Genomic DNA, 70778 nt, shown 5'->3' with positions numbered 1-70778 from the left:
ACCGAGGGTCTGATTTAGTATAAGGCAGCTTCATGTGTGTTCATGTGTTGCCTGGTAGTGCTAGTGTATAACATGGCAACAACTCAAGAGGCCAACAAAGGCCTAACTCTTGAGCAACAACACAACATGGCCTTGCAAGTGTGCTTCATAGCTCTAAGGGCCAGAACTTAGGGGAGGGGCCATCCCAGGTTCAATCCCCGGCATCTCCAGTTAAAAGGACTAGGCAGACCTTAGCTTGAGACCCTGGAGATCTGCTGCCGGTCAGAGTAGACATTATTGACTTTGATGGACCAAGGGTCTGATTCAGTATAAGGCAGCTTCATACGTTCATATGGATATTGCCACTTTAGGGAATTCTCTACCTGTTCCTCCCTGTGCATGAACAAAATCACCGCAAGGTTATCTAACTGGTCTCTCTCCACACACCCACACAGAAGCCCCACTTCCTCGGCTAGAGGCTTAATCAAATAACGCTGCAGACGTTATGCGATGGGCTCCCTGGGAGCATCCAGTTGGTCCCTGTTAGAAACAGGATGGTAGATTTAAATGGGCCTTTCTGGCAAAGGTTCTGGTTCTGTTTATATTCTTTTAGGGGCTTCTGGGAGGAGAGAAGCCGCTGAAGAGGCCTTCTCAGTTTGCCTTTCCTGCTCATATTTGGTGCGTGAAGAGGACAATCCAAAGAGTAAATAGGGCAGAGGGAAAGAAGCATCTAAGCAAGAAGAAGCTGAAGGTTCAGTAAGCAGATGGCAAATGTGAATGACATGCCCTGGACCTCAGGGAGCATGGAGGGAACGTCGCCTGCGAGGCTTTCAACAAACTGCAGGAGCCAACGGGGTCCCGTGGACCTCAGAGACCAGGTTTGAAATGATCTCTCGTTTCAGGTTTGGGCCTGTTCCTTTACTCACAGCAGTGGGCCGAAAATATGGGTTGGAGGGATACGTGCAGTTCGTTACACGCTGGAGTGATTTGGGGATTGCTCCACCGCACTCCCAGCTTCTAGCCGAGCCCGCGTTGGATTGCATCATCGTCAACCCCCACTGCATGCTCCTGGGAACGCTCCAGCCTCCTGTTCCAAACTGCATGCCAGATCAGTCCCGATCTGGCTTGCAGCATGGAAAGGGAGGCTGGAGCCTTCCTCCTAGCCTGCTGTGCGCATGCTCCAGAGAGGAAGTGGAATCAGGTGTGCGCCACGCGGTGTGGGCGACGGAGCTCTCCCCGAGTGCCTCCCAGCTGCGCCAAGGCCTGTACCCCGCCAGAAAGATCTGGTCAGGAGAACCGGCCCACCTTCAGTGGAGCATCTGCTGTCTCCTGTCTCCCAGGGGTGTCATGGGGAGGAATGAGACTCTTGCGGGGCGTTTAGGAAGGGCTATGCAAACTGTGCTTATTTGGCGATGGCTATAATCAGTTTTGAAGCCAGTCCCTATAGCAACGTCCAATATCTAAATATTACACAAGGGATTTCTTGAACAGTATTGCACGACGCCAGTCCAGCACAGGGCAAGCAGGGGCATGCTGGTCCCTGCCAAAAAAAGAAAGGGGAAAAAAGGTGAAGCCTCTCTTAAGGCTGCAGGTCCCGTTCCTGCTTTTCTCGTCTCCCTCCTGCCGTTCTTTGGAAGACGGTCCTTCCCCTCTTTCTCATCCCTGACAAGTGAGCGGCAGCTCTCTCCCCGAAAGCCTCTCCTCATCAATTATGAATTCAGTTGCCATCGAGACTGAGGGATTAAGGCAGTCGGAGGCTCCGCTGTTGCAGCTCACCGCTCGAGACACCTGTACAGAGCTGGCGCTCCGCTGCCTGTGGCTCTGCCGCGACGGGCGATTGCGGGGCTCAGGCCGGGCTGCTGTTTCCGAAGTATGTCCCGGTGTGTGGAGCCGCTGATCTATTTGGTGTGTCCATGCCCAAGAGCACTTATTTTAAAAACTTCGGATTATCATGAGAGCCGGCGTGGTGTAGTGGTTAAGAGCGGTGGTTTGGAGCGGTGGTTTCTGATCTGGAGAACCGGGTTTGATTCCTCACTCCTTCACATGAGCGGCGAGGCTAATCTGGTGAACCAGGCTGGTTTCCCCACTCCTATACATGAAGCCAGCTGGGTGACCTTGGGCTAGTCACAGCTCTCTCAGCCTCACCTACCTCACAAGGTGTCTGTTGTGGGGAAGGGAAGTTGATTGTAAAGCCGGCTTGAATCTCCCTTAAGTGGTAGAAAAAGTTGGCATATAAAAACTAACTCTTCCTCCTCCTCCTTGCAAGTGCTCTGCCATCAGTGCTTCCAGCCGTACGCACTGCCTAGCATCATCAGGGAATGGGCATGTGGGGGGTGCATGCATCTGTGAGTGGAGGTGGTGAGAGGGCTTGTGAGTGGGGGGGTAGTGGTAGGAAAAGGAGAGGAGGGGGGCCTCTGGGCACTCACTGCCCAGCCCCCCCCCCAAAAAAAAATCTGAAACCAGCCCGGCCATTAGGTAACAAGAGCCAGAGGAGGTAGTGGTGTTACTCTGTTGCGACAAGAGCCCTGTGGCACCTGAATGACTAACAGGTTTATTATGTTTCAGGTAGGGTAGCCACATTGGTCTGCAATAGCAGAGCAGGCTTTTGAGTCCGCTAGCACTTTAGAGTCCAACAAGATTTCCAGGGTATGAGCTTTAGAGCAGAGGTGTCAAACATACGGCCCAATGGCCGGATCTGGCCTTTTGGGAGCTCTTATCCAGTCCATGAGCCAGCCGTGGCAGGCCACCCCTCAACAGTCCCGATCTGGGCTGGTGAGAAGAAGAGTTGGTTTTTATATGTGGACTTTCTCTACCACTTAAGGAAGAAACAAACCGGCCTACAATCACCTTCCCTTCCCCTCCCCACAACAGACACCCTGTGAGCTAGATGGGGCTGAGAGAGCTCGGAGAGAGCTGTGACTAGCCCAAGGTCACCCAGCTGGCTTCATGTGTAGGAGTGGGGAAAACAAATCCAGTTCGCCAGATGACCACCGCTCCAAACCACTATACCATGCTGGCATGGCCTGGCCCGGCCAAGTGACATTTATGTCATATCCAGCCCTTGTAACAAATGAGTTTGACACCCCTGCTTTAGAGGGTCAAAGCTCCATTTGTCAGACGTCCCTTCATACCTGAGGAAGGGAGCTTTGACCCTCGAAAGCCGATGCCCTGAAGATTTATTATGGCAACATGGATTGGAGTCTAAGTATCATCTCTCAGATGCGTGAACAAGCCAGGGTACCAAAAGTAGTTCTCTCCCCCCCCCTTTTTGAATGTTACCTTGGTGACGGGATTCTGAATGCTGTTGGTGATTGAGAATAAAGAAATTAACATGGTAATTAATCAGCAGTGGAATGGGATAATGTATATGTAATATAACGCCATTTCGATTCCACTTCAAACATAAGTAGGCACTGAGGCCAAATCCATTATTTTGTTCCTCTTCTGATTATGACCGCAAAAATGCCTGGTCCGAAGGTTTATCCGTAGAGCGTTGTAACACTTGCTGCCTAGCAAGGCCTGTCACAGCACGGTTGTGACCCGATATTCTTTTCAATGGCCAATCTGTTCAAGGAGGCACTTGAATTATGTGAGTTAGTTAATTTGGACACTGTTGAAGTTGTACAACGGCACTGATAGGTCTTTTTGCAGATTGCAGATTTGTTCTTTGTGGTGTCTGCTACCCTTAGGTTTCAGGGAGGGGAAAAAACCCTCTGTTACAAAAATCTAGAAATGTATCATTTGGGGACTTGTATCCTATCCTTTGCCCTTTCTCTTCTACCCAAGAAGCCCTGACTTTCCTCCTTTCTTGTCTCAACCCGGAAGCTCATCTCTCACTTTCCTCCACTCTATAAACTTTGTGGCCAGATCATTCTTCTCCCAAGAGTCTGCCATGTTCCTGCTGTAAAGAGTGTGGGTGTGAAGGCCTAAATAGAAGAAGAGTTGGTTTTTATACGTCGACTTTCTCTACCACTTAAGGAAGAATCAGACCGGCTTACCATCTCCTTCCCTTCTTCTCCTTACAACAGATACCTTGTGAGGTAGGTGGGGCTGAGAGAGTTCAGAGAGAACTGTGACTGGCCCAAGGTCACCCAAGGCTTCATGTGGAGGAGTGGGGAATCCAACCCAGTTCTCCAGAGGAGAGCCCTCCACTCTTAACCACTATGCCATGCTGGCACGTTAGGTCTTTTCACTTCCTCCCCATGTCCTGGAGATCAGACATGCGCTGTGAGGTCTTTGGTCAGGACTGTATCCCCAGCATGGGACCATGAAGCGCAGGGAGAGGGAGCTTAAGTTTTTCCTCTTCCACTGTCCTCCCATCCTGAAACGCCCCCAGGGAGTGCTGTTTGTCCCACTGGGGATATTTGCGTACAGCTCATCAGTACATAAGGGTTCCTTGACAGGGTATATAATGATTCTCCAGGGGCATTTCAGGTCAGGAAAACAGCATGGGGGGGAGGCTTAACCCCTCCTTGCATGCAGTGGTCCCGACAGCCAGTGTGGTGTGGTGGTTAAGAGCAGTGGACTCTAATCTGGAGAACCGGGTTTGATTCCTCGCTCCTCTACACAAGCAGTGGACTCTAATCTGGAGAACCAGGTCTGATCCCCCACTCCTACACATGAAGCCTGCTGGGTGACCTTGGTCTAGTCACGGTTCTCTCTGAACTCTCTCAGCCCTACCTACTTCTCAAGGTGCTTGTTGTGGGGCAGGGAAGGTGATTGTAAGCCGCTTTGAGACTCCTTAAAGGCAGAGAAAACTGAAGTATAAAAACCAACTCTTCTTCTTGGCCATCTTCTGGGCATGTAGTGGGGATCACTGGGGGTGTGGGGGGAGGGTAGTTGTAAATTTACCGCATTGTGCAGGGGGTTGGACTAGATGACCTTGGTGGTCTTTTCCAATTCTATGATTCTTCTGATCCAAATTGGCCTGTCTGCCTGGGAATTGAGTTCTGAGCACAGAACTCACCGTGCATGCAAGACCCAGGGAGAATGTGAGGAAGACGTAATGTTGTTTGTACTCTGAGCCCAAACATTCTAATTTTGAACCGAGAAAACTTAAACCTTATCTGCAAATTATATCTTTATGGACAAATTAAACCTTGCAAATCAAAACCGTTTCTCTGCTTTACATTATTAAAGGCACGGATAACCCTTTCCCATTTTGATCGCGACTGAAGAGTGAGTCAAACAGAGAGCTATTTTCTTTCTTTCTTTGGAAGATTTCTATCCTGCCTTTTTGTCTGTCAAACTGCACTCAAAGTAGCTCACTATATGCAATTAAGATGCTACATAATTATAGAACAGATTTGTAAAAAGTTTACCAAGTGTTAAAACAGCAGCCAGCAGCAGAATGAAAGCAGTAATAAAAATAGAAATATAATTTTAAAATGCAGCAAAGATCAAAAGTGCTGTGTGTGTGTTAAGTGCCGTCTAGTCGCTTCCGACTCATGGGGACCCTGTGAATTAATTACTTCCAAAATGTCCTATTAGTAACAGCCTTGCTCAGATCTGGCAAACGGAGGGCCTTTATAGAGTCAGCCCATCTCACGTTGGGCCTTCCTCTTTTCCTGCCACCTTCAGCTTTTCCTGGCATTATTGTCTTTTCCAGTGACTCGTCTTCTCATAATGTAACCAAAGTACAATAGCCTCATGCTAGCTACTAGTCATAAAATCAGAAGTCAGCAACAGAATCTGTGGGCTGTGAGTGCATCGGGCACAAAAATTGCCAAGTGTTCTCTGGAATAAAATCATGATCACAGCACTGCAGAGGAAGAGTTGGTTTCTATACGCTGACTTTCGCTACCACTTAAGGAATAATCAAACCGGCTTACAATCACCTTCCCTTCCCCACAACAGACACCCTGTGAGGTAGGTGGGGCTGAGAGAGCTGTGAACTAGCCCAAGGTCACCAGCTGGCTTCGTGTGAAGGAGTGGGGAAAGAAATCTAGTTCACCAGATTAGCCGCCGCTCATGTGAAGGAGTGGGGAATCGAACCCAGTTCTCCAGATCAGAGGCCACCGCTCCTAACCACTACACCATGCTGGCTCTCAGAAGGGAGGCGGCCTGATGGATCTTCTCGAGCAGGGAATTCCAGTCTGGGTCTGTGATCCTGTCCAGCTTCCCCATCATCTTTGTCAATGCTGGCCCACAGAGCCGCAGAGCTCTCATGCACATTCTGACCTTCCATTTTTAGAGTTGCCGACAGTTTTCTCTTTGGTCTTTTCTTGCTCCATAGGCTGAAGTTGCAACCGAAGTGATAGGAAAGGATTCTTGTGCTGTATTTCAGCACTGTAAAAGCACAGGAGCCTTGCTAGAAAAGAAGTTGGTTCCAATGTGTTTGGCTAGCATTTTTGGGGGGTAAAGAGCCTTCACAATGATATCTGAAAGCCGGAAATGCCAGGACTAGTCTCGTTAGTCTGTGCCAGCCAGCCAGCCCTCCCCACACCCCCACCAAGGAATCTAGCGGCATCTCAAAGACACAGATGTTTATTGCTGCACAAGTTTGTGTAAGCTGCAGCTGACATGATCAGATGCCATGAAACTTGCCCCTAGGCTTGTGGAGATGGTGTGTACCAAGAGCAGAGAAGCATTCTCACAACAACCCTGCGAAGTAGTCGGGTTGAGAGCTGTAATGCAAGAGGTGATGGTGGCCACCAGCTTTAGAAAAAGATGTAGGCTCTGACCTGTTGAGGTTCAGGTTTCTTCTTCTCCTGCTTTTTGGTATATGCTTTTCTGTTTCTGTGTGTGTGTATATTTATAAAATAAAAAATTATAAATAAATGTCCAATGAGTACATGAGACAACTTTCGGGACAGACCGTGGCTCAGTGGAAGAGCCTCTGCTTTGCATGCAGAAGGTCCCAGGTTAAAAAGGACCAGGCAGTAGGTGATGTGAAAGACCCCTGCCTGAGACCCTGGAGAGCCCCTGCCAGTGTGAGTAGACAGCACTGACCCTGATGGTGTGTTTGGGCAGCTTCATGTGTATTCAACTCTGAGGGCTTTAAAAAAAAAAAAGGTTGAACACATTAATGGAGGAGCAGAGATCCCTCAGCAGCTATTACGCATGAAAACTCAATGGCACTTCCATGTACAGAAGCAGTCTACTTCTGAATAACTGATACCAGGGCCCAATGAGAAACCTCCCCCCCCCTTTCTTGGCTTGTGAGTTTTCCAGTGACATGTGACTGGCTGCTGCTAGAAATAGATTGTCGGCCTAGAGGGACTTGGGTCTGATCTTAACGTTGATATATACAACGTGATGTACAATTCCAGGCTAATATCACATAATACATGCAATATGTCTAACGTCTCTGGTTTACGGCTCGTCACATTCATGCAAATGATACGCATGCTACATTCATTACCAATCCCTAAGTATACAAATTAGCTGCTGCTTTCCAGCTCATTATGAATTTCTGGTTTGACTCTTAGCTTTGAGCTGCTTCCTCACCTCTGGCGAACAATCAAAATATGACAGATGGACCCAACAGCCAGAAAACAGCCTTCCGGAATGTAATGGGATGTTTAATACATTGCACTGCTCCTATAGGGAGATATGTTGTGTATTATCAGGACATGGGAAAAAAGTTCTGGGCAGCGGCTTCTCAATTCATGCAGCTGCAACCCACTAAACCCCCTTTACGTGACGATGTGTGCATTTCTCCCTAGGAAAAAAATCAGAATGTATATAGTGGACATTTAAGCCAAGAGGAAAGAGGGGCACAGAATAATAGCATCTCTTTGAACCACTGCCATATAGCTTTATTTATTGGATTTATATCCCACGCTATCCCAGGTTACACCATAAAACACAATATACATCATAAAATACCTAATAATAAACTTCTCGCTGGTCTCAGGACAGAGAGGTTTTTATTGCTCCAGTTCTTACTAGTTTGAACCTCCCTTCACATGCCTGGGTGTTGCCATTTTTGCTTGGTGATTTAAACAATGGTTTGGTAACATCGAATGTGGTTCGTTTTTTGGCCAGAGTGGCTGTACTTAAGAAGAAAGAACTTTCAATGCCTACCTTTCAGTTAGTTCGCTCCGCCCCTAGTTTGTTTTAGCTAGGAATTTTATCTATCGGGCTGACGCCTGGTTTTTAGCACTGTTAATTTAATATTGTCTTATGTTTACTATGTTTACTACGTTTTATGTTTCCTATCCTTCCTTTGTGTTCCCCTCCCTCCCTCTTTCCTTGGTCCAAGACTGCGGTCATAGACCTAATAAATTATTATTATTATTCAACACTTAAAAACTCCTGAATCTAAAACAAACTCTAAATCCCGAGGTGGCCATTCCATCCACACAGCGGTCAGCAGCTGGCCTAGAAGAGAGGCAGTCAGACTGCTGGACTTGAAAGGCCCAGTGGATTTTTTGGGCGGAGCCTGAGGAGGGCGGGGTTTGGAGAAGGGAGAGGCTTCAATGCCATAGAGTCCAATTGCCAAAGCGGCCATTTGCTCCAGGGGAACTGACCTCTTTCGGCTGGAGATCAGTTGTAATAGCAGATCTCCAGCTAGTATCTGGAGGTTGGCAACCCTCATTGGCTTATGATTCTGTCACTAAAAAACTCCATCAGTTTTGTTGAGAAATTCACTCATTAAAAAAAAAAAAAGTTGCTTCAGGGGCCCCTCTGGGATTAGAGGCCCTGAAGCTTAAGCTTTGTTAGATTCACAGTAGATCTGCCTCTGATGGGAACTCAGGCATCATGCGCCAGGGCCCAGTTCTGTCCTGCTCCTCTGGGAGCCAAAGCTGGTCTGTGCTCCCAGATGTCCTCCCTCAAGCCTTATGAAGGTCCTACCCAGGCCTGAGGCATGCCCAGTAGCCTCTCTCTCTACCCAGAAGCCCTATGGAGGCACAGCCAGGCCTGTGAGAGACCTATTTATTATTTATTTAGATTTCTAGCCTGCCCTCAATCCCTGGCCAGGCTGGGCTCAGGGCAGGTAACAACAGAATAACAATAAAACCACAATACATCTATGATTAAAACCGCACAATAAATATTAACATGACCAGATGGCGCCTGCCCAACCACGATCGCCGCTGAAAGCCCCAGAGGAGCAGTCAGTGTACCCCGACATAATGAATAAAAGAACAGAAAGGGGGGGGATATAAGGAGGCCAGCAGCACAGATGACAACCTCAGTTGCCCCCAATTGGTGGAATAACTCCGTCTTACAGCCCCTGTGGAACTCTTTGAGGCCCCACAGGGCCCTGATGTCACTAGGGAGTTCCAGGCCGGGGCCAGGGCCAAAAAGGCCCTGGCAGTTGTCGAGGACGGCCGCACACTCCTAGGGCCGGGGGCCACCAACAAGTTATTAGTCAAGCGTAATGCTCTTTGGGGGGGGTATACCAGGCAATAGTGCCTTCTCAACAATTTCTGCCTGGTTACCCCCCCACACACACACACACACATCTGATTGTCAAAAGGCCAGCTGTCAGTAGCTGCCTGACCTGTGAAGGACCAGCTGGCATGATCAGCTGGCAGGGGTGAGGATCTTGACAAGATACCTCGGTAACCCCACTGGGCCTTGGGGATGCTGAGCTTGACCATGCGGGGGGCTGAGGAGGAAGGGGGCCTGGTGCTGCCTCTACCATCCCCTCATAAGAACATTAAAAAAGCCATGCTGGATCAGACCAAGGTCCATCAAGTCCAGCAGTCTGTGCACACAGTGGCCAACCAGGTGCCTCTAGGAAGCCCACAAACAAGACGACTGCAGCAGCACCATCCTGCCTGTGTCCCACAGCACTTAATATATTCGGCATGCTCCTCTGATCCTGGAGAGAATAGGCATGCATCGTGACTACTATTCATTTTGACTAGTAGCCATGGATAGCCCTCTCCACCATGAACATGTCCACTCCCCTCTTAAAGCCTTCCAAGTTGGCAGCCATCATCGCATCCTGGGGCAGGGAGTTCCACAATTTAACTATGTGCTGTGTGAAGAAATACGAGTATGCCAGATATTTAGCTATTGCTTTTCACCATTGCCCAAATCCGCTTCTGAAGCAATATTTATCAGCTGGTGGGTCCAGTGGTGGGCCCTGGGCTACCGACCCTTTTGCCTACAAAATAAAGCATCTCCCTGGGTCTAGGCCGCAGTTCGCACACCTGCTTGACCAAACAGTCACACAGCTACCAGGGGAAGTGGAAGCAGCCGCCACTCAGAGGAAAAACGGAGGGCAATGAGAGACAGCGGTGATGGTGGTTGGTTATTTGCCTGGACCTCATCTTTGCACGGAGCAGAGTGAGGCGATCAAATTCTGAGGTGGCAGAATGGGCCATATCACTTCAGACTGCTTGGGGGCCCCCATGACACACTACATTAAAAAAAAACACCAATCCCCAATGCAAGAACTCCCTGCAAACAGAAAATGAGTGCCTCAGGGCGGAAAAGCTCTTTACACGCTATACTAGCTTTACAGGGAATTATGACTATGGGATTCACTGTGGAAAAAATGTAACCCCTCCCATGCAGCCTGAGGTGACACGGGCCTTTCTGCTACCTCAGCGCTCTTCTACCTCATTTTCATCTCATTCTTCCTTCTCACTCAAACCAGTTGTGAGTGACGCAAGGGCGAGGAGGAGGGGCAGCTGCCATTTGCTTTCTTGCCCTTTCTGTGTGTGTCATGGCCCTGCCTGGGAAGGGTTGGTTGGTTGAGAAAATTTCTGTGCTGCCTCTCCAGAGACCTGCTTGAGGCAGCTCACAAAGTCAAGCATGGTAAAATCATAAAAGCAGCATAAAGATCGATAAAATTAACCCACTATTGAAACCCCAGCCAGAGGATAAGAGCAGCTTACAATTTAGCGGTCTAAAAATGATCTTCCTAAAGAGGCCACAGGCTACAGACTGTTAATTTTTTTAAAAAAATGATCTACCTCTTTGTTTAAAGCATAGGCGAAGAGTTATGTTTCAGCCTGGCACTTAAAAGAGTGTACAAGAGGTGCCAGGCAAGCTTCAAATGGGGGACATTCCAGAGGCAAGATAGGTAAAACTCCTGTACAAACACCAGGTCATTACTGACCCATGGGGTGGCGTCACATCATGATGTTTTCTAGGCAGACTATGTTTATGGGGGGGGGGGGTTTTGCCAGCGCCTTCCCCAGCAGTCTTCCCTTTACCCCCAGCAAGCTGGGTGCTCACTTTACCAACCTCAGAAGGATGGAAGTCTGAGTCAACCTGGAGCCGACTACCTGAAACTGACTTCCATTGGGATTGAACGCAGGTCATGAGCAGAGCTTGGACTGCAGAACTGCAGCTTACCACTCTGTGCCACAGGGCTTCTGTAGAGGCAAGGTACCACCACTTAAAAGGCCCTGTATCTGGCTGCTACCTGCACCAGCTCTGCAGGCCGGAACCACAGAGAGCAGGGCTTGGGAAGAAGATCTTTACTGGTGGGCTGGACAGTATCCTGGCCCTTCACTCTTAAGAGCCTCAAACGTATGAACCAGCCCTTGGAAACGGATGCCCAGCCACTACACACCTTTCAGCATGGGGGTGACATGATTCCCGTATCCAGTCCTTGACAACAGACTGTTTGCCACATCTGGACCGCTGAAAGTTCTGGGCAGTCTTCAAATATAGCTCCAAGTTTCCTTGACAGCATCTTGCGGAGGGAGTACAAATCAGAACTAGACCTCCATGGGAGACAAACAAGAGCTGATTTGTTGAGTACAAACCCCCCCCCCCAAGTGCGGCTGTTTAAGGCAAGCCCCACTGCAATCAGGTGTGGGGAAAGAACTTGAAGATCAGCAGCATTCTTACATGGCCCCATTCTTTCCTTACTGTGTGAGAGCCACAGTAAGGATGTTCCAGATAGCTTTGTTGTTCCAAAGAAAGATCCAGAAACAAAATGCATGCAATCCAACTTACTCTGTCTGTAAAGTCTCAGCCAACCTATGGAGACTCCCCGCCACAAGGTTTTCAAGGCAGGAAACGAACCGAGGTAGAAGAAGAAGAGTTGGTTTTATACGCCTACTTTCTCTACCTTTTCAAGGAGAATCAAACTGGCTTACAATCTCCTTCCCTTCCTTTCCCCACAACAGGCACCTTGTGAGGTAGGTGGGGCTGAGAGAGTTCGAAGAGAACTGTGACCAGCCCAAGGTCGCCCAGCAGGTGTGGGGAATCAAACCCGGTTCTCCAGATTAGAGTCCGCCGCTCTTGACCACTGCACTACGCTGGGCCATGGGGCTAGCCTGGACCATCAAACTTATTAAAAGCAACAAAAATTATAGAGAAGAGTCAGCAAGCTTTCGAGCCGCTTCTAAGCTCGAAAGCTTAGACGTACAGGTTGGGCTTAATCAATGACATTACATAGACTTTGGTTCTAATATACTTACATTAGATCAGCATAGCTCTCCTTCCCCAGAACTGACAGGAGGGAAATCTCTATTCGCCATCAGAAGTTCATCAGCATTGTTTAGAGCAGCCTTCAGTCTTCTGTTATTAAACTTCCATTAATAATAATAATAATAATAATAATAATAATAATAATAATAATAAATGACACATGCAAGCTTTTGAAAGCTTAGACGTTGGGCTTAATCAATGACATTGCATAGATTTTGATTCTAATATACTTACATTAGATCAGGTTCTGATAAGCATGGCTCTCCTTCCCCAGAACAGACGAGAGGGAAATCTCTATTCGCCACCAGAAGTTTATCGCCATTAAGAGCAGCCTTCAGTCTTCTGCTATTAAACTTCCGTTTTCTCTAATCCCCTGCGACTGACATAACGCCTTTTTTACCAAGCGATAGGGACCCCAAGGCTACATTGTCAGGGGCAAGATTTGTTTCAATCCTTATATCCCTCCAACGCTAGATATATGCTGCTCAAGATCAACTGATCAAGGAGCTTCTAAGGGATAAAAGGAAAGTTATCTCTAAAAAAAAATTACGTATGCACAGATGAGCAATTTCGGACGAAAACGCACGGGAGGTTTCGCCGCTCTCTGTGTGTGCGTGTTAGTGCCGTCAAGTCGCAGCCAACTTATGGCGACCCCTTTTTGGGGTTTTCACGGCAAGAGACTAACAGAGGTGGTTTGCCAGTGCCTTCCTCTGCACAGCAACCCTGGTATTTCTTGGTGGTCTCCCATCCAAATACTAACCAGGGCTGACCCTGCTTAGCTTCTGAGATCGGACGAGGTCAGGCTAGCCAGGGCCATCCAGGTGAGGGTCGCCGCTCTCTAGATGCACATTTTTCCCCATCCGAATTCTCCAAACTCTGCATGGGGGGGGGGGGGGGGCGGGCGTTTATTTGTGAGTTTTGAGAAATCGGATGGGGGGAAATGCGCATCTAGAGAGCGGCAAACCCCAGGCGAAACCTCCCGTGAAACCGACACGGTCCCGAAATGCTCAGAAACCCAAAAGGCAAAGAGCGGTCTGCGTTTAGCGCGCGCCTTCTTTCCCGCCGCGCGGCCGGCCCAGGCGTCCCTCGGGGAAGGCGGCCGTCCCGAGCGCGCCGCGCCCGGGGGAGGAAGAGTTAAAGCGGTGGGCTGCGTTTTTCTTCTCTCCCCCGTCCCTCCCTCCCTCCCTCCCTCCCTCCCGCTGCACTGAGAGCCTGGGCGAGAGGGAAGGCGCCGGGTTGGAACAGGCAGGAGACGGGCAGCGGGGACCGGCAGGAAGGGGGCGCCCCACGGCCAGGGCGCCGCCGGAGCGCGCCGTCCGGAGAGGTGAGCGCCGCCCGGGGCCGTGGGGTGGGTGCCGGGGGCTCCTCGGCCCCTCCTGCAAAGTTTGCCTGGCCGGGAAGCGCAAGGGGAGCCGGGCGAGGCGGCGGAGGCGTTGCGCATCGGGGCTGGGCGCTTCCCTCTGCGGTGGAGGACCGAGGGGGCGAGCTGGAGTCCGGGGAGGGGGCTGGGGCGCCGCCGGCTGGGGGAAGAGGCGCCGCCGAGCCGGACACGCGGTTTACTTTAAGGGTTAAAAACGCTGGCAGGTCTGGAGGTTGGGGGGGGTGGCTTTGGGGGGAGGATCCGATTGGGGAGGGGGGAGGCAGCGCCGTCTGAACGTGGCTTGGACCTTCCCCGGCTTGGACCTTCCCCAGCTTGGACCTTCTCCTGCACCCCCCCCCCCCCGAGGCCACTCTCCTTTGCCGTCGGTGTGGGGCGTCCATTCATTCCGGGCATTTCCCCCGAGGCTCGGAGCGAAGACGCATGGGAGGTTCTGGCCACATGTACACGGGAGGTTTTGCTTTGGATTTCCCCCATCTGAATTCTCAAAACTCTGCATGGGGGCTTGTTGTTGAGTTCTGAGCATTTGGCTGGGGGAAATGTGCGCTTAGAGAGCGGCACATCTACGGCAAAACCTCCCGTGCGTTTTTGCCCATAGATGTTGAAAAAAGGCATTGGGGGGGGGGCGCTTAAACGGAGCCCTGCTTCAGCCGTTTAACTCGTTCCCCGCGGCCTGTAACGTGTGAAGGGTACCGGAGTTGCTTTCCTGTTCCCGCCGCTGTCCCACGTGTGCGGCTCAAGTGTGTCTGCGGGTTTACTCGGAAGCAAGTCCCACTAGGTGGATGACCCAAAGTCAGCCGCGGCAAAGGATTAAATCCAAAGGGCCAGAGGAGAAGGTGAATTATCTCAAATCTAGAAGGTGCCACAAAAACGCTTTTGTTATAGCCGATGCTTTGTAGTGGTGGGGGGGGGGGCATGAAAGTTGGTGCTACCATCTGTTAGTTTTTAAGGTGCCATCATGCTTCCCTTTTGTTTACGTTGCAAGAGACTCCTACAGTTGCCCCACTGGAACTTGAACCAGAGTCAGCTTTTTAGTTGGCGATCTGTGGCGAAACAGGCCTGAGGTTTTTGGCTGCCCTTGTCGAATGAAACGCTTGCTTACTCTTAGGCTGTATTGCCTGCTGTACAGCATCACCAACATTACATGGTCCAAGACTTGGTGCATGCTGTTTCTCCTTTTTAAAATCTGCCTTTTTAATTTCCTGTTTCCCACAACTGTGGCTGTCTGTGCCCTAGGCACCTCGAGGGTTGTCCCTTTCCTCTGTGCGCTGCGTGCAAAGCGATCTTCACCGCTTGCTTAGCCTTCCACGCTGATCTTCTGCAACGGCTCTGGCAGCAAGTCGTTTTTGCCTTAAGCCAATGAATCGATTTTTCTCCTTCTAATGGTTTGGGAGACATCCAAGCTGGAGGGATGTAGGAGGCGACTGAATAATGTCAAACTATGTTTTCTTTGGTTTGTCGTGTCTTTGGAAGTTCCTCTCTGCAAAGTCTACGGCTTGCTCGGAGGCTTAGTGAGGGCAGCAGGCTGGGCAGAGTGGCATGGCTGCAACTTTGGGGAACAGTCATGGCTAAGTAGAGTATCTCCTTTGCGTGCAGAAGTTCAATCCCAGTTTGAAGAATGAGGGAATAGATGATGTGAAAGACTTCAACCTGAAATCCTGGAGAGCTGCTGCCTGTCAGAGTAGACAGTACTGACACTGATAGACCAACGGCCTGACTCAATATAAGGCAGCTTCATATGACCTATAGCCTAAGTTCTATGCAGGCATTCAGAAGTCATGGTGGGGGAAAGAGTTGTTCACTGGCATGGGATGCTAGGCAGCAGGAGTCAATCTTCTGAGTTGGAGCAGTCTATCTGGGAGGTCCACAACCACTCTTAATTTTGCCTTGGTGTTGGTTCTTGTGACAAGGCATGCAGGCCTCTAGCTGGAAGCTTTGTTCTTGGGTGCGGTAATGGTATAGTGGGGTGGGGAATAAGGGAGAACAGCCAGAACCTAGATAGTACTTCATTTATTAAAAAACTGATATGCTGCCATTCTGCTGAGACAATTCCCAGTGCAGCGAACAGTAACACAAAAATTACCTGCAATAACACAGTTGGTCATTTATGCATGGGAGGTTTTGCCTTGGATTTGCCGCTCTCTAGATGCACATTTTCCCCATCCGAATTATGAAAACTGCATGGGGGCTTATTTTTGAGTTTTAAAAATTCGGATGGGGAAAATATGCATATAGAGTGTGGCAAATCTAAGACAAAAACTCCCATGCATAAATGGCCAACCAGTAAATCCAGCTGGGAGTTCCAAAAATCCTCCTAAAGAGTTTTGACCTAGCATCTAAGAATGGTTGAGAGCAAAAGTGAAGCAATCTTGAAGTTACTTAAGTGCATTTAATACAACTTTTTTTAAAAAAATGTGCCTGGTGCTTCCTGGTTATGACGGTGTCTTTGTTTTTATCGGAGAGAAGAATAAGGGAAGGTGGGAGTAGGGGAGGTCCTTCTTGGCCAGCAGTTGGGGGCCACGAGGTAAAGAGTTAGAGGCCGCCTTTTAAAAAAGTTGGAGATGCTGGAATGGGGCCTAGCCTATCGCTAGGGGCAGGCCTCTCTGTGACTTTGGTTCTGGGGCAGGAGGGCAACGGAGCTGCCGCCAGGTGTAGAAGAGGCTGGCTGGAGCTCTGCTTGCTCTCCGGCTCCTTTTAGAAATCATTGAGCAGTGAGTCATGCCCATTCGTCTGCTCGAGAGGCAGAGAGGCACAGCATCTATGTGGAGAATTTGGGGAGTGGCGCGGCATCTCTGTGCCTTTGGAGATAGATTTGCTTCCATCCGTCCGTCCTCTGTGTTTTTACTGATGGGCACGCTCGTCGAAAGAGACTTCCTCGTAGGTGGGCGTGATAATGCGGAGACGGTCCTTGGGCGGCAAGCGGATGATCCTTTCTGTTTGGTTCCTGGGCTTACTTAGATCCAGGGATTAGCCTTGAAATGTATTTCTTTTTTTTCCCCCTGCGGGGCTTAGCCCCATAATATGTGTAGTAATGAAAGGACCGAGCGCTTTGATCACGTGTGCAGGATTTCTTCCCGTAACCAAAATACACACACATCTGAGGCAGAGCGTTTAGGCCAAAAGGGCAGAGCTTTTTCTCTCCTCGTCTCCTTTGCTTGTTTCCCCTGGTCCCAGGGAGGCGTTGAGGAATAGTATTTCTCTCAAAAATTGTTGTTTGACCTGATAACTCCATGTTAGCCACCCGGTTGATGTGTATACTTTTTAACTACAGGATGGGTAGGGGGGCAGGAGCGAAGGTTAGTGGATGGAGAATATAGCCTGGGCAGCCGTGGGGCCTTTGAATCCTCTTTGCCGAAAGAGGTTTTTCTGCTCCCATCTTCAGCACATTTCTTTGGTGCAAAACCTTCCCACTGAAAACTGTGGTTGTTAAGAGCATGGTGTAGTGGTTAAGAGCGGTGGACTCTAATCTGGAGAACCAGGTTTGATTCCCCACTCCTCCACATGAAGCCTGCTGGGGGACCTTGGGCTAGACACGGCTCTCTTAGAGCTCTCTCAGCCTCACCTACTTCACAAGGTGTCTGTTGTGGGGAAGGGAAGGAGAGTGTAAGCCAGCTTGATCCTCCTTAAAAAGTAGAGAAAGTCGGCATATAAAAACCAACTCTTCTTCTTTTCAAGTCAGTGTGTGTAGGAGAGGGGGGGCTTATACTTTCCCCACAGTGACTTTTGACTGCAAACTATGGGCAGAGCTGTGTTTAACAGGGGAGTGAAGAAGCACCCCCCCCCCTTTCCTGTTCAGGAAGATGCTGCCCTCCTCTTTAGGCACTTTGCCTAAAACCTCCGTTTTTAACCCTGGAGGCAGAGTGATGTAGATTTTTCCCTGCACCCTTTTGGGTCAGTTGTTCCAAACCGCTCTCCTTTCTCCCTGTCTGCTTGCTTTGCTTCCCTCTGCCAAAGCCCCTGTTATTATTAGTTTGCAAATCATATACCTCCATTCTAAAACTTGTTAGAACTCGGCTTAAAACTTGCTATGAAATGCAGAGGCGTGTAGTCCAGTCTCATCCTCTTCCCTTGGAATGAATTCAATTTGTTATGTCAGTGGGGGCTTTGCAGCTAGGCAGCGGCTGCCTGCGCTCTCCCTCCCCCTGGATTTAAGAAAAAAACACATCCAGCAATGAGCGTAGAACAAGAAGGTATCTCAGCCATGCATGTTTGCTGAGATGCCAGGAATTGGGAGGGAGCTTACTGGGGAAGAAAAGCAGGGAGAGGCAGGGGTACCCAGCTCCCCAAGTCTGCCATGGAGATGTTTAGGGAAGGGGCTATGGATTAGTGGTAGAGCCTCTGCTTGGCATGCTCAATCCCCGGCATCTCCAGTTTAAAGGGACAAGGCAGGTAGGTGATGTGAAAGACCTCTGCCTGAGACCCTGGAAAGCCGCTGCCAGTCTGAGTAGACAATACTGACTTTGATGGACCCAAGGGTCTGATTCAGTGTAAGGCAGCCTTTTTCGCCCTGTCGAGGGGAACTCTGCTTCGTAGGGTGGTCCCTGGCAATGGATGAGGAAGCCTCCAGAGACCTCCCCCTGCCAAATTGAACCATAGAGCAGGTCAGGAGCTGCCTGGGCTCCCCTGACAGGGGCCTTGTGTTTCACTGTCTCCTCCTAGATCTGATTTATTGACTGATTTATTGACTGAACGCTGCCTTGCTGTGCTTGCTCAGCAAAAGCAAAGATTCCAGCATCTCTTTTAATTTAGCCTTTCTGCTCCTTTTGCAACAGGTGTCTAAATGCCTGAAGGTAGGGTAGGGTGCCGTCTCAGCTAGGGTTGCAGTCAGTTCCATGCCTTTGAACTATGAGGCTTGTAACCTCTTGTCTCCTTGCAGGGCGTGGCATTCCAGAATGTTAATGCTTTAAAGTTTCTAGTCCCCGTGGATGTGAACCCTGGGAAACCTACGACAAGCATCTAATGGGCATGGGTAGGCAGGAAGTTGTTTTTTCAGTAATTGAGGACTTTGCAGAGCTCCTCTGCCTCTGGTAGGGTTGTCAACCTCCAGGTACAAGCTGGAGATCTCCTGCTATTACAACTGATCTCCAGCTGATGGAGATCAGTTCACCTGGAGAAAATGGCCACTTTAGCAATTGGACTCTATGGCATTGAAGTCCCTCCCCTCCCCAAATCCCGCCCTCCTCAGGTTCCGCCCCCAAAACTTCACACTGGTGGTGAAGAGGGACCTGGCAACCCTAGTCTCTGCCCCTGCCAGACACCCTTCCTAATTTCCTGTCGTCTCCCGCCCCTTCATTTGCTCTTTGCCTATTGCTTTCACAGTTCTTTCCTTAAACCAACATCCTGGAGTGGCTACAGTGTCAGACTAGGACCGGGGAGATCCACTGTCACATCCCAACTCTGCCATAAAGCGTGCTGGGTGACCTGGCACCAGTCACTCTCAGCTTAACCCGCCTCGCAGGGCTGTTGTGAGCGTAAACTGGAGAAGGGAAGAATGATGTCTTGACATCCTGAGCTTCTTGAAGGAAGACATAAATGTTCCTAATAAATACAATCACCCATTCGTTGATAACCCAGATCTTGGCAGCAGAATGCATTTGGCAGTTTTGACTTAGTTTGCATAACTAAGCCAAGCCCTTGGGGCGCCAGGCGCAGCCCTTACATTTTGTACGCATGCGCCTCGGACTAGGTGCCGCTCTCTGACCTTCCTTTACCTGTTGTAAACTGGAGCCTCCAGATCAAGTCTGGCTTACCGGGCTCAAGTTAATAAAAAAGGAATTTTCTGTCGGCTTAGAACTGAATCCTCCAGTCTCTGTCGAAGGGAGGTGCCAACAGCGGCATTCATTTGGCCGCCCTGCGCGCGTGAGAGCTGCGCTGCGTTTTTATATTCATTTATTTTTTTAAGCAGAGACCAATTGTAAACTCTTGGCTGTTCCCGTCGGACTGCGGGGCAGCTGGCACTAGGGAATGCTGACTAAGCAATTCTAGCAATGCGGTCGAAGCCTCTGCATTAGATCACAGGAAAGGTGATCGGATACTTTGTCCAGACGCATCCGTGCTTCGCTGTTTGGCTCTTCTCTGGCAGCTGTGCGATGAGGGGGTGATCCTGGCCGAGTGAACATCAGTGCAGGCTGAAGGACCTCGAGTCCCGGTTTTGGGGCTGGGAGATCCTGGGCTTCAGTGCAGCAGACGTGGCATTTTGGCTGACAAGTTGCTTAAAGGCTGTTTGACCCACAGCCCTTCTTGGTGAGGTAGGCGACGTCAAATATGAATTTGCTGCGAGTGTGCGAATGTTTTCAAGTTGTGTTCAGTTTTGGGCACCACAATTTAAGAAAGATGTAGACAAGCTGGAACGTGTCCAGAGGAGGGCATCAAAGATGGTGAGGGGTCTGGAGGCCACGTCCTATGAGGAAAGGTTGAAGGAGCTGGGTATGTTTAGCCTGGAGAGGAGAAGACTGAGAGGGGATATGATAACCATCTTCAAGTTCTTGAGGGGCTGTCATATAGAGGATTGTGCCGAGTTGTTTTCTGTCGCCTCAGAAGGTCGGACCAGAACCAGTGGGTTGAAATTAAATCAAAAGAGTTTCCGTCTAGACATTAGGAAGAATTTTCTAACAGAGTGGTTCCTCAGTGGAACAGGCTTCCTCGGGAGGTGGTAAGTGCTCCTTCCCTAGAGGTTTTTAAGCAGAGGCTAGGTGGCCATATGTCAGCAATGCTGATTCTGTGACCTTAGGCAGTTCACGAGAGGGAGGGCATCTTGGCCATCTTCTGGGCATGGAGTAGGGTTCGCTGGGGTGTGTGGGGGAGGTACTTGTGAATTTCCTGCATTGTGCAGTGGGTTGGACTAGATGACCCTGGTGGTCCCTTTCAATTCTATGATTCTATGAAATGTTTCGTTTCAGGACTTGGCAATCATGTCGCATGCTCAGCGTTCAAAACCCTTCACCTGCGTTAAGTTCCAATTCTAACAACAGCCTTCCGAGGTAGGGTAGTATGATCCCCCACAATTCTGATGGCAGAGGCAATGAGCGAGATTGGCCCCAGGCCACTTTGTGACGGATATCTGAACGGGGTCATGGCTCTTAGCCATTAGGCTCTCCTAGCTGAGAGTTAGAATACTGAAGTGCGCCCAGAACAGCTCTCTCTGAGCTCTTTTTCTCTGGGAACGAGTGATAGATGAGTGGGGAGGGACAGGGAGGAATAGCTCAGTGGTAGACTCAACTCATGCAAATTATGGACTCCCACCGAGCTTTTCCTCTGTCAAACTAGATGTGATGGGGAGAGGGGAGCGCGCGGGTGAGGGGAACTAAATCCCCCTGCTGCTGCACTCCATTACTTGAAGCTTTTCCCTCCCTGACTTTTTAAAATAATTTTTTATTGAAAAAGAAAGATAATACACATACAAACGAAACACACAATGCATCGTACTTTTCAAAGGGAAACATACATTCAAAGCCTTAACCACCACCAAACCAAAACATCTAATTATTTAAAAAAAAAGCCTTGAATAGATTTGTTACTTCAGGTCAAAAGACTAACATTATTAACTATGCCTTAACATTACTGCCTATATTTGATTATTATTATTATTATTATTATTCTATCACTATTTTGTCTAAGTTTAAAATTGATCAAATTGCTGCTTGCTGATATCTTCTATAATAGACCAGCTTTATCAAATGCCTTGCTAATTACAGTTTTAATGCACCACCTGTATTATCTACCCTTCATTATTAATACTTTCTCTATGAGCTAATATTAATATTGACATTCAAATTATCTAACACCCAATAACCATAGTTCAATTAAACATTATCATAATATGGTTTCCATTTTTCCTGAAACTCCTCCTCAGATCTTCTTCCCTCCCTGACTTTATACATGCAAATCACAGACTGCAGCACTGAGCCACTCTCTCTCCCCCCCTTCCCACCTCCTTCCTCACCAGAACTGTCTTCCAAAGCAGTAGAAAAGAGCAAGAGTCCAGTAGCACCTTAAAGTCTTAACAAAATTTCTGGCAGGGTAGGAGCTTTCATGAGTCAGTCACAGCTCACTTCTTCAGATATCGGTACTCCATATTGATTATATTTTGCATACTTAAGGTTCAATCGGGTGGTTCAATCTTTACAGTATCCAAAGTATTGCCTAGTGTGGTACTTATACACAGCTCCTCTGAGATAGACCAAGACGGGTAGCTTTGTTAGTCTGTCTGTAGCAGTAGAAAAGAGCAAGAGTCCAGTAGTACTCTAAAGACTAACAAAATTTATCTGTAGAAGTGAGCTGAGGCACACGGAAGCTCATACCCTGCCAGAAAGTTTGTTAGTCTTGACGGTGCTACTGGGCTCTTTCTCTTTCCTGCTGCTAGAAACAGACTAAAACGGCTACCCATCGTGATCTGTCTTCCAAAGGATCAATTTCCACACAATAGTTTCCTTTTTTTGAAAATAATTTATTTTATTGGTTCTTGTAGGTTATCTGGGCTGTGTAACCGTGGTCTTGGTATTTTCTTTCCTGACGTTTTGCCAGCAGCTGTGGCAGGCATCTTCAGAGGAGTAACACTGAAGGACAATGTCTCTTCTCTCTGAGACACTGTCATTCAGTGTTACTCATCTGAAGATGCCTGCCACAGCTGCTGGCGAAAAGTCAGGAAAGAAAATACCAAGACCACTGTTACACAGCCTGGATAACCTACAAGAACCAATGAACTCTGACCGTGAAATCCTTCAACAATAATTTATTTTATTTTTATTTCTTCTTATGATGGGATAACATCCCCTTCACAACATACAGCCGTTTTTCTTGGAGGAATCTGACCTCTTTGACCACACACATCGCTTCCAGCTTGAACACGATCATTATCCAGGTAAGTGCCTCTGGTCTTTTGGTTTGTAGGACATCGTTACATGATACTTTCCGTGTAACACCCACTTCCCATCCTTTAACCATTTATGATCTTATTCTTTATACAGTTGTATGGAATATCAGGGCCAGGCTAGGCAGGATGCACACATGAAACTTCCTTGTACTATGTCAGATCCTTGATCTCTCGAGTTCGGTGTTGCATACTCATACAAGTACTCATACTACTTACTACCCATACTCGTAATACTACTCATACAAGTAGCAGCTTTCCAGGAACTCAGGGAGAGGTCTTTGACATCACCTAGCAACTAAATGTTTTAATTGGAGTTGCCGGGGATTGAACCTGGGATCTTTTGCATGCTAGATGGATGCTTAATCATGGAGTCGCAGCTCTTCCCTTAAATGGGCATCCATCCACATGTGTCTACCCATTTGCATGTAAAAAAGGGGTCTGTTTTTTTTTTAAACTGGAAATGGTGTGTACAGGAAAGGAGAGCTAAACCCAGTTCCTTCTGCCACCTTATCTTGTTTTCTCCATTATTTGTGGAGGTGCCTGTGGCTAAGCGGAAGAGCATCTGCTTTGCATACAGGAGGTCCCAGGTTCAATCCCTAGCATCTCCAGCTAAAAAAGTGATCAGATAGTAGGTGATATGAAAGTCCTCATCCTAAGACTCTGGAAATCGGCTGCCAGTCAGAGTAGATTGACCTCAGTAGACATGTCTCACTATATGACTATAAGGCACTGACCCATGAAACATTTTTCTTCATAGAATCACAGAGTTGATGACCAGGGTCATCTAGTCCAACCCCCTGCAGGAAATTCACAACTACCTCCCCATTCCTCCAGTGACCCCTGCTCCATGCCCAGAAGATGGCCAAAAAAAAAAATCCTCAAAGATCCCTGGCCAATCTGGCCTGGAAGAAAATTGGAGGTTTTTAAGAAGAGGTTAGATTGGACTTTTTAAAGAAGAGGTTAGCTGGCCATCTGTCAGCAATGCTGATTCTATAACCTTAAGTAGATGATGAGAGGGAACACATCTTGGTTGTCATCTGGGCATGTAGTGGGGGTCACTGGGGGTTTAGGTAGTTGTGAATTTCCTGCATTGTGCAGGGGATTGGACTAGATGACCCTGGTGGTCCCTTCCAACTCTGTGATTCTATGAGGGCGTCTGTTGTGGGGAGAAGAAGGGAAGGCGATTGTAAGCCGGTTTGAGGCTCCTTAAAAGGTAGAGAAAATCGTATAAAAACGAACTCTTCATCTTTCCAGTGCCCCGGTTTACCAGATTATGGCACTCTTGCTGTACAGCCTGCTAAGCCCCAATTCCTTGCCAATTACATGCCACAGCTGTGGCACAACTTTAAACCCAAACTGCAGGCAGGCACTGCCGGAAAGCCATCCACTGCGTAAATGCTGGGAGTGTTAACTTGCCTGCAGATGAATTTCCTGCTTTTACTGCAACTCTCTGCCTGCATCTGCCAAGTTCCCCTGGGTGCTGAGCATGGCATAAAAGGTACATTCCCCCACCCCCGTCTCCTCCTAAGAGTGTTGTAAGGCCTCCCCACAGCGCCAAAAGCTATTCCGGATCTGGGGGCCTTGTTATCAATATTTCATGCTTTCATTACTAAATTATGCCGCTCGCGGCTATTAAACTACTAAAGCTTCTAATTTTGTGAGGGGGAAGATGAATGAGCTGTAGAGGCCAAGCCGTTGACAAGATTTAAAGCAGGGATTTGTTATACTCGGAGACCCATCTACAAATTAAAAGCTGCAGGTGGATCGCAGAGCAGAGGAGGAAGGGACTGGGTCTCTGGGCCGGACTATGCGGCCACATGTCTCACAGGCGAACTGGCCGAATGCCTGCCTCGCTTTCTTCCCTGAATCCCAAAGACATCTGCTGCTGCAGCGCTCTGTTCTTTATCTTCATCTTGACTTCATAATCAGTGACTTGAAAGTTGGCTTCGCTGGGGCTTCAGTGATCAAATCGGCATAGGGGATACAGGGAGCCTTTCTCCTGAGCAGCTGGCAAACCGATCTTTGGAGCTGAAGTGAGCCCGGCCTGCTCCTGCCGCTCCAGTCGAAACTTGGACCACAGTAATCAGCTGTTTGCAGGTTAAGTGACCTGCTGGTGTCTGCATATCATGCTGCTGTTAAAGGCATAGCAGCTGGACTGGTAAAGAAAGGAAGAAGAGTTGGTTTTTATATGCCGACTTTCTCTACCACTTAAGGGAGACTCAAACCGGCTTACAATCACCTTCCCTTCCCCTCCCCACAACAGACCCCCTGTGAGCTAGGTGGGGCTGAGAGAGCTCTAAGAGCTGTGACCAGTCCAAGGTCACCCAGCTGGCTTCATGTGTAGGGAGTGGGGAAACAAATCCAGTTCACCAGATTAGCCTCCGCTGCTCATGTGGAGGAGTGGGGAATCAAACCCGCTTCTCCAGATTAGACTCCACTGCTCCAAACAACCGCTCTTAACCACTACACCACATTGGCTCTCCAGCGGTAACCCTACATGCAAATGTTAACTTCTAGGAAGTAAAGAGAAAAGTCCTTACACAACAAAGCCCTGATCTTCCCCTTGGGTCTGTTTCTTTGCCTAGCCAGAGTAGGACTGGGGTCCAAAGATGACAAAGATTACTGACCCCTGTCAATCTGTAAAGGAGTAAATTCCATCAGCCTGCAGTTGTGGTTCCGATCTGGGCTCCACTTGGTGGTGTGTGTGTGTGTGTGGGGGGGGAATTTAACCCTTCAAGACCTGCTCAGCTTCACTGATTGAAACTAGGTTTCTTGTGCTGTGTTAGGAAAAAATAGACAACTTGTTAAAGGACACATCATTTCTCCTAATAAGTGAAGGGAGCCTTTCATAGAATCATAGAGTTGGAAGGGACCACCAGGGTCATCTAGTCCAACCCCCTGCACAATTCAGGAAATTCTCAACTACCTCCCCCCACCACTCCATGCCCAGAAGATAGCCAAGATGCCCTCCCTCTCATGATCTGCCTAAAGTCATAGAATCAGCATTGCTGACAGATGGCCATCTAGCCTTTGATTAATAGAGCTAGAACGGTTAAACCCCACTTTCTTTCCGCATGTCCCTAAATCTTAATCTGGGCTGTGCACATATACAATTCACTTTATAAAAAAAGAATGTTGTCATAAGTGTTTTGGCCCCAAGAGTTGATTCACACGTCCTTACGTATCACTCAGTAGCCTCATAGTTGCCAGGGATGAAATTAGTTGTGAATTGCTTTTAGTTTAGTTGTGAAAACTCAACCAGTGGTTTTTGGAGACTGTTTTAACACCCGCAAGTCACGCTTGGTGCTGGAGTCATCAGGTTTTTATCATGTACACACAAAATCATTCTGAGGGGGAAGAAAGCAAGAGGGAGCAGCAGGACGGCTTAAGGGTGGTCGAAAAGAGCTGGATATCTGTTTGTCATTGTATCCGTTCTGCACAACTGTCCATATTAACATGTCTATCTACATGCAGTACGCATTAAGGCTTCCTTCTGAATCACCGCATGCATCTTATGCATGCATTGGAGTTACACCGAAGGGCATTGGCGGGCACCATGATTTTTTAACTCTCAAGCGGCGGAGCAATTGCTTGAATTAGTTCTGCTGTCAGGGACGCTGTGCCTTAAGGGAATGTAACCATGGGAGGTGCTCCTAACATCTGGGATCTGCAGAAGGCCACCTCCCCTTCAGAATTGGCCTCCGAGCCAGTGTGGTGTAGTGGATATGACTGGTGGTTTGGAGCGGCAGACTGATCTGGAGAACCAGGTTTGATTCCCCACTCCTCCACATGAGCGGCGGAGGCTAATCTGGTGAACTGGATTTGTTTCCCCACTCCTCCACATGAAGCCAGCTGGGTGACCTTGGGCTAGTCTCACACTCTCAGCCCCACCTACCTCACAGGGTGTCCGTTGTGAGGAAGGGAAGGGGAGGTGATTGTAAGCCGGTTTGAGTCTCCCTTAAGTGGTAGAGAAAGTCGGCATATAAAAACCAGCCATTCTTCTTCCGATCAGTTCATTACTGTCTGATTTCTGAGGTAATACCTACAGGTCTTTTAACACTGTCCCATTCATAGGGTTGCCAACCTCCAGGTACTTAATTTTTGTATAATATCTGCACTTGTAAATAATACATCACTTTTGCATACTATTTTGAGCTTGATACCATTATCTTTACCCAACCTCCAGGTACTAGCTGGAGATGTCCTGCTATTACAACTGATCTCCAGCCGATAGAGATCAGTTCACCTGGAGATGGGTCTTGGTCTGATCCAGCATGGCTTCTCTTTATGTTCTTAATTTCACTGTGCTGCTTTTGGATGGCCTGTGCTTGTATTCTCCCCCCCCATGATGCATAATTAACTTAATGGAACTAACTGCCACCGGATGTAGCTGTTTAGAGAGGCAGCATATACATCTTTTAAATGAACAAAATGCTACGGCACGTTCAGATAGCTTTAAAAGGGAATAAAACCCATTCCTCTGGGATAGGTCCATCAACGGCTCTTATCCTGATAGACAAATGGAACCTCCACATTCAGAGGCAGTATACCTCTGAATGCTAGTTGGCAAGGTACAAGTACAGTTTGGGCCTCGGTGTCCCTCTGCTTGTGGACTAGGGCAGGGGTATCAAATTCAATGGTTACGAGGACCAGATATGACATAAATGTCACTTGGTCGGGCCGGGCCATGCCTCGCCAGCCCAGATCGAGGGTGGGGTGGGGTGGGGGGAGATGTAATTGAAGGGACAGATAAAGTGGCAGAATATGCAACTATGTCTAAGTTAACACCTTTAGTGAATAATAGATCAACCTCTGATTTTTATGAAAAATGGAAAGTATTTTGTGACTACACAGCTATTAACGAATAAAAATAATAGCGTGTCAGATACACAAATATCATAATTCAGAGAAGGTATATTAGAATAGAAGTTATAAAGTAAGTTCCAGTATAATATAGAATTTGATGTGTGTGTTTGTATGTTTGGTTTTGCTTGTTTGAGAAATAAAAACATTTAAATGAAAAGAGTGGGTGGGTGGGGGGTGGCTGCCTCGGCTGGTTTGTGGGCCAGATAAGAGCTCCTGAGGGGCTGGATTCGGCCCCCGGGCCTTATGTTTGACACCCCTGTTCTAGGGCATTTGGTTTATCTCAGAAGCAAGATGCCGAACTTGATCAGACCCAGCCCGCACTAGCTACCTGCATGCTGGTCTGTATCAGCGCTGGGCCAATCTGGAGGGCCAGAGACAGGCTGCATTTTTCTGACTCCATCCTTGTGGCATGCAGAGCTGGGGCTCAGCTTTGTTAGTTCTCGTCCACAGCCCAGGCCGCCTGAAGCCTTATCTGGTTGACGAATCTGGGATTGTTGCCTGAATATAAAGGGCAGCGGAGGTCTGGGGGGGGGGACAATTTAGGAGAGGCTTCCAGTAATCCAGCACGGCTTGTCGTTCTCTGCAGCCAAACTCCTTAAAATTACTCTCATGGCAGTCACTAGTAACATTCTTCCCTCCTTCCGCGCTTTCTCTGTTCCCTGCCGGCATGGTGTAGTGGTTAAGAGCAGTGGTTTGGAGCGGTGGACTTTGATCTGGAGAACCGGGTTTGATTCCCCACTCCTCCACATGAAGCCAGCTGGGTGACCTTGGGCTAGTCACACTCTCAGCCCCACCTACCTCTCAGGGTGTCTGTTGTGGGGAAGGGAAGGTGATGGTAAGCCGGTTTGATTCTTCCTTAAGTGGGAGAGAAAGTCAGCATATAAAAACGAACTCTTCTTCTTCACCGTAGACTTCCCTGCGGCAGGAACTATCATCGGTGCAAAGACTCGAAAGGCACAAACTGTGGAAGAGGGCTTTCTGAGAGACCCCAGCTGCCCAAAAACCAGCTGAAGTGTGGTGCTGAACTCCCAACATTTGAGGCTTAGCCTGAGCGTCCGGAGAGTCCTGCAGGACAGCCCTAGTCATTCTGGGTAGGAATGGTTCCTCTCTTGCTGAAACCAGCATCCCTCAGGCATCTTGGCGCAACTCATTTGCTCCCTCGCCGCCCCCAGGACTCTCCCTGCAGTTCTACCGGCTTCCCCTTCCACCCATGTCTCGTCGATGTGGAGTTTCGGCCGTAGAGGAAGTAGGACCTCCTACTTCTCTCAGGCCTGTCCCTACGGGCCCCTGCAGGGCTGTGTGGAAGACCGCCGGGCCGAGACGCCAAGTCTGTCCTGGGACTGTTGCCATGTCTGCCTCCTGAGATGCCAGGCCGTGGGACGGAATGGAAGCTGCCGATGCCAAATCCTTCTTCTGGGAGACTTTCCCCCCGCTGCCCACTTGCCGTGTGTACTGCAGCCCGGCCTATCAGGATGGGCACCTCTTTGTGGTGGGGGGCTGCAGTCAGCAGGCTTTCCCCCTGGACACTGCGGACATGTTGGATGTTGTTTCCCGGAAGTGGCTTTCGCTGCCGCCGATGCCTACGCCTCGGGCAGGGGCCGCCGCGGCGATGCTGGCCAAGCGGCTGATAGTGATCGGAGGGGTGGATTCCGCACAGAGCCCCCTGGCGTCAGTTGAAGTCTACAACATGGACGAGGGCAAGTGGGAGAAGAAAGCGGACCTCGCGCAGGCGTCTATGGGCATCTCTGCGGTTGAGAAAGGTAAGGTAGGTGGGGAATTTTCTCTGCAGTCGTTTGCAGTGGCCCTGAACTGGGCGGCCCAGGCTAGTCTGATATCGTCAGATCCCAGAAGCTAAGCAGGGTCGGCCCTGGTTGGTACTTGGGTGGGAGACCGTCAAGCAAGTCCAGGGTTGCTATGCAGAGGCAGGCAACGGCAAACCACCTCTGAAGGTCTCTTGCCTTGGAAACTCTATGAGGGGTCACCATAAGTCGATGGTGACTTAGCAGCTTTTTTTCACCACTGGTTTGCCTTGATGTTGGGCTAGAATCCCACAGCTGAGAGTGGTTGGTATTCCTACAGATATCTCATGTGGTGTAGAGAGGTTTTTTTAGTTGCAACCCCCAGCCAGAAAGAGACAATATTGGACTAAGAGCTGGGATGTGTGTGTGTGTTAAGTGCCATCAAGTTGCTTCCGACTCATGGCGACCCTGTGAATCAATTTCCTCTAAAATGTCCTACCTTTGACCGCCTTGCTCATATCTAGCAAATTGAGGGCCGTGGCTTCTTTTATAGAGTCAGTCCATCTCTTGTTGGGTCTTCCTCTTTTCCTGCTGCCTTCAACTTTTCCTTGCATAACTGTCTTTTCCAGTGACTCTTGCCTTCTCGTAATGTGACCAAAGTACAACATCCTCAGTTCAGTCATTTTAGCCTCTAGGCTCAGTTCAGGCTTGATTTGATCTATAATCCACTGATTTGTTTTTGTTTTTTCGTAGTCCATGGTATCCGTAACACTCTTTTCCAACACCACATTTCAATGGAATCTACGGTACTTCTTATCAGCTTTCTTCATCATCCAGCTTTCACACCCGTACATAGTATGGGATACCAAGTTCTAAACCCTTCTCTGCTGCGAAGTTTGCTAGATGACCTCGGTCCAGTTGCACACTGTCAGGGTTGGCGTAGGGATGAATAGGGAGGGGAAGGGCAGGGGCTCTGCATTCCTCCGAGGAACAGCGGGGTAAAAGTCAGCTTAAGTACTCATTGCAAAGAAGGTGATTCTCACTTTTAATGTGTGGGAATCAAGCAAGAAAAGCCTGCCTGTGTGGCATTTGTATGCCCCTGGCATCTCTTTCAGCCACTGCGCATGCCCTGTTACCAGCATCCTACATTCCTAAGCTGTAGGTCCCCTTATGTGTTGAATCATGTGCAACATGTGTAGTTTTACACTGGGTAAGTTCTTCTTGCTCCACCATCACCGAACCAGAGAGTTGGGTGCTGAAATTGTAATCCCGCGCAGGGTTTCTCTAGTCTAAATCTATTGGTTAGGCTTTTAAAAAGGTAAGTAGCCATTTGCCTGGTCACCTGCGGTGCATGGGAGCTGCTTCCAGGGGTGTGGCTTGTTTTATATTCCTTTTAGGCCACAAATAAATGCCAAAAGTATGCCGGAGCAAGCTGGCTAGTAAGTGTTTTCTGCAGGGTTGTGAACATGTTGCAAAGGGTGAAGCAGTACCTAGGAAGACATCCATCTGCACCAGTAATATGCTGTTGGCTCATGCAGTCAGCAGAGTTAGTTTCTGCTGATGAATAAATTGTGACACGCTTTCAGGGTATCTGATCTCCATTTTTGGTATGTTGTTCCTATCCACTCTCTGCTGCAGCCTTTGAATTCTAGGCTTCTCTCCCTCCCTCCCTCCATCTTGTTGCTTCTTTTTTTAACTACAGTGATTCATACAATTGGGAGTAGATTCAAAAGCCTTCTCTGATAAAACATAAATAGCTAATAATTTGGACTTTGAAAATTTGAATGTAAATGTTATCAGTCTGCCTGATTTTGTTTTTTCATTGCATTAAGCATAGTGGTCAGTTGGTAACATAAATAGTTAACATTTACATTCAGATTTTCAAACTATTATCAATCGACCTCAGACCCAGCGTGGTATAGTGGTTAAGAGCGGTGGATTCTAATCTGGAGAACCAGGTTGGTTTCCCCACTCCTACACGTGAAGCCTGCTGGGTGACCGAGGGCTAGTCACAGTTCTCTTAGAGCAGGCGATTGTAAGCCTGGTTTGAAACTCCTTAAAAAGGTAGATAAAATCGGGGTATAAAAACCAACTCCTCTTCTTACTCTTCTGACTTTTTTAATTCATTGCATTAAACATAGTGACCAATTGATAATAGTTAATGGAATAATGTAGGGGGGTCGAACTCAGTTGTTACGAGGGCTGGATATGACTTAAATGTCACTTGGTCGGGCTGGGCCATGCCTCACCAGCCCAGATTGAGGGTGGTGGTGGCTGCCACAGCTGGCTCGCGTGCCGGATAAGAGCTCTTAATGGGGCCGGATTTGGCCCTCAGCCCTTACGTTTGACACCCTGCCTTTTCTCCTCGTGAGGGAGAGCAAGGAGTTATGCCGAACACCAAATCTGAGTCTCTGCTCCTGGGAATGCTTTTCACAGTCCCTCTCCCTCATTTGGCAGATGAGTATGTGCACTTTGGCTTGGGGAAGGGGGGGGGACGACTCATGGAGAAACCTCCCGCACTGTTTTCACAGCTGTTTTAAGAAAAAGCAAAATGAAAGTTGTGATTGTAAGATGGTTTGAGTCTCCCTTAAGTGGTAGAGAAAGTCGGCATACAAAAACCAACTCTTCTTCTCCCCCACGGGGACCCAGAGCAGCGTACATCATTCTCCTCTCCTCTTACATCGCTCTGTGTCCTCACAACAAACTTGTGTGGTAGGTCAGGCTGAGAGAAAGCGACTGGACCAAGCAAGCTTGGTCACCCAGCAAGCTTCCATGGAAGAGCGGGGGGGGGGGTGTTCCAAACATCCTAGTCCAGCAATCTAACCAATAAACCAATGGACAGGAAAAATATGTAGGTAGATAAGGAAGAGTGCAATCCTCAGGGATGGGGTAGATGCAGTGGGCTCGGGGGCAGTGAAGCCGCACCACCTTCTGAGCAGCTTGCTGCCAGGTGCAGCAAGCCAAAAATGTTATTTCCCCGAAAACCCTGTGAAACTGCTCCATACAGTTCCACGGGGCTGCACCACCATTTTTGCAGGCACAAGTTTGCGCCAGCAAAAGGGGACGTTCCTGGGGCGAAAGGGCCCGGAAATGCTCCCTTTGGAGCCAGTGTGAGCCCTTGTGCCAGGGAAACACTACCGCAGTGGCAGCACCAGCACCCATGCATGGCACTGCTGCACAGCACCCCAGCAACGCCGTAAGTAGCCCTGCACTGGCATTAGTGCCAGTTTAGCCAGCACAAGAAGAGGAGTTGGTTTTTATATGACTACTTTCTCTACCACTTAAGGGAGACTCACTGGCTTACAATCACCTTCCCTTCCCCTCCCCACAACAGACACCCTGAGAGGTAGGTGGGGCTGAGAGAGCTCTAAGAGAGCTGTGACTAGCCCAAGGTCACCCAGCTGGCTTCATGTGTAGGAGTGGGGAAACCAACCTGGTTCTCCAGATTAGAGTCCACCGCTCTTATCTACCATCCACCGTCCCCAAGCCCACTGTAACTACAACCACTTGGCTCTCTGAGTGACACTAATTCTGTGTTAGTGTAGCCAGCGTGGTGTAGTGGTTAAGAGTGGTGATTTGGAGCTGTGGAGTCTGATCTGGAGAACCAAGTTTGATTCCCCACTTCTCCACATGAAGCCAGCTGGGTGACCTTGGGACCTAGTCACAACTCTCTTAGACCTCTCTCAGCCCCACCGACCTCACAGGGTGTCTGTTGTGGGGAGGGGAAGGGAAGGAGATTGTAAGCCGGTTTGATTCTTCCTTAAGTGGTAAAGTCGGCATATAAAAACCAACTTTTCTTCTTCTTCTAAATGTTGAGAGCAGCCCCCACCCTGAGTAATTTTAAACTGGAGATGTTGACCGTTGACAGTGGGCCTTAATACATGCAGAGCGATTGCCCCTGCCATTGATCTGAGGCTTTTCTGCTTGGGCAGAAACATTGATTTTCTTTGTCCCCGTTCAATAATTTTTACATTGCGACCAGACAGTCAAAGGAGTTCATAATTCAAAAGTACAGCAGCCACAATCCGAAATGGCCACTTAAAAAAAATTATAATATATTTCACTCTGCCATTGCCGAGGGTGGCTGTTTTATAGGGTTGCCAACCTCCGGGTACTAGCTGGAGATCTCCTGCTATTACTAGTGATCTCCAGCCGATAGAGATCGGTTCCCCTGGAGAAAATGGCCACTTTGGCAATTGGACTCTATGGCATTGAAGCCCCTCCCCTCCCTAAACCCCACCCTCCTTAGGCTCTGCCCCCAAAACCTCCCACCGGTGGTAAAGAGGGACCTGGCAACCCTTCTGTTTTAACAGTTCCAGCCAATTCAGCCTGTAGAAAAAGAGAACACTAATTTGGGTAGAGAGAATATCTCCAATGAGGAGCAGAAAGACTTGGCAGGGATAATGGAACCCGGGGCGGGGGGGATGTTGTGTGTGTCATTTTTCCCCTTGTTTAGTCATGACAGCCTTGTTTCATAGTCCATAGCTGGTAGAATAAATATTTCATCTGCCAGCACAGTGTGTCCCAGGAGGGAGGTTACACATAGGTGAATTGGCCGATACAAAGCAGCGGTAAATAATTCATTGGTTTCATATCTCTGCTTACCTTAATTATCCAGTATTTAATTGCACTGCAAGAGCCCTTAGTGTTGACTGAAGTAGACTTTGCAAGAATTTTTTTTTTACATACACGCATCCAATTTTTTGCTGTGCTAATTTCTGAAATAAGTTGCTTCAGCTTTTGTATCACTGCCTGGTTTTGAATTTGATCCAGGAAGAAGAAGAGTTGGTTTTTATACCCTGCTTTTTCTTTAAGGAGTCTCAAAGCGGCTTACAATCGCCTTCCCTCCCCCTCCCCACAGCAGACACCCTGTGAGGTAGGTGGGGCTGAGAGAGCTCTAAGAGAGCTGTGACTAGCCCAAGGTCACCCAACTGGCTTTGTATGGAGGAGTGGGGAATCGAATCCAGTTATCCAGATTAGAGTCTCCTGCTCCTAACCGCTACATGCTGGCTCTCACTTTGCTAATGTGGGTTTTGCTCTTTCATGCATCCATATGCCACTACATCAGTGGTGCGAGGAAAAATAAGAAGAAGAGTTGGTTTTTATACCTCACTTTTCTCTACCTTAAGGAGTCTCAAAGCAGCTCACAATCACATCCCCCTCACAACAGGCACCTTGTGAGGTAGGTTAGGGCTGAGAGAGTTCGGAGAGAACTGTGACTGGCCCAAGGTCACCCAGCAGGCTTCATGTGGAGGAGCAAGGAATCGAACCCGGTTCTCCAGATTAGAATCCGTTGCTCTTAACCACTATACCATGCTGGCTCTCAAAGGGGAGATTTTATTCCCTAGAGTTCTGTGGGTACGGATGGTGGCAGCATTAACAGCTTGGAGAGCTCAGTGGTAGAGCATCTGCTTGGCATGTAGAAGGTCCCAGATTCAATCCCCGGCATCTCCAGTTAAAGGGATTAGGCAAGTAGATGATGTGAAAGACCTCTGCCTGAGACCCTGGAGAGCCGCTGCCGGTCTGAGTAGACAATACTGACTTTGATGGACCAAGGGTCTGATTCAGTATAAGGCAACTTCATGTGTTCATGTGTATTCCCGTTGGCTTGGTTGGAGCAAGAAGGCTGATTATACTCAATGCTATTAGAACTGGGGCAATGAGTCTTCCATGCTGCTGAGCTACTATGTTGGACCATGGTCTGATGCCGCATCTCCCAGCTGCTGTTGGGTTTGGCCAACCCAGCACAACACTTAATGAAAGGGATGCAGGCAGAGAGAGGCTGCCCATGAGCCAAAGGGGCACATCCCTATGGAGCCATGGTTGTGATAGCCTCCCCACCCCCATTACACATTGGGGGACGGAAACCTTTAAGTCCCCACTTGCAGTTTGGAGAGCGGTGGGCAGGCTGCATTGGAAACCAAACTTGGCAGTGTGGCTGGGTTGCCATGGCATCTCCAGGGATACAATGCAGTGAGTATAATTAGATGTGATTGCCTAGGATCCCCATGTTGTTCATTGGGGAGTATGTTGCAGAGGGAGGAGTGGGCACCACATCTGGAATTGGCAGGTGCTGAGGACCTGTCAGATGGCAGTAAGACGGGGGGGGGGGGAATTTGTTTTGAAATATGTGTGTGGGGGTGGGTTGGGATGTCAGCCAGCACGAAGAATAAGTTACCTGTTGTAGAATAAGATGCAGACAGAATGTGGAAAATGTGGCCATGTTGATGCCAGGTGTGTCTAATGGGGAGGTGGGCCATCCTTAAAACATGCTTTAGGGCACCATTACCCTAAGAACACAAGAAAGACCATGCTGGATCAGACCAAGGTCCAGCAGTCTGTTTACACAGTGGCCAACCAGGTGCCTCTAGGAAGCCCACAAATAAGATGACTGCAGCAGCAGCGTCCTGCCTGTGTTCCACAGCACCTAATATAACGGGCATGCTCCTCTGACCCTGGAGAGAATAGGGATGCATCATGACTAGTAGCCATTTTTACTAGTAGCCATGGATAGCCCTCTCCTCCATGAATGTGTCCACTCCCCTTTTAAAGCCTTCCAAGTTGGCAGCCATCACCACATCCTGGGGAAGGGAGTTCCACCATTTAACTACGCGTTGTGTGAAGAAATACTTCCTTTTACCTGTTTTGAATCTCTTACCCTCCAGCTTCAGCAGATGACCCCGCATCCTGGTATTATGAGAGATGGAGAAAAGTTTCTCCCTGTCCACTCTCTCCATACCACTTTCCTTCTGCTGGCAACCCAGGGGTAACTTGGTAAATAGGATTAAATTAGGGGGGCTAGTTCTTCCAGCTTTACTGCTGGGATAAATCCATCCTGAAACACTATCAGCCAGACTGCCTGCCATCGCCTACTGGATTATTGAACAGTAGGGACTCGTAATATCTCTGAAGAATAGACCTTCCTGTTAATGCTGCCAGATTGTATTTCTGAATAATAACTCCGCCAGCTTTCAATCTTCAGCCACCCCGGCTCCTCTCGTCTTTCCTCAAGGGCTCTTGGGCCCTTTGTTCCTCTCTCGGCCACAAGGGCAAAGGCGCCAGTCTGTGGAGTGAGATGGAGCTAGCAGAATTCCTCACCCGACCTCATTCAGAGCACACCGGTTTACTTAACCCGAGAGGTTAGGCTTTATTATTTAACATACACAAAGAGCATAACATTGCATTCAGGGAAGTAGCTCCCCCCCCCACCCCAACACCCTTTCTAGCTTAATATGTGCCCTGAATGACACGTCTGGGCGTTACAAGGTGTACTTAGCTGCTAAAGATCAGTCGCAAAGAGCAGTTAGAAACCAAAACCCCTGCCTCCTTGGCAGAAGGCACTGCCTCGAAATGGCTGATGCCAGAATTAAGAGAACTAAATGACAGACTTGGTGATAGGGGAAAAACTTGGCTGGGAGCCATCTTGAGTGTATAAGGCTGTGCAAGGAGGTAGAACAACAACAGGCGGAGGAGATTAAGATGGTTCTCCTCCGGAAAGCTCTCCCAGATGGACTCCCTTTCACAGGTGCCCTGAAGCTGAGCAGTTCCCAGAGGTGATATCTTTTTTGTCATCCTTCATAGCGAACGAAGGGCAAGTTTATGCCTGTCCTGTTGGGAGAAGACACAACACATCTGGGACTGTCTGCCAATGTTTGGAATATAAACCAACATCGGCTAGGAACAGAGTGGAGCTAAGTGACCCTTGGCCGTTGAGTAATGGAGACTCTTTAGCCAAGACAGGCGCATATTTAATGGAGGATTATATTTGGCTGTATCTATATGACGGCAAGAAAATTGCTCCTCTCCTATGGCAGAAGCCCTGAGCAGGGTGGGAATAGCCAGAAATAGCATATGTGTGCCGTCTGCACATGCACTATAAGTGCAGCCCACACCACCCCTCTTTCCCATTCACTTTTCATTTCCCTTTCAGCGGGGGCTAGGGAATAGCGTGCGGCAGCAAGCTGCTCCGTGCCATTTTGGAAGTGGTGTTTTGCTCCCCTTCCCTACAGTGGCCACAGGTGGATCATCCACATGCACTGCTTCCACACAGGGATTTTCCCCTGGGTGAAACACAGCATATGGCCCCATATTATTGGGGATCTTCCCCATCATGGTGTGCTCTTTCCAGCTGTAGTTTTACAGAGCTCCTGGGATTGTCTCTAATCTGGAGAACCGGGTTTGATTCCCCACTCCTCCACATGAGCGGCACAGGCTAATCTGGTGAAACGGGCCGGTTGCCCCACTCCTCCTCATGAAGCCTGCTGGGGGACCTTGGGCCAGTCACAGTTGTCTCCGAACTCTCTCAACCCCACCTACCTCACAGAGTGTCTGTTGTGGAAGGGGGGAGGTGATTGTAAGCCGCTTTGAGGCTCCTTAAAGGTAGAGAAAAACAGGGTATAAAAACCCAACTCTTCTTCTCTTCCCTTTTAAGCCAGAGCCAAGAAAATCCTCCTTTGCTCTGTCTTAAATGGGAAATGGCTCACCATCTACAGGCAGGGCCTCTGCATGAAAGGTCTGCTCACAGCCAATCTCCCTCCCTCCCTGGGGGGCTTTTGTCTTGTAACACTTTTCCTTATCAGCTCAGCTGTGAGCCCTGGCTCAGCTGGAGGGGTGTGTGGGCAGATTGGCAAGATCTCCTCGCCAGCAGATGTTTGAAGGCCACACCTGTAATTTTCCATCAGAAATGCCAATTCCACCTGAGGTTCACACCACACTCTCTCGCCATTTCAGTTAGATCAGTGGTTCCCAAAGTGGGCAGTACCACCCCCAGGGGGGGGTTACCTGGGGGGCACTAAGAGGCAAGGGGGCAGCAGGGAGGCACTAGAGATGGGCCCCTTCAACTGTTGTTCACTAATTTGCAATAGATCAAGCTATGTGTGAGCTCCAAGCTGGGAGCGCAGCTGGAGTCAAGGTCGAGTAGCTCAGCAGTTTGTTATGACGGCCTGCGCCCTGGCCGATAGCTGTTATCTATCATGGGAACCAGAGTCAGCCTGGTATCTAACGGTGCCTTTCTGATGTCTATGTTTCAACCTGCCCGCCTTTCCCCACTTGAGTCCTCGTCCCTTTTCCTGTAAGTTGCTGCCTTTCACCTTATGCTTCCCAAATAAATGGCTTCTTAGACAACTGTTTGGATGTTCTGTTAATTGGGATTTGACAGGTGGACTCAGACCTTACACTATGGCAACATTGTGGCAAATTTGGTGGAAGCAATCAGAATTTTTTTCCAGACTTTGAAGAGCTGGTACCACTGGATCAAGTTCCATCAGTTCTGTTGAATAAATTTCAACTGAAAGGTTTTGATTTGATTTGGAATAGATGTGCAGTTAATTGTTACTGTTTTGAAATTTTATTGCTCTTATCTTCTTTAGTGAGTCATGCAAACCCCTATTTCGAACAATGCTTTTTATAGGGTAGGGGGGTGCTGGGGTTGAGTTTGTGGAACCAAGGGTGGGTGGTGGCCCGAAACGTTTAGGAACCACTGAGTTAGATGCTGAAATGGAAAATCTTCAGAATTGTGGTCGAGATTCAACAGGGTTTGTTCCCTTTCATATTGACAACTGGTGGGTTCTCAGACTTTTCAAAGTGGGGCCTGCTATGACTAAGGAATGGGGGTATGTCCTGAGCAACACACACAAGCCTGTTTTACTACCCCAGCAGCCTCAGATCATATGAGAATCAGGCAATTGAAGCTTATGCAAGAAGGAAAGAAATCCCCCCCATGTATGGTGATAGATGAGGGGGCACCCTTTGCCATACTGCCATAAAGTGGCAAGAGGGATTATTTTTAATTATCCTGACGAGGGGAGCCCTAAAACCCAGGGGAGCTCAACAGGCCTCGTTGGTTCGATGCCAGCTGGTGGGAAATGTGGAGACTCAGCCCCCATTTCAGAGCGGGTCAAACAGAACCCCTCCCGTTGTGTTAGAACAGAATTAAATGATTCAGCTTGCTCATTGTGAGCTGGGAACTGATGGAAAAGTGAACATATTCTGCAATGTATTCTCCCTTTCCCCTTCCCTTTTCCCTCTCCTTCTCCCTCCCCTCTCTCTTGTCCTTCCCTACCTTCCCTTTCCCCCCCTTATGCTTCCTTTTCTGGTTGTTCTCTGTCTCCACCCCCCACCCCGAAGGAATTACACCTCTGGATTGTTGGGCCTTCTGTTGTTATCTGGCTCTCGGCTGCCGTTTAGGAACATCCTCCCCAAAGTAAAATGGTTATTTATGGCGCCATCTGTATGTAAACTGTATTGTATTGAATTTAGTTGTGGGTTTGAATTGTATTTTATATTTTGTACTATGTGTATGTACGCATGATGTTAGCCGCCCTGATCCCGGTATAAATAAAAATTATTATTATTGAATCATAGAATCACAGAGTTGGAAGGGACCACCAGGGTCATCTAGTCCAACCCCCTGCACAATGCAGGAAATTAACAACTACCTCCCCCCCACACCCCCAGTGACCCCCACTCCATGTCCAGAAGATGGCCAAGATGCCCTCCCTCTCACGATCTGCCCAAAGTCACAGAATCAGCATTGTTGGGATTCCTTGCAGGTGGACTCCAGCCCCTCACACACATACCAGTCCCCTCCAGCCTCTCAGAGGCCTCATACCCTAGACAGGTGGGGAGGAGGATCAAGATAGGGCCCTCTTCTTACTTTCCTTTCCCCCTCTTAAAAATGTAAGAATTCCGCATCACTTAATATGGAGTGAGTTTTTATTGTGGTTTTCATTTTTAGTATGTATATATATACAGCATTATTGAACAACAGGCTGTTATATTTCATGGCCATTTGGTGCATCATGGAGATGCAAGCAAAAATTTGCCGACAAGTGTCCAGACGCTCCTATCCCAGCTCACCCTCTTTCACCTTATCTCTCCTGGTTTTGTGGCCCACCTACGAAAAAGAGTTGTGACCCACTTTTGGATCTCGACCCACAGTTTGAAAACAACTGATCTATACACAAGCAGGACAAATTGCAGAGGCGTGACATTTATCAGTCATGAGTGGCTACATTCCTTTGCCACTGAAAGGCTACTGCTTGTATTTATTTATTCATTTATTTATAGTCTGCCTTTCTCACTTGGACTCAAGATGGATTACACAGTCAATACAATCCATGGATGGGACTTCCCAGCTTGAGGAATCATAGAGTTGGAAGGGACCACCAGGGTCATCTAGTCCAACCCCTTACACAATGCTGGAAATTTACAACTACCTCCCCCCACACCCTCAGTGACTCCTACTCCATGCCCAGAAGATTGCGGGGGAACCTCCAGGATCTCTAGCCAATCTGGCCTGGAGGAAAATTGCTTCCTGACCCCAAAGTGGCGATCGGCATTACCCTGATCTACCTAAATTCATAGAGTCAGCATTGCGACCGATGACCATCTAGCCTCTACTTAAAAACCTGCAAAGAAGGAGAGCCCACCACCTCCCAAGGAAGCCTGTTCCACTGATTTATGGTTATTATGTTTCCATAATTTGTGTGGGAGAGTTCCCCCAAGCTCGCTGGAGCAATTATAGGACCTTAGAAGCCTTTGCCGCATCCACCTGCCCCAACTTAGGTCTGATGATCCTACATCCTGGTTTTCCAGAACTTGAATCTCAAATGCCTGTGGTTTTTTCTTTTTTTCAACTTGGGTCCAGGTTGAACAGCTGTTAGAGGCAGCAGATTAGGCTAGCCTGATTGCTTTTGGCAGTGATTGTTTTTATGACTTCATATGGTAGCAGGCACGTGCACATTTCTTGTGCTCTCTCTCCGTGCCCACCTACTTAACCGTCCCCTCCTCTCTTCCAGATGGTGCTGTTTACACCTTAGGTGGGATGGGCTCAGACACATCACCTCAAGCACTGGTGCGGTTGTATGAGGCAGCAAAGGATCACTGGCTGCCCCTGCCCTCTATGCCCACGCCCTGCTATGGGGCCTCCACTTTCTTGCACGGAAACAAGATCTACGTGATGGGTAAGGAAGGACAATTTCCTAGGGCAGGAGGCACTCCCTGACGTCTGTGCAGTTCCGAAAGCATGCCCCACCTAGGAACTTCCTGCCAGCTAGGGTTGCCAGGTCCCTCTTCTCCACCGGCGGGAAGTTTTCGGGGCAGAGCCTGAGGAGGGTGGGGTTTGGGGAGGGGAGAGGCTTCAATGCCATAGTATTAAATTGCCAAAGCGGCCATTTTCTCCAGGCGAACTGATCTCTATCGGCTGGAGATCAGTTTTAATAGCAGCAGATCACCGGCTAGTACCTGGAAGTTACAATACAAAATAGGCACCTCGGTGCCAATACCAATGGTTAGATAATCTGCAACGGAGTCTCCAATACAAAAGTAGCAAAAACTTCTTATTGGTGCTTACACATATGACATATGTCATATGTGTAATGTGTAAGCACCAATAAGAATTTTTTTCTACTTTTGTATTGGAGTACCTGGAAGTTGGCAAGCTTACTGCCAGCTGATGCCCGCTGGGATGGAGCTGGATTTACTTCTGTTTAGCCTCTGCCCACAAGAATGTGCAAGGTGTTAACCTACAGCAGGGATGGGGAACCTCAGGCCCGGGGGCCGTATGCGGCCCCCGAGGACATTTTTTGTGGCCCTCAGGAGCTCCGGGGCCCTGCCGCAGAGGTGCAGCACAGGGCAGCCCTCCCTGAGGGTGTTCCTGGGGCCGCGGCTTGCAGGGGCGCTGCGGCACCCTTTGGACTGCCTCTTGCCGACTGACGGCTGTTGGTCGGCGAGAGGAGGGGGAGGGACACTTCCTCCAAGGCTGCCCCCTAAAGCCGCAGCGTGCAGGAACGCCGGGGCACACTGTAAGCCCCTCTTGCTGCCTGTCGGCTGTTGAGCAGTGAGAGGGAGGGGGGAAAAGAGGCCCGTGGCTACCGGCGGCAGAGCATGCATGCAGGAGCCGATCGGGCTTTGGGGGGCCTTTTGTGGACTCTGTGGGGGGAGGGCATGGAGCCTGGGGCCAGGTCGCTTAGGGCCAGCGGGTGTGTGTGGGGGGGGGGAAGGCTTTTCTCTCTCCCTCTCTTTCTGTCTCTTTCTTTGTCTCCCTTCGTCCTTTTCTTTCTCCCCCTCTTACCATTTTTTTCTCCCTCTCTCCCTTTTCCTCTTTCTGTTTTCCTTCCTTCCTTTCTTGCCGATCGACCGCAGGCTGCGCCCCCCCCAGCGCCTCGTTTGCTCGGGCCCACCGCTGGCTACTCTCCCGCCTGGGAGGGGGGGAGGACCGGGGGCGCCCTCCAGGCCTTCTCTGCATGGCCTCCCCTGTGGTTGCCAACCTCCAGGTGGTGGCTGGAGACCTGGCAACCCTAGCCTCTCCACCCCCCCACCGGGAGATCTACACCTGGTATGGCCCCCGAATAATGTTATAAATGTGCAAATGGCCCTTGGCAGGAAAAAGGTTCCCCACCCCTGACCTACAGTATGGAAATGGCAAAGGTTTTATGCAGAGGCGGCGCAGTCTAAAGCGAAGCGGGGGGAGGGGGAAGAGAGGCAAAGGCTGCATGAGAGAAAGAGAAAGAAAGAAAGATGAGCAAAGGGGAAATCGACAAAGAACCACGATCCCCGATCAGGCCACGCTGTGGTGATCCAGGGCCAGCCAAGCATGCGGGATTGTTCAAACAGTGCCCTGAAGGCTTTGCCTAACTCTAGGGGGGATGCTGTGTGTGACTGGCCCGGGCCTGTTTATACAATCTAAAATTAGATTTGGTTAATTGAAAGCCGTTATCCTGAGTCAGCAGCGGCTGCGTTCGATGAGTCAGGAACTCCAGGGTGTTTCGGCTACACGACCGTGCTCGGCTCCTGGGTCGTTCTGCGGTCGCCTGGTTTCTCAATGGAACCGTGAACTCCCATCTGTCACCGGTGACGACCCTGATGGGGGTTTACATGTCTATTAATCTAGACAAATGAGTTTTTGATTCTTTTAGAGCTGCCCTCTTCCGTTGGACCTAGCTATGGGATCTTGCAGCGATCAAACAAACCTGCAGCTAAAGAGAGTTTAACGGCTGGTTACGCAAGATCTTTTTTTTTCCCCTCAAGGGATCTTGTTGCTCTGGATCTGAAACACAGGGGCCTCAACCAGGGAGAGGGCTTTTTGTGCCCTGGTCCCAGCCTGGTGGAAATCTCTGTTGAACAAGACCCAGGCTTTGTGGGATCTGGATCAGTTCTGCAGGGCCTATAAGACAGAAATGTTTTGCTGGGCCTATTGTTGAGGGCAGCAACGGTTATTAAGCAGCTGGCTTCTCTTCCCCTTCCCTTCCCCTTTCCCCTCTCCTTCCCCTTTCCTTTCCTGTCCTTTCCTTACTGCTCCCCATCTGGCATAATCTGGCCATAATTGTTGTTAGAGTGCCATTTTAGTTTTAGTTAATTTGAATTTTAAAGTTTTTATACTAATACACACACACACAAATTCTGGTGGTATGGTTGTTTTTAGCTGCACTGAGCCCAGCTTGTTCCAGGAAAGGGTGGGGTAGAAACCTAATACAGGTTGAGTATCCCTTATCCAGACTGCTTGGGACTAGAAGGGGGTCTGTATTTTGTAACTTTTCATATTTTGGAATTTTTGCATATGGGACCTGAGTCTAAACATTCATTTATGTTTTATATTTGTTTTATATATACTTTATACACATAGCCTGAATGTAATTTTAAGCAATATTTTAAAAATAATTTTGTGTACACGGAACCATCAATCGCACGCTGAGGGCCTGTGAGTAACGCCTGCATGCCGGCTCAAAAGGTCCGGTTTTTGGATCAGGCCGGATATCGGATGTCCGGATAAAGGATACTCAGCCTGTAAAATAAAATAAAAAATAAAGAGTTTGGTTGTCTAAGACAACATCCCTTCCCTCCTTAGCCTCTGGACCCTCAGCGAGCCTGTGTGGTTGCATTCCTCATCCACAGAGAACGGGTTTGTGAATCAGGGTATTGGGAATCTTCTCTTTCCACAGGAGGAAGGCAGGGGAAGCTGCCCGTCACGGCCTTGGAAGCCTTCGATCTGGAAGTGAGGAGCTGGACGCGCTTCCCCAGCGTGCCCAGCCGGCGTGCCTTTGCCAGCTGTGCCATGGTTGACGGCTGCTTCTTCAGCCTGGGAGGACTGCAGCAGCCCGGCCCCCACAACTTCTATTCCCGGCCCCACTTTGTCAACACTGTGGAAATGTTTGACTTGGAAGAGGGTGAGCCATAGCCTGGGTCGGTGTATGAGCAGAGGGGGGTGAGGGTTTGGAGTCCTCCTGAGGTCAGCTGAAATTTGCCCTCCTCAGTAGGAAAGGTGGACTAGACCTCCAGCCAGCATGGTGTAGTGGTTAAGAGCGGTGGTTTGGAGCTGTGGACTCTAATCTGGAGAATCGGGTTTGATTCCCCATTCCTCCACATAAGCGGCGGGCATTAATCTGGTGAACTGGGTTGGTTTCCCCGCTCCTACACATGAAGCCAGCTGGGTGACCTTGGGCTAGTCACAGCTCTCTCAGCCTCACCTACCTCACAGGGTGACTGTTGTGGGGAGGGGAAGGTGATTGTAAGCCGGTTTGATTCTCCCTTAAGTGGTAGAGAAAGTTGGCATATAAAAACCAACTCTTCTTCTCCTTCTTTCCTGCCTTTGTTGGTAAGACACACACACCCCTATATTGAACACATGAAGCTGACTTATACTGAATCAGACCCTTGGTCCGTCAAAGTCAGTATTGTCTACTCAGACCGGCAGCGGCTCTCCAGGGTCTCAGGTGGAGGTCTTTCACATCACCTACTTGCCTAGTCCCTTTAACTGGAGATGCCGGGGATTGAACCTGGGACCTTCTGCATGCCAAGCAGATGTTCTACTACTGAGCCACAACCCCTCCCCATATTAGGGAATGCAATATTCTCACCAAGATCTATCTTCCCATCCAGGGCCTTTGACCCATCCCAAATGTGCAGGATTCTTGCTCCTCTCTTTCAGCTGCCAATCTAGTTCTTCTTCCTTTGTGGCAAGCGAACCCCTACTCCCTCTCACCCCTTTTTCCCCTTCAGGGTCCTGGAGTCGGCTGAGCCGAGCCACCCGCATGAGGGAGAAGAGGGCTGACTTTGTGGCTGGTGGCCTGGGTGGGCGAGTGGTGGTGGCTGGCGGCCTCGGTAAGTGTCGCAGATCAGGGTCATCTGGCTGATTGGGGTGGGGAACAGGAATGAGCACAGAAACTCAAGGCTGTGTTTGGGGAGTGAGAGGTCAAGTCCTCAGCCTGTTGTGAGATAGAGTAGCCCTAAAATAGATAGCCCTACTCCCTAAGTGTGGCCCCTGACCTGCAGAGGCACCCCTTAAAGCTGTTCCTCTTTACCCCATTGCTGCTTCTGATTTGCAATTCCATTTTTGGGGTAAGTTTTTCTCTAAACTGGGCTTAGCGAGAGCCAGTGTGGTGTAGTGGTTAGGAGCAGGGGACTCTAATCTGGAGAACCGGGTTTGATTCCCCATTCCCCGCATGAGCAGCGGACTCTAATCTGGTGAACAGGGTTGCTTTCCCCACTCCTCCACATGAAGTCTACTGGGTGACCTTGGGCTAGTCAGTTCTCTCTGCACTCTCTCAGCCTCATCTACCTCACAGGGTGTGTGTTGCGAGGAAAGGAAAGGAAGGGGATTGTGAGCCACTTTAAGACTCCTTAAAGGTAGATAAAAGCAGGGTATAAAAACCAACTCTTCTCCTCCTCAGCGGGGTGGGGGAACAGTCTGAGGAGCAGGGGACTGCAGAAGAGAAAAGGAGGAGGGTCCACTACTTTCCAATGCAAACACCCCAGCCTTGCAGTCCTATTAGACAGCAAAAGCTCAGTTGAGAATACTGCTTGCTGTGTGAGATTTAGTTCCACTTTAATGTGGAATTAGCATGTATTAAAGTACTTTCCTCAATTTCACGTCTTCATTTGGCCGTTACTGTTCTCCCTTCTCACAGTAAACCTGTGAACGGTAGTTAGGCTGAGGGGGAATGACTGGGCCGAGGTCACCCAGTGGCCCTCGTGGCAGAAAGAGGAATTTGAACCCAGGTCTCCACTGTGTAACCACTACACCGTGCTGCCTCTTCAGTCATCCTGTCGTAGTTGCAATTAGAGTATTGCAAAGTTAGAGGCAGAGTAGGATGCAGCCTAGGGCCCAGAGGAGAAACCATTCCAGATTATTTAATTATTGTGGAGAAAAGTAGAGTTTGAGGCATGTGCCCTATGCTAACAAGTTATGGGATTCCTGCAGGATAATTAATTTTGAGTGAAAGGCAGCTTTATAGAGGATTGTAAGACTAAGCTTGAGGGAAGAAAAAGGAAAAAAAATGTCCTCTTTTGCGTTAGTTTAGTTCTCCTGTCAGACAATGAGGGAAATTAGAGTGATGGGTATTATCTGCTCCCAGCTAAGTCACCTTGAGGTTTTGCTCTGACATGTGGCTTTCTTACAGGGTGGCGTTCCTTTTGGTTATCTTGCAGCTGAGAGAGCAGAGTCTATTTTAAAATAAATTTGAGAGGAATTAGGCTAAGACAGAGCGACTTGCCCCAGGGCATCCACCGAGCTTCAGAGCCCAATGAGGATTTGAGCCTGGGTTTCTTCAGCAAGTGTCCGACAGTTCTATCCTACACGCTACAGTGGTTCTTTAATCACATTAATACAGGTAGATCACGATGGGTAGCCGTGTTAGTCTGTCAGCAGCAGTAGAAAAGAGCAAGAGTCCAGTAGCGCCTTAAAGACTAACAACATTTCTGGCAAGGTATGAGCTTTTGTGAGTCACAGCTCACAGCCAGCATGGTGGTGTGGTTAAGAGTGATGGTTTAAAGTGGTGGACTCTGGAGAACTGGGTTTGATTCCCCACTCTTCCATATGAGCAGCGGAGGCTAATCTGGTGAACTGGATTTGTTTCTCCTCCACATGAAGCCAGCTGGGTGACCTTGGGCTAGTCACAGCTCTCTTATGGCTCTCTCAGCCCCACCTACCTCACAGGCTGTCTGTTGTGGGGAGGGGAAGGTGATTGTAAGCCAGTTTGATTCTTCCTTAAGTGGTAGAGAAAGTTGGCATATAAAAACCAAATCTTCTCCAGATTAATACAGGCATATCAGTGAACAGGAGGACATTGGGCTGGAAGGGAGTGGGAACTGTTTTCAACATGGGGCAAAAGTGTCTTGCAGTACAATCCTAAGCATACTTTCCTGGGAGTAAGCCTCACTGAGTCGACCTGCTTAGGATTGTGGTTTTGGAGAGCAAGTCTCTTCAGAAGTGAGTCCTATTTTATTCAGTGGGGACGACTCCAACGGAAGTGTACTTAAGATCTCACAGCATTGATGTGTGAATGAGAGGTATGACTCCCCCCCCCCGACCAGTGAAAATTGTGTCCGTCTCATTTAGTGCATTCATGCTGAAGACCACTTCCCGTAGATTAACTCCCAGGCTTTTCTGCAGAGTGGTAAAAGGATGGCAGTAGATATTATTGGTTCTAGCTATTCCCACACATTGTATTATGTGCTCTACTCCATGCTGAAGACGGAACCACGTGGTAGTCACTGTGTGTGAATAATGCAGAATTTTAATCTTATGTAGACCCAACTGTGACCTGAGCATGCAGAGTAGCTAGCCAATGCTCACCTGCCTCTAGGATGCACAGCGCCTCCATCTCTTTGTGGTTATGAATGGCTTTATGGCTTCTTTGCACACTGAATCTCCTCACACACACAACACAGAGGTTGCAGTCCTCCCTTCTACCCCTCCTGCTAAGGAAGCCGGTGACTCACCCGTCTCCCATTTACGGGCGAGCTTTGCCTGTCATTTTTACAATGAGAATGTCTACTTTGGAAAGCCTGGAGGATTTACTTCTTTGGCATATCTAGTTGGGGGGTGGGGGTGGGTGGGGATTGCCTCTGGTGATTGCTTCTCTCAGCAGAAAAGGCATCTGAACCGAATCTCTCTATCCAGCCTTCTTCTTTTCCTTAAAAAGAGCCTAGCAATGTACAATGTCTAACAGTGTGTGTGTGTGTGTGTGTGTGTGTGTGTGTGTGTGTGTGTGAAGTGCCGTCAAGTCGCTTCCGACTCATGGCGACCCTATGAATCAAAGTTTGGAGCGGTGGACTCTGATCTGGAGAACTGGGTTTGATTTCCCACTCCACATGAGTGGCAGACGCTAACCTGTGAACCGTGCTAGTTTCTCCACTCCTACACATAAAGCCAGCTAGGTGACCTTGGGCTAGTCACAGCTCTCTTAGAGCTCTCTCAGCCCCACCTACCTCACAGGATGCCTGTTGTGGGGAGGGGAAGGGCAGGTGATTGTAAGCCAGTTTGATTCTTCCTTAAGTGGTAGTTGGCATATAAAAACCAACTCTTCTTCCTCCTCCACCGTAACTTGAACAGCTTAGGCAACTGTCAATGGGTTCATGGGTCTGTCTCCTCTCTTCCTTTCCAGGGAACCAGTCGAGTCCTCTGGGCTCCGTGGAAGGGTTTAACTTGGCAAAGAAGAAATGGGAACCGCTGCCCTCCATGCCCACCGGCCGCTGTTCGTGCTCCAGTTTGCAGGCGGGCAACCTGCTCTTTGTGATCGGAGGGGTGGCGCAGGGCCCCAGCAGCACAGTGGAGGCCCTGTGCCTCCGGGACGGGGTCTGAGTGACGTGCCCTGGTGGAAGGTTTCCTCCAGCCAAGACAAGCCGAGAAGGCTGAAGTGCCTGACGACAGTGACAGGATGTGCGCTTTGAGGGAGCGGGGAGGAGAGCATGCGCTTTGCCACCCATGTGGCGGCCCCGCAGCAGTGACCTTTTCCTTTTGCTGTTTTCCAAATAACTCATTCCATCTTCTCAAAAAGCATAGAGTGGCGGGGCCAGGGCAGGGGTCAAGCAGCCAATTGCTGTTCTCGCCTGCTGGATCAAGGTACACTCCATGGAGCTGACTCTTTCCGTACCGGAGCAAAAGACCCCGGCCCACCCTCAGCTGCGGTCTCTTCGCTGCACATTACTGTCTGACTCCCCAAGCAGTGCCAGGCGGATGTCTTGAGAACAGGGACAGAGCTGTGCTTCTCAGGTTAGAATCGGCTGTGTAATTCCGTCACCCAGCTCACCATTCAACTCCCATCTCTTCGTTATCTCTCCTTCGATTGGATTTTAGATTGTACTCTCTCCAGGGCACAGTCTCTCCCTCTCTCTTTCCCTCTTCTGTAAAGTGCCGTGTACGCTGACGGTGCTGCGTTTGCAACAACTCGCATTTTTAATGCACCGTTCTAAAGATGCCAGAATAGGGTTAAGTGGCAGCCTGGTGAGTGGGAGTTGAGCACGAGATTCGGCAGTCACGTGACCCTTCGCCCATGTTCCCACCGTGCCCATCGGGGCCATGTGAATTGGCCCTTGGATGCAAAAGGGCAGTGGGGTTTCCTCAGCTGGCCCTGGGGAAGGTGTGTGAAGGGAGGTTCCCTCCAAGCAGGGCAGGTATGCCGGGGTTACCCCTTTCAGCTGTCCTTGCTAGCATTTTCATGTTTGTCTCTTATGCTGCACAGCTGAGTTGATTCTAGGAAGGCTGGGTGTAGCCATGACGCCTTGTGGTGTGTCCCTAACCCGGTCTGTGTCTCATGTAGCACGTAAGGTGCCCTCTAGCTCAGTGCCTAGGAGGTGACGTAGCACCTCGTCTCAATAAAACCAGTGGAATTTTTTTCCTCCCCATGTTTTCGTGTATCAATATTGGGTTATATAAAGGGGATGCAGGGCTCTGTATTTGAGGTCCGCTACAGGTCACTGGCGTAGAGTGGTAAGCTGCAGTACTGCAGTCGGAAGCTCTGCTCATAACCTGAGTTCGATCCCGATGGAAGTCGCTTTCGGGTAGCCGGCTCAAGGTTGAGTCAGCCTTCCATCCTTCCGAGGTCAGTAAAATGAGTACCCAGCTTGTTGGGGGTAAAGTGTAGACGACTGGGGAAGGCAATGGCAAACCACTCCATAAACATAGTCTACCTAGTAAACGTCGGGATGTGATGTCACTCCATGGGTCAGTAATGACCAGGTGCTTGCACAAGGGATTACCTTTACCTTTTACCTTTACAGGTCTCTGACCAGCGTCTCTATCCTGTCCATGCATACAATCAGATGCTACTTTTGGGAAATTATTGCAAATTATTGCAAAGGTGCCGAAGACTTTTCACACCTCAGTGAGACGGTGCCTGCCCAGCCATCGCCAAGGAATCAGCCCACCCCTTCTCAAAAGAGTGGAAGAAGTAGATATGAATTAGTCAAAGATCTGGCAATTTCCAGGAAATCTAGGCAGGGCAGTATTTCATAGAATCATAGAGTTGGAAGGTACCACCAGGGTCATCTAGTCCATCCCCCTGCACAATGCAGGAAATTAACAACTACCTCCCCCCACATCCCCAGTGACCCCAACCCTCCCCCCGCCATGCAGGATCCCACAATCAAAGCACTCCTGACAGATGGCCATCTAGCCTCTGCTTAAAGACCTTCAAAGACTGAGACTCCACCACCCTCCGAGGCAGCACATTCCAAGTCGAACAGCCCTCACCATCAGAAAGTTCTTCCTAATGTTTAGGTGGAATCGCTTTTCTATTAGTTTAAATCCATTACTCCGTGTCCTAGTCTCTGGAGTAACAGAGAACAAGCTACTTCCCTCATCAACATGACATCCCTTCAAATATTCAAACATGGCTATCATGTCTCCCCTCAACCTTCTCTTCTCCAAACTAAACAAACCTAACTCCCTAAGTCTCTCTTCAAAGGGCATGGATTCCAGACCTCTGACCATTCTGGTCGCCCTCCTCTGGACACGCTCCAACTTGTCAACATCCTTCTTAAATTGTGGAGCTCAAAACTGGACACAGTATTCCATTTATCGAGAAAAGGTCTGTTACCGCCTCTCCAGAAAACCTGCTCAAGGCAGCATTGGGAGCATGAGAATCGGAAGCTAGGTACATGGGATGTTTTTGGACAATATGAGTATAGGGGGAAATGGTGAAACAGTCCAGGGAGCAGGCAATGCCGGGTGCAGTGGAAGGGCAGAGCCGAAAGGAACAGGCTCAGTGGGTGTCCTGAGATTGCTCCTCAGGCATTTTCCAGGCCAACTGGATAAGAGCCTTCACGTTTTGGCCTAGGATCCTGATTTGGGCTCCCAGATGACCTTTCTCTTGAGAAGCTGAGCGCTGTTAGGGACACAGCAGAAGACACAGGCAAGGTGACAGCTCTGTTCAGACACTGTCCCACATGTAGGTGTGCCGTATTGGATCCCTTCCTATGCAGGCTCCTGTATTTAGTAAACTATAGTCGAGCCATTCACAGTTGTTTTAAGGGAGGCTAAAGGGCATTCTTAAGTTCACTTCTGACTGTGCAAAGGCTCAAGTAGTTTCTGAGGAAGAAAGCAGCTTTGCCCCTCGTGAACCCTCAATCTCACCTTTACCAGCTTCTACACCTTTACCACCTGACAGAAATGCCTTAGCAGGCCCTCCTTGAATCCTCTCACTTAAAAGTCAATGGTGCGGTAATGATATTTTCTGTAGGCAGATATACAGAACTCACATCTGGCAAAAGCATCCTTCTTACAGCAAAGCAATACTCTCCCCACCCGCTCCCCCTAACCACGTTGACACTCCTTCTGGCCGCAGGACGTTTTTGGGTGGATGGAAAATACAGAACTCGACAGGCCCTTCTCTGGTGGTGCCATGCCTAGCAGATACCCTACAGACCAGCAAGATTTTAATATTTTGGGTTTTTTCCCCTCCTACAAAGGAGCATTTAGGCTATCCTGAGGCGGAGGTGATATCAGACGCGTGCTCAGCAATTGTACCAGTGCAAACAGTCGGACACCGTCAGCCGCCCTGGCCTGTGGCGCAAGCAGTGCCTGTTGGAGGTTCCTGGTGCAAGAGCTTCTGGGCTGCTCCTGGCCTCTTTGGTGGTGGGCTCACTTGACATGGGAATGGTGGGCTCGCTCGAGGTGGGAGGAGCAGGCGCGGCGGGGCCAGGGTTTTTGGCCACCTCCTGCTCTTTTAACACCCCGAGGATGGGATTGTGCAAGGAGAAGCTCCGGTATGTGTGCTGGTAGGTGGTGCTGGGTGTGCGGTAGAGGGGCGGCCCTCGCCCTTGGTTACGAGGAACTAACATCTGGGGGACTTGGTCTCTGGTGCTGAAGTCAGCCTGGTAGCTTGAGACGAGCGGCCTCTCACGTTGCAGCTCCTCCTTCAGGGGGATCCAGTCTATAAGGTTCTGGGTGCTGGGCAGGCTCCCCTCGATTCTCTTCCGCCCCAAGCCCTGCCACGGAACAAGATCCAGACTGTTCAAGCTTTCATTGTGGTTGGTTAATTCGATTATGTGACAAAACCATCTAACAAATCACTGTAATCATAGAGCGGGGAGGGACCAGGAAGTCGTCACAGTGGAAGACAGGTATAACATTTTTAGAGCTGGGAGAAGGAAAGTGCTATTAGATTATTTATGCATAGGTACTTTCACTCACGTTCGCCCCCGATCTGTCTCAGTTGTTCCTTGGAGTTATGCATGAGTTTTCTCTCCATTAGAAATGACCTTGTGCCCAGCCCTCACAAATCCTGGACCTTCCCGTTCCTCTGTTAACCCGATTCTTCCCTCTACCCTGAGTTCAGCCAGGGTGAAATCCCCGAGCATAAGGCAAAGTATGGGACACGCAAGCTTGGTTTCTCTCACAGCCAGTTACAAAGCAGCATGTCCAGAGGCAGGGATTCCAATGCTTCCTACTTCCTCAGAGCTCCTTCTGAGCAGAAGAAAGGCTTTTTAAAACCAAGGCTTGGATTTCTCCCCCCTCCCTTTCAGATTGCTCTGTTTTTTGTTTTTTGTTCTTAAAATGCTTTTTTATGCAGCAGTTGGGTTTGGGGGGGATTTTCTCTCACAGTAAGCTGTACAAAGTAAGCCAATTACAAAGCAGCATTTAAAGTGGCAGGAACTTGAATTGAGCTTGGAGACTGTTGGTGCATAGACTCACAACAGGAAGATGCGGGTCCAGCGAACAACGAACCTCAGGTAAAACTCCCATGCATAAACGGCCTTAATGTGTTCAATCAGTGGATATGTTTCTCTTCCAGAGTGAGCTCTGGAGTGGAAAAAAAAAATCACAACCCTATACATTCCCACTATGAGCTGGAAGAAAGCTGCTTGTCGGGGGCGCCCTTGTGCTAGTCCAGTAGCATGGATGAGCTGGCATGTATCTTTTGGGGAGGGGATTTGGAGAAGAGGAAAAAGTGAAGAATGGGCATGAAAATGAACAGACGTACAAGTATAGTTTTAAACGAGATTTTTCTTTAAAAGCCAGCAGCTGTGTGAGCAGAGGGGCAATCGTGACAGAAAATTCAACGTTGGTCTAGTTGGAATCTGGCTGCAATGTGCTCACACCGTAAGGGCGGAATCTGCTGTGGCTGCTCTTTAAAATATTGTGGTTGCTTTCACCACGGGTTTAAAACCCCTCTTCCCAGCGCATGGTCTGGAACACGACCGTCCTTCAGCCATCACTCCAGAGGATGTTCAGTGTGCCATAAATGCGCATCTCATGCCCATCTGCCCAATTTTTATGCTCTAAAGTACTATCTGCTCCACTAGCCTTATACACTTGAGGTGATTAGTGGAACTATCTTTTAGGAAATTGCACTGGGCTTCAGAGGATGTGAATAGTCTGATCTCTTTTTTTTTTAAGTCAAATTTCTGTACCCAGCAAAACTGAATATAGGTGGGAACGCAGTCCGACAGTGTGGGGCAGCCCAATGTTGATCCTACTGCTCATCATTTCATGGAGACTGATCCTGACTGTTTAGAGCAGGCGTGTCAAACTCAATTGTTACGAGGGCCGGATACAACATAAACGCCACTTGGTTGGGCCGGGCCATGCCTCGCCAGCTAGGGTTGTCAGGTCCCTCTTCGCTACCGGCAGGAGGTTTTTGGGGCAGAGCCTGAGGAGGGCGGGGTTTGGAGAGGGGAGGGACTTCGATGCCATAGAGTCCAGTTGCCAAAGCGGCCCTTTTCTCCAGGTGAACTGCTCTCTATCGGCTGGAGATTAGTTGTAATAGCAGGAGATTTCCAGCTACTACCTGGAGGTTGGCAACCCTATCGCCAGCCCAGAGTGGGACTGGGAGGGGGTGGCTGCTTCAGCTGGTTCGCTGGCCAGATAAGAACTCCAAGGGGCCGGATTCCGCCCTCGATCCTTGTTAGACACCCCTGGTTTAGGGTATTGCAGTGCTATCCTTAGTACAGTTACCTCCTAAGCCCAATGGCTATAGAAAAGGTTTGCTCTCCTTAGGATGGTGCTGTTTGGCAGGCACCCATCGCATTCATAGCTGTGCTATGGGCACTTAACGACTGTGCTTTTTCCAGCTTTTGGGTGCTCCATGAAGCATGGGGTGCGTGTGTGTGTGTGGTGGAGAGGCAAGAGTTCTTAACTGTCCTTCCTTCCAGGCAGCCAGTTGGCACCATCAGTTCCTGGAGGAGCCCTGAAGGTTCCCAAGGGAGAGCTAATCACATTAGGGATGAAAATGATGGCTCTAATCAAGCGCTACTCTGATTAACTTCTCTGCCAGCTCTCCTGCTGCAGAAGAGGAAAGGGCCCGCGAGCCTCCCTCCCCTTTCCTCCCTTCCTCCTTGGCCCGGCGCACTCACGTTCTCAAAGCACAGCGCTGATCCCGGGAAGGCATGCCTGTTGTCGTGCTTGGAGAATATGTGCTTGGAAGGGGTTTCCTTGAAAATGGCACAAGAACACAGATTAGTCTCCTGCAACATGTACCGCCTGAAACTCTACCGACGGAGTGGGGACAGGGTTTGCTCTTATAAACAACAATGCTTGATGACAGGATGCGATGCCCCCAAGGCTTAGCTGCCTAAATCAGGAGCTGAGAATATCATGCATGGCTTCTCTGGATCGCATTCTCCCCTCCTCCGTCCTCCATCACATACATTGGAACCAATGTGAACGTTTTATAAACGGTAGTCCTGGTGAGGAGTACAAGGAAATATGTCAAACTGCTACAGAATGTCGCGTGAAGTTGAAAGAGCTGTCAGTATCGCTTCATGCTTTCTGTTTTCAGGAAGTCTTTGGAAGGCCGGTTCCTTCTAGAGAAAGCACTACCAACGTACACTGTCTTTGTAGTAACATATGGAAAATGTACAGGGAAAGCAGTCAATAGAAGGATATTGCAGCAGGGACACGGGTAATCTGGGCTAGTTTCAAAGGAATCAGCACATTTGAATGATAAAATAACATCTGCCTCTTAGAAGGTGGGTGTGATCTATACAGCAGATAACTGGGGCAGCCAAGAATTCCTTGTCATCCGCTGATGATTAAGCCACAATTCATGAGCCATTTCACATGAACACATAAAGCTGCCTTATATCGACTCAGACCATTGGTCCATCAAGGTCAGTATTGCCTACTCAGACTGGCAGCGAGCCTTAGATGAAAATCTTTTACATCACCTGACCATTTAAATTGGAGAAGCCAGATATCAAACATGGGACCATCTGCATGCAAAGCAGATGCTCTGCCACTGAGCCACAGCCCCTCCCCAGGAGGGCCGGAAGCTTTATCACCATGGCAACCCCAATAAGCATCCTCTGTCACGGACACAGGGGATACTCCTTGGGATCCAACCACCCGGTTTTCGGCTTGTCATTGTGTTCTACAGAACTGCTCAGCCCCCAAATGTAGATTATCAATAGTGGCAATTCACACAATTACTATCATTTGAAGATAGTGAAGGCATCACGGTTTGATTTCTTTGGCAAGGTTAGCTAGCCTTGTGAAGAGTTAGATAAGGGGCGTGTCAGTATTGCAGCTCCCCACATTCTGGATCGGTCTACTTGACTATTTTCTACTGTGTGTTGAAACAAGCTGTTGATTTGCTTGCGTTGCATCACTCAGAAGACCATTTAGCATGCCAGAATCCACTACAAAGGTCAACAAGCGTTGGCTTAACCATATAGCTGCCCATTTTCAAAACATTATGTGAGTTGGCTCTTGTACTGGACTTGAACATGGGAGATCTGGGTTCACAACCCAGTTCACTGAAGGCCTGAGTTATATGTGAGTTATGTATGGGGAGGGGCTGTGGCTCAGTGGTAGAGTCTCTGCTCGGCGTGCAGAAGGTCCCAGGTTCAATCCCCAGAACCTCCAGTTAAAGGGACTAGGTAGGTGATGTGAAAGACCCCTGCCTGAGACCTCGGGAGAGCCGCTGCCGGTCTGAGTAGAAAGTGCTGACTTTGATGGACCAAGGGTCTGATTCAGTAGAAGGCAGACTCACATGTTCATGTGGTACTGTAAAAGTACCTGCTTTTCTTTTCTTTTTTAAAAGAGTTTATTTTAATTTTAATAAGATACAAAACAAAATACATCACAATACACCACCTGCAAACATCACAAGACTCTACACAAAACAAGAAAAAGAAAATGACTTAGTGCTACAATATACCGAGACCTATTTTCTCAGGGTAAACATATCATTTGATAGTTAAGTTCCATATATATTCCATCTTATAACAGAAAATCTAAACATAATAACAGACTTTCCTTTATACTAACTTTTAGGTCATAACCTAAATATTTTAACCTTGCCTTAATTCAATACCTTATTATAGCCACAATCCACTATAAAACAAATACACTTTTCCTAATATATTTGGTCCTTCAGCTTAAAATTACTAGAATGTTTATACCTAATAGCAAAATTTGATATCTCCCTATCTTATAACGAGACATTTTTTAATCTATACATAGCTTTCTAAGCATATAAGAAATACAATTCCCTTTTTTTTAAATCTTCCTTAGATTTTTTTATTTACTTAGTTGGTTGGCTTAGCCATAACTGCATACTCTGCTAATTTATCTTTCCAGTTTTCAGTGTCTGGGCTTCTGGATGGTTTCCACTTTGCTATAACAACTCTTGCTGCTGTTATCATATATCTTGCCAGCTCTTCCACAAATTTTGGTATGTTGGATGGTAAAATTCCCAACAACATCATTTTTGGGTCCAGTGCAAATTTTATCTTTAGGGTTTTTTTGTATTTCAGAGTTTACATCTCTCCAAAACTTCTTTAACTTCTTGCATGCCCACCTTGTATGATAAAAAGCCCCATCTGTGTCTGCATTTCTGACAGGTACCTACTTTTCAAGCACAGTTCTTGAAGAATGGAATAATCACAACAATCTCCTTCAGAGATTTCTAGTATGGTGCTTGTGGGTGCCATGGAGCTAAGGTTACCAACATCAAGGTGGCGCCTGGAGTTCTCCCAGAGTTACAGCTCATCTCCAGACTACAGGGATCAGTTGCACTGGAGGAAATGGCAGCTTTGAAACCTGGGCTCTAACGGCATCAGATCCCCACTGAGATGCCTGCCCCCCCCCACCAATTCTGCTCTCCCCAGGCACTGCCCCCGTATCTCCAACAAGTTCCCAAGCTGCACTGGCACCTCTACATGGAGCCAACCAATGTGTTTCCTGGTGCCTACTTCCTGCTTCCCAAAAGCAAAGAGCAAGTCCTGTCTTTCATCTAATTGAAGCAGAAGGTGTTTCAGAAGAGCCCCAGAGGCGTGCGTCACTTCTGTGTCTGCAGAGATCATGTACTAGGAAACAGCTAACTCTGTCATAGCAGGACATTCGGCTTGGATCGTGATTGACCCCAGCATCTATGGCAGCCATTGTGTGGTTGGCTTTACACCCCCCTCCCATGACAGCCATTTTGTTGTGGCACCCACATCGTTCTTGAAACTGCAAAAGTGCCCATAGTCTCAAGAAGGTTGGGGAGCCTGATTTACTTAGTTCATAGGAAAGGCGCCAATGAGATAAGAGAAGGTAGTTACTGACTCCTTCAGCATGTGCACAACAGTTTTGCAACATCACACATAGTAATGCATGAAGGTGGTGCTGTATAATCTATGCTTCATTGTCTTGTGTGTGTGTGTGTGTGTGTGTGTGTTTTAAGCATGAGCCATTTTGCATCTGGTCTTTCTCCTCTTCATCTTCCACACTAGTATGTTTATATTGGATGGTTCCCTGTTCAAATTCAAATGGCGCCCAGGTTTGAATCTCCAGTCTATCGTGGAAGCTCACTGGAAGATCCTGGGCCAGTAGGGTTCCAAGCATGCCTTGGCAACTGCCAAGAGATTTTGAAGGTGGTGCCAGGGGAGGGTAGAGTTTGGGGGGGGGGAGTTGTGATATCATTTCCAAGTGATGCTCTAGGAATTTTCCCAATCTCTGTGATCAAGTCCATAGAGACATTGGGAAATTCCTAGACTGTCGATGTGGATTTCCCCCCTCCTGATTCTCAGTTTCTTGAGAACAGGAGATTGGAGCTGAGGGCAGGCAATATTGCACAGCAGGCGGACAAATGGCGAGCCTACTAGTCACTCTCAGCCTAACCTGTTGAAAGGATAAAATGGAGGAGACAACAGTAATGTAAGACACTTTGGGTCCCCTTTGAGGAGAAAAGTGGGAGCGTAAGTATCCCAGTAACTGTATATAAAATAAAGTTGTACCCACGCACCCATTCAACATAAATAGCTAACTAATTTCACCTGTGGATTGAAAAAGAAAAATTATTTGGGAAGAGGCTAAACTTGTCTGCCTCACAACACCTTAACCCAGATGCTTCATGATTGTCTCAAGGTTGTGCTCACTTCGCTATTAACTATATTGTTGTGTACGCAGGCAAATGAGTGCAATGGAGTACATTCAATATTATTGCAGGAAAGCAGATTGAAACCACTGTGGTTACAGAAAGGAGGAAGCACATATATCCCATGGGCAACTGTGGCAGAGCAAAGAACAAAACAAATTAAATGCATGAATATTTCAAGCATACTGGTCTGGTTGCACCTTCAGATGGATAGATGATGGATGATAAAACTAAATAAAGCACCACCAGGCATAATCAATAATTTAGGCTGGAAAGAGGTTTTGGGCATGACAAAACCACATAGTAAATATGGAATGGCAATCCGTAGAAGCACATAGACGTCTTGGCCTACTGCCTGCCTTTTGATGGGAACAGACTTGAAGGACAGGTGGGGGGGGGACACCTCGCCATCACAGTAATCAGATTCAGTTACAGTGGGGTGATAGAGGTCATCTGATATTATTGTGAGAGCTGATACAGACAGTGGTCCCTTTTTAAAACTGGGCAAACCCAGCTCAGAGCAAAGGCTACAAATTGCCAGCGATTAGGAATTCATTTTCATTTGTTAACCCAAATCACAGGTAAGGGTTGCCAATCTCCAAGTGGGGCCTGAAGATCTCCCAAAATTACAATTGATCTACAGATGACAGATAGTGTTGCCAGCTCTGGGCTGGGAAATACCTGGACATTTTTGGGTCGGAGCCTGAGGAGGGAGGGGAGGGACTTTAATGCATAGAGTCCAATTGCCAAAGTGGCCATTTTCTCCAGGGGAACTATCGGTCGGAGATCAGTTGTAATAGCATGAGATCTCCAGTACCTGGAGGATGGCAACCCTAATGACAGAGATCAGTTCCCCTGGAGAAAATGGATGCTTTGGAGGGTGGTCTCAATACCTCCCTTAGGTCCCTCTCCTCCCAAATCCTGCCCTCTTCATGCTCAACCCCCAGCACTCTAGAAATTGCCTAACCTAGAGTTCTCAATCCTACTATGAGGACTAGAAATTTTACTCTTGTGTTTTGAAATCAGTCAAAAGATTATTATTTCTACAATGTAGTATAGTTATATTGACTTGGCTAGCCTTGTAAAGAGATAACAGCTTATCTCCTTTCTGCATAGCTTTCTATCAATAGTTACTTTATTATATTTATTTTCATTTATAGTCTAACTTTCTCACTGGAACTCAATACGGACTGCAAATTCAATCTAACTATGCAGTCAGTCGATAAACCGATTACAAAATATAATGACATTTGAATTATAACATTTAAATCTAATAGCAAAGAATTGAAATTCAAAAAAGCAAGAAATCTTCCTGTTTCTAGGTATACAAGGGCCACATCCCTAAACTACATCCTCAAAATGTAGCGCTACTAGGGTTGCCATCCTCCAGGTACTAGCTGGAGATCTCCTGCTATTACAACTGATCTCCAGCCGATAGAGATCAGTTCACCTGGAGATAAATGGCCGCTTTGGCTATTGGACTCTATGGCATTGAAGTCCCTCCCCTCCCCAAACCCCACCCTCCTAAGGCTCTACCCCAAAAATCTCCAGGGATTTCCCAACCTAGAGTTAGCAACTGTAAGCACTACAGGGCCTTGCCCTGAAAAGGGCTCAGCCAAGGATACGGTTGCCAACCTCCAGGTACTTGATATAACAAAGCAGAAACCTATGCTGCAAAAGTGAACAGACTATAACCCAATGAGCAGAACGAGGGCTCAATCGTATCAGTCTTCCAGTACAATGTTTATTCAAAAATATGGTGAATTTACACCTTGAACACTTTGTGATGAATGTACACCTTTAAATATTGATTCTATATTGGTGTTGAATAGTTTACTGAATAAGTTAGATTACTTCAGTGTTAGGAATGTTAGGTATGTTAGGAATTTGAGAATGTATGTTTATGATTTTTGAATAAATGTACTGGAAGACTGATAAGATTGAGCCTTCGTGCTGCTCATTGTGTTATAACCTCCAGGTACTAGCTTGAGACTCCCGCTATTACAATTGATCTCCAGCCGATAGAGATCAGTTCACCTGGGGGAAATGGCCACTTTGGCAATTGGCCTCTATGGCATTGAAGTCCCTCCCCAAACCTTACCCTCCTCAGGCTCTGCCCTAGAAATCTCCCGCTGGTGGCAAAGAGGGACCTGACAACCCTAACCAAGGTCCTCTTCTCTCTCAATTCCAGAAATGCTCAGTGTTTCTGTCTAGAATGACAGGCGCTTGTGCAAATAGTCATCTTCCAGGGACACTCTGTTAGCAGAATAATTTAATCAATCTGCCTCCAGGAGTGATCTAAGGCTCCCTTTACTGTGTCATTTCATTGAGGCTTGGAAAGCTGGCAGCAGAAGCAGCAGCTTATTCTGTTCTTGGCTGTGTCCTCGGTATGTTCAAAATCCTTTCCTGGCACACAAAGCATCCTGTGGGAAGTGAGGCCAAAGAGGTGGTGGTGCACAGGCAGCCTTCACGTATTGGTCCAAACTAGCCAAACAAATTCCTTGCCATAAGCTACGAGTAGCTGTTTCTAGCGTGCTTTGAAGGGTACAAGTGGGGCTGTCTCTTTAAGAGCAACTCATCACAATCAATCTCAGCCTGTCTGTCTAGAGAGGGCTCTTACAGGATTCCCCTCTCATAAACAATTGGTACTGTGCCTGATGCCCTGACATGGATGGTGGAGTCTATCATGATTAGGGTTGCCAATCTCCAGGTGGTGACTGGAGATCTCCCGCTATTACAACTGATCTCCAGATGACAGAGATCAGTTCCCGTGGAGAAAATGGCCACTTTGGCAACTGGACTCTATGGCGCTGAAGTTCCTCCCCTCCCCAAACCCTGCCAATTGCCAAAGCAGTCATTTTCTCCATGGGAACTGACCTGTATCGGCTGGAGATCAGTTGTAATAGCAGGAGCTCTCCAGCCAGCACCTGGAAGTTGGCAACCCTAGTGATGCGTTAACATCACTTCCAGCGCTCAATAGAAGTAACATCATCTTGGGTTGCCAGACCCCTGCCAGGGGCAGAGGATCCCTGCTTTGGGGTCCCTTCCCCCAGTGCTGTTCAGCCAGCTGGTGAGGGGGCTTACCAGCAGAAAACTGAGGCCTAGGCCTCTGTCCATTGGCCCCACCCTCCCGTTTGCTGTGCGTTAAAAAAAGCCCAGGTACTTAGACATCTATCACTTGACCCTTAGTGTAGAACTGACTACAAACTTAATCTTTAGACCTGTCCAGTCAGGCATCAGTGCACCCCAGTTTAGGTTGCCAACTGGCCTGGAGAAAAATGTCCTGCCCCTTGAATAAGGACTTAAAGTGTGGAAATGGACAGCTGAATCTTTTCATGGCACGGAGGTAAATGACATCACCTGGTAAATGGCATCCTATCAAACTTCTATTAAAGGGAGAGGACATTTTTTTCCCCTTCAAGCAGGTGGCAACCCTAAATGTTACTGTAAAGCCAGTCCAACCAGCTCCTTGCCCACCCATTGCATAGGGATGTCAGGTGCAATGGGGCAGGTATAGCCAGCTTCTGAACATGTGACGCTGGACCTTTGGTCCGTTTAGCCTGGTACACTGCATGGCAGTGGCTCTCCAAGATTTCTGGAAGATGTCTTTTCCAATCCTGCCATTTTCAGAATCCTTTAATGGGAGATACCCGGAACTAACCCAGGGATTATCAGAATTCAAACTGTTCTCTAACACTGAATTCTGGCTCCTGCCCTTCTCTGCTCTCAAGGGCCACGGATAGTTATACTGGTGCCAGAGGTATCTTTTACCATACAAACTAGCCTCTTCTTTGGTGATCAAATCCTTAAACTACGGTCAAGGGGGAGCCCATGTACTCAGGCATATGAAACCAGGGGGGGGGGAGGAGATAAATGTAGCATGGAATATCACAAAAAAATTCCTTACAAGTGAAAATGTCAGCAAACCACTTCATTGTACCTTCATTATCCTGTGATTGGATTGCTAGGGGCCAGATAAAATGCTGTCGGTGTCGTATCTGACTCTGCGGCTTGCAAACTGATCATCCCTCAGGCAAAGGGCAAGGCTCCCGTACCTTTAATAACTGTGTAGTAAGACAGCATTGCTGCAGACCCAGCTTGTCATAGCAACATTGCTGCAGGCAGGGGAAAGAAAGTTTGCCCATGTTGAAACACCATCTTCCAAACACTTTTAAAATGGGGAACAGAAGCCCTTGTACATCTGCTGGATCACATTAGATTTCCCATTGATCCAAACAGGGCTTCTCCCTTCTTGTATGAAATAAGCGCCAATGTGAGATCTCCCTTGCAAACAAAAAGGAACGGAGGAAAATTATTATCTCCGAAACGCCGATGCACCGTGGTTGTCACAATGCATCTCTGCATTTCCTGCCAATGCAGCACTGCAAAATGACAGGGTTTGAGGCAAAGTCAGGGCTCACGCACCAAGGAGCCGCAGCCTGGACTTTACCTCATAACTGAACTGCAGTGGGTCCTGAGAAAGAATTAAGAATAGAAGAAGAGTTGGTTTTTATACGCCGACTTTCTCTCCCACTTAAGGAAGAATCAAACTGGCTTACAATCTCCTTCCATTCCCCTCACCACAACATGAAGAAAGCTAAAAGGAAGAGAGTAGACTCCTTTGAAATGTGGTGTTGGAGGAGAGTGTTAATGGATACCATGGACTGCCAAAAAAACAAATCAATGGGTTATAGATCAAATCAAGACTGAACTGACCCTAGAAGTGAAAAGGACTAAACTGAGGCTATCGTACTTTGGTGACATTATGAGAAGGCAAGAGTCACTAGAAAAGACAGTCATGCTAGGAAAAGCTGAGGGCAGCAGGAAAAGAGGAAGACCCAACAAGAGATAGATGGACTCAATAAAGGAAGCCATAGCCCCCCTCAATTTGCAAGACCTGGCTGTCAAAGACAGGGCATTTTGGAGGACGTTGATTCATAGGGTCGGCATGAGTCGGAAGCGACTTGACGGCACTTAACACACACACACACACACAATTAAGAGGCAACTTGCCTTTATCTGGAAAAAAAGGACAGACGCCAGGCCTCCCTCACTGTCGGAGCAGGGATGTTGCAGCAGAACTCTAATCCACAACACACTGCTAGAGATCTTGCTGAGGCAATTAAATAGAGCTAAGCTACTGCCCCAGTAGGTAGGTGTCCTAAAAGCAGGGCGAATATTTTCAAACAACAGTGGCAGAAGGTGACTGGTTCCTGTCTGAAGCATTAACGAACTGCCTGCAACAGCTTGGACACCCCTTTCAAGATGACAGGAGGCAGAGAGGGAAACAGCCGCACAGACCCTTAACATGTGATTTATCTCTTTTGAAAAACAGCAGGGGGATAATTAGCAAATAATTACAGGCATCATTGGCAATTGGAAGTTGTTTTAACTGCACCCAACCTAGGCTCCAGCAGTAGGATATTCAATCTCATAAAATTGATCATAGGTCTTTTATGCATGGCTGTTTCACTCGCTGTCACCCCTCCGATGACTCTGGGTCTTTGTGTTGATTATGCATGTTGTTTCTGACCGTCAGAGGTCGCCTCGCTCTCCCCCTGCGTTTCTCCGTGTGCTGCCCACGTTTTCAAATTCGAGATAAAGCAGGTCTCTCGAAACGCGGGGAAACACACAGAGCCAGGTGACCTCTGACGGTCGGGAACAGGCATAATCAACACAAAGATTCGAAGTTGTCGGAGGGGTGACGGCGAGGGAAACAGCCATGCATAAAAGACCAGAGCCAGTGCACAAATGTTACTCCAGGGTCCAAAAGGGTATTTCCTGATCAGAGAGTCATTTTATTCCATAGCAAGCAACATATTTATTCTTGTAATGCTGAGATCCCGATGTCCTCAGCAGAGGTGTCCCTGGGCATGGGTTTGCCATACAGGATGACTAAGGGCCAAGATTCAAAAGGCGGCTTGCTGGAATTAACAAAAATAGTTTCCCCCCCACAGAGGAGCGGAGTTCTGTTAAGATGCTCCAGTTCAAATTAAGCTTTGGGTGTGGGAGGGGGCTGAGTAGGAAGGTTGTTACCATCAATCGTATCTTGACTGACGGCTCTGGTGTTGCAAACACACAGCCCACTGATGCTCGCAAGCAATCTGACAGGGCTTCAGCTACCCCTACAGCAGAATTATAGAACCATGGCCAATTAGCCCTCCTGTCCTGCCAAATCCCTCCCTTAGCTACTGTGAACTGGATCCAGGGCTACGGCCATAACCCTCCCTTGGATGCACTCTCTCTCTCTCTTTCCCTCAAGGAATTCACCTAGGTGGGTGCGTGTAATGTTAATCACCACTGATGCACATCCATCTGCTTTGCTAATTCTGAGGGAAGAGAGAGGAGGGCTCATAGTAGGGTTGCCAGGCCCCTCTTCACTACCAGCGGGAGGTTTTGGGGGCTGAGCTTGAGGGCAGGGTTTGGGGAGGGGAGGGACTTCAATGCCATAGAGTCCAATCGCCAAAGTGGCCATTTTCTCCAGAGGAACTGATCTCTATCGGCTGGAGATCAGTGGTAATAGCAGGAGATCTCCAGCTAGTACCTGGAGGCTGGCAACCCTACTGAGTAGACAATACTGACTTTGATGGACCAAGGGTCTGCTTCAGTATAAGACAGCTTCGTGTGTTCCACAAAGTGTTCCCTGCATCTCATTCTCCCTCGGTGCCAAAGGAGGCCGACCAGCTACAGATTCACAAGCCCTTTCCTTCCACTTACGCCCATCAACAACCAGGAAGGAGGGCTGACCAGTGTGAAGGAGTTGTGTGGGGCCTTTCCTTTCGTCTTCTTTGGGAGCCCTTCCGAGGCCAGCCGGAGGGGCCTGGCCACTCACCTTCATTCTCTGCAGGAAGCGGGCAGGAGGTGGCGGCCGGGCTGCTTGACGATACTCTTCGGTGAAATCGCTCCTGCATCTGCTTCTGAAGTTGCCATAGAAACCGCTGGCATGCTAGAACAAAACAGGCAACAGGGAGCCCCTAATTAGCGATTGAGCGATGTAATGCAGCCGCTTCTCCCAAACTTGCCGGTTAGTTTGATAGGGCCAAGAGAGGTCACACTTTCCCTCTGACAACTCTGAAAGGATTTTACCCGAGATTTCTTATTGCTGACAACAAATGCAGCTCCTCAGGCTGGGAAAGCGAGACAGGAGAGGCCCCGCTGCCTCCCGTTGGGATTCGGGCATCATCTTACATCCAAGGACTTGTCAACGGGGCTTCGTTTGGGGGACATCAGAAGTACTAGTTAGATCCTTTCCATCACCATGGCCCCGACATACCAAGCACTTCGGCATTCCCAGCCACTCTACGTGAGGGCTACAGAGAGCGTTAACTACGGCAGGTACCCTGTTGCCTTTCACCATAATGGTCTAGTTGAAAAGGTACCTCGTGAGGCAAAAATTATAGGCAGGATTGCATTTTAAGCCACAAAAATAAAAAAAATTGAGGATTCTCCGGTTGTGTACCAGGACAAACTGAATTCTGCAACCAGTACACATTATGGAAAGTGAGCCCATGTGCACACATCTGCCTAGTGTGCATACTTTAATCTGCTACTTGTAGGTAGGATTGCCAACTTCCAGGTACGAGCTGGAGATCTCCCGCTATTACAACTGATCTCCAGCCGCTAGAGATCAGTTCACCTGGAGAAAATGGCTGCTTTGGCAACTGGACTCTATGGCACTGAAGTCCTTCCCCTTCCCAAACCCTGCCCTCCTCAGGCTCCGCCCCCAAAACCTCCCTCCAGTGGCTAAGAGGGACCTGGCAACCCTAGTTGTAACTGAAGGGAGCTGCACTCCCTGGCTACCAGAAAGTTCGGTCTTCCTCCAATGGGTGGCCAGACCTGTTGATAACCCCTACACAAATTTGGGAGATGGAGACTCACAGAGCAGAGTTTGGCAACATGACATCATTTTAGTTACACAGCTGGAAATGATATCATCACATCACTGAATGCCATTCCAGCACCATTATTTCCAACGCCCCCCACCCCCGCTAGCTGGAGCAAGTATGGGCAAAGCGGGATGGGAACTCCTTTGCTCCCACCAGGCAAATGGCCACCCCACTTCTAAGTGTTCACCAGGCACTAAGTGTTCACCAGGCTTTCAAGGGGAGGGCCTGTGGCTCAGTGGCAGAGCATCTGCTTGGCATGCAGAAGGTCCCGGGTTCAATCCCCAGCATCTCCAGTTAAAGGGACTAGGCAAGTAGGTGATGTGAACGACCCCTGCCTGAGACCCTGGAGAGCCGCTGCCAGTCTGAGTAGACAATACTGACTTTGATGGACCAAGGGTCTGATTCAGTAGAAGGCAGCTTCATGTGTTCATGGCTGAAAAGGGATCACAAAAATTCCGCTGAATTCTGTGTAGGGTTGCCAGCTCCAGGTTGGGATATACCTGGAGATTTTGGGGGTGGAGCCTGAGAGCAGGGTTTGGAGAGGGGAGGGACTTCAACGCCATAGTCCAATTGCCAAAGCGGCCGTTTTCTCCAGGCGAACTGATCTCTATCGCCTGAAGATCAGTTGTAATAGCGGGAAATCCCCAGCCAACACCTGGAGGTTTTCAATAAAGAACAGCAGTAGGCTCAGCGTTCTAATAACAAATAAGACCATGGGTTCCTCTTTCTCAGCCTAACCTAGCTCGTAGCATTCTTGTGCGGATAAAATGCAGTCTGAATCCCCATGTACACTGCCCTGCAAGAAGTTTCAGGTGGGCAGCTGTGTTGGTCTGCAGTAGAAGAGCTAGATTCAAGTCCAGTGGCACCTTAAAGACCAACAAGATTTCCTGGATATAAGCTTTCGAGGCGCAAAACTGATGAAGGGAGCTGCGCCTCTCAGAAGCTTATACCCTGGAAATGTTGTTGTCTTTAAGGTGCTACTGGACTTCATCCTTGTGCTAGGTCAGCGGTTCACAAACTTTTTGAGTTATGGAGCACTTTTCAGGAGAGAAATTCGTTGTGGAGCACTAATTTTCACCTAGCACCTATATACTAAACTGAACGACAGTAGTATTTTTCTTTCTCATCTCTTCACGGAGCACTAGATGTTTCACGGAGCACCAAGTGCTCCGTAGAGCACAGTTTGGGAACCGCTGCTCTAGAGGAAAGCTAGAATAACAGTGTGACAGATATTTACAGTGCGTGATGCATACCGCCTTGATTTTGGCTAACATAACATGTTAAGAGGATAAACTGCGTCCTGGGAGGTCACCAGTTCAGATCTGTCACAGACTCACTAAAAGGCTGACCCCTTCTCCCCGTCTCCAATATGGAAGTAATAATGCCGGCCTATTGTAATTAGTTGTTGTAAGGATTACAAGATAATGGTGCGTGCATCACTTTGAACACTGAAAGTGCTATATAAATGCATATTTCTATTCAGAATGTGTGCGTATTGTTGGGAAGAGTGAAAGGGAAGGCTGAGCTGGAGCAGTAGGAGGTAGCTTTTCTGTGCACAAAACCTGACCCAAACAGTGTTTTGAGGTCAGAAGTGTTGTTTCTACAAAATAATGTACAATTTCATCTTTTGTCTATCCTGGGGAGTAGACTGTAGGAGCTGACGTTGTAGCACTTTGTCTCATATAGTAGATGAGGAACCTGCACACCCCACTGAGAGCTCTGTTGTGAGGCAAACGATGAAGGGACTGGGTATTTTAGCCTGGGGGGAAATATGGAGAGGAGGTTTGCTGGCAGTTTCCCTCCATTTTGAAGAGTGTCAAAAAAATAATAAAGCAAGTACATTTGCTCATCGTATCTGCCAAGAAAATGACAAGAAATGGACGTGCTAAATATGAGTGAAGTTTGACAATGGAATAAGCTGCAAAGGGAGGTCATGGAAATGTTCTTCTTTGTAGGTTTTCAAGAAAAAAGGTGGGACAGCATTTCTTAGTGACCAGTAAGGTAGACTGCTACAAGGTAGAGGGTTAGACCAGATGACCTACAAGATTTTTCTTCAAAATTCTCTATGATTCTTTGATATTTTCCTGGATTTCTGAAAAGCCTCACAAAGAAAACATGTCCCCTCGAACACTATAGCAAATGCAACCTAATGCAATGGTCCTCAGTGCGGAAGAGCAGGGACATTTCAAGAATTGCTATTTGTCAGGGGCAAGGCCTGATCAGTTAATTTCTCACTGTTTCTTCTGCTAAGGAAATCAATATGGACAAAGACAAAAGGCTAATTCACATGGCCAGCATGACATGAAGGAATCATTGCAAGGGCCACCCTTTCAGACTGGTAGGGTGGGAGATGGGCACAGCAACCCTACAAACACTTTCCTGGGAGTAATTCTCACTGAGTGGACTTCAGTAGAATTCTGGGCAAACCTCATAGCCGATAGTGTAAAAGCAGTGTGCTTTCAGACTGTTACATTTTACGTATCTCGTTATTATATATCTATAGCAAAGTTATCAACGTAGGTCAGTCGCCTGCTTTTTAAGCAAAGGGATTTGTGACTCTGGCACAGGCTATTACTCAGGCCCCTTTACCTATTTACCTTAATTCCATGAAAAAGGCACAGGACATTTTTCTCCAGGCCTGCTGCCATGTAGGGTTGCCAGATCCCTCTTCGCCACTGGTGGGAGGTTTTTGGGGTGGAGCCTGAGGAAGGTGGGGTTTGGGGAGGGGAGCAACTTCAATGCCATAAAGTCCCATTGTCAAAGCAGCCACTTTTTCCAGGTGAACTGATCTCTATCAGCTGGAGATCAGTTGTAATAGCAGGAGATCTCCAGCTAGTACCTGGGGGTTGGCAACCCTACTGCCATGTCATCACATCATATATACAGATGAGATAATCTCTGCATTGCTTAATAAGTCTGTGTAGCTGGCCATCCCGCCCTGGCAGCAGAAGCTGGCTAAGACTATTCATGCCCAGCACCTGCTTGGGACATGTGTTTCTGCTACACGGGAAGAACAGGAAGCAGAAGGATAGGAAGAAAGGAAGAGAGAAGATAAGGACCTAGGCATGGAGGTCATATGTAAAAAGTGGGGGGAATGACTCTCACCTGGTACTTAGAAGCAAGGGTTCGGTCCAGGGCATGGAAGGGAGTGGGAGAATAAGCCCTCCCGGCAAGGGGCAACTTGTCAATGCAGCTAAAAAAATTGCAGGAATTAATGAGATCTGGTTAAAGCTTTGCACCCCGCGGGACATTGGTGAGGACAGGCGAGGACTACCGGATCTGGTGCAGGGAAGAGAGGTTGGCATTGCCGTTTTTAATCTTTGCCCTAGAGCACTGCCTAAGGCCTGTCCTGCTCTCTGCCAAGGAGGAATGGGTGGGATGAATCTACTGGGGTTGCTAGGCAACCATAGGCCTTTCTCCAGACCCATTTGCCCCTGAAGAAAAAGTAGTGGGACAACCAGTGCGAAAATGTGGGGGCTGGGAGGGGACGATATGGAGGCAAATTGGTCGGGGAAGAGGGTTTGGAGGCAACGGTTGGGTTCATTCGAGAGTACCTCAGTAGTTAGAGCTTATCGTGTTTGGAGACAACTGTCAGTATTTGGGTCAATCATCACCTGCCATTTCCATTTTCTTCTAGAATTAAACATGTCTAAAAATATCAAGCAGCCCAGCAAACATGTGCCTCCCCCTTTGCATGAAATCTCCAATTATTTGAGTATCGGCTCTGAAGGAACGGGGGCACCTAGCAGCCCTCCCTCCGGTATGGGTGAGGGCCAGTATTTTGAAAGGCCAACCTGACCTCAGCAGCCACCTTTAGCAATGTCTTCCGAGCCTCATACTTAATGACCTTCACGTACAGGAGCTAATTTGCGCCAGAACTTGTCAAGCATTGATGTGGGATGGCGAGAGCAAAGAAGAGAAGTTCCCTGAGCTGGTACAGAATACAAGTCTTTCACCACTACCAAGATTCCCTCACATAGTGGGATTAAGGCAGGGATGGGGAACATCAGGCCCAGGGGCCGTTTAAGGGCCGCGAAATCATTTGTTCTGGCCCTTTGTGGGTCCTGGCAGATCTGTAGCTCAGAAGGATCTAAGACTGGTGATCCACACCCTCCCGCGGACAAAAATAGC

At 48.5% G+C, this 70778-nt stretch overlaps 2 protein-coding genes across 2 annotated transcripts; one reads left to right on the top strand and one right to left on the bottom strand.

Moving 5' to 3' along the window:
- The first annotated feature begins 28644 nt into the window (after nucleotides 1-28644).
- Nucleotides 28645-48776, top strand: KLHDC8B (kelch domain containing 8B). Its single transcript, XM_056861061.1, has 5 exons — nucleotides 28645-29203; nucleotides 40981-41145; nucleotides 44122-44346; nucleotides 45179-45280; nucleotides 48565-48776. The coding sequence occupies exons 1-5, from the start codon at nucleotides 28828-28830 to the stop codon at nucleotides 48759-48761; spliced, it is 1065 nt and encodes a 354-aa protein (XP_056717039.1). The 5' UTR covers nucleotides 28645-28827; the 3' UTR covers nucleotides 48762-48776.
- Nucleotides 48777-51913: 3137 nt separating this feature from the next.
- On the bottom strand, nucleotides 51914-65988 carry C1H3orf84 (chromosome 1 C3orf84 homolog). The gene is made up of 4 exons (XM_056846607.1): nucleotides 65950-65988; nucleotides 65594-65707; nucleotides 54755-54832; nucleotides 51914-52387 (listed from the first exon to the last, which is right to left on the bottom strand). The coding sequence occupies exons 1-4, from the start codon at nucleotides 65986-65988 to the stop codon at nucleotides 51914-51916; spliced, it is 705 nt and encodes a 234-aa protein (XP_056702585.1).
- Nucleotides 65989-70778: the final 4790 nt, after the last annotated feature.

This window comes from Euleptes europaea, chromosome 1 (genome assembly GCF_029931775.1).
Source record: "Euleptes europaea isolate rEulEur1 chromosome 1, rEulEur1.hap1, whole genome shotgun sequence".
NCBI classification, from domain to species: Eukaryota; Metazoa; Chordata; class Lepidosauria; order Squamata; family Sphaerodactylidae; genus Euleptes; species Euleptes europaea.
The sequence above is the reverse complement of the archived record's forward strand: the minus strand, read 5'-3'. Positions and strand labels throughout refer to the sequence as shown.

Coding starts and splice junctions, on each gene's coding strand:
- KLHDC8B (XM_056861061.1), top strand. CDS start 28,828: ATGGAAGCTGCCGATGCCAAATCCTTCTTCTGGGAGACTTTCCCCCCG. Junction 41,146..44,121: donor AAACAAGATCTACGTGATGG/GTAAGGAAGGAC, acceptor CTCTTTCCACAG/GAGGAAGGCAGGGGAAGCTG. Junction 45,281..48,564: donor GGTGGTGGCTGGCGGCCTCG/GTAAGTGTCGCA, acceptor CTTCCTTTCCAG/GGAACCAGTCGAGTCCTCTG.
- C1H3orf84 (XM_056846607.1), bottom strand. CDS start 65,988: ATGTCCCCCAAACGAAGCCCCGTTGACAAGTCCTTGGAT. Junction 54,833..65,593: donor GCTTCCTGCAGAGAATGAAG/GTGAGTGGCCAG, acceptor GCCATTTTCAAG/GAAACCCCTTCCAAGCACAT. Junction 52,388..54,754: donor CAGCGCTGTGCTTTGAGAAC/GTGAGTGCGCCG, acceptor GTTCCGTGGCAG/GGCTTGGGGCGGAAGAGAAT.